This window comes from Micromesistius poutassou, assembly GCF_964030765.1.
Source record: "Micromesistius poutassou genome assembly, chromosome: 20".
In the NCBI taxonomy this organism is placed as follows: domain Eukaryota; kingdom Metazoa; phylum Chordata; class Actinopteri; order Gadiformes; family Gadidae; genus Micromesistius; species Micromesistius poutassou.
Window position 1 is genome coordinate 9,537,688 of NC_140290.1, and position 67,500 is coordinate 9,605,187.

Genomic DNA, 67,500 nt, shown 5'->3' on the forward strand with positions numbered 1-67,500 from the left:
CCCTCTCCTCTCCCCCTCTCCTCTCCTCTCCTCCCCTCTCCTTTCCTCTCCTCTCCTCTCCTCTCCTCTCTCTCTCCCCTCTCTGCTCCTCCCACACAAAGCCCAACTCCTCGTCCAAACCCCGGTGATTTACCGGTGACGCCGCGGCTCAGAAACCACCCTGGAGAACAGACCCTGTCCGCCGCACATTGTCACCCTGACAGGACCACCTCATTACTTTGGGTTTTTTCTGAAGAGGATGAATGTTAAGAGAAGGGTTCGCTGTTACAACAACATCACCTCCCCCCCGCCCCCCGCCGCCCCCATGACCCCCGTGGTGTGTTCCAACCCATAACTCCTGCCTGCACTGGCCTTTCTCCAGGGGCGCAACGCACATTCCAGCACTCGCTGCCAAGCCACTGGGGCACTGGGGTGTGAGGGGTGGGGGAGGGTCAAAGGTCACGACGAGAGCGGGAGTCAGAGCACGGCGAAAGGGGGAGGGTAATCTCTGTAGAGGAGAGAGATGGATGGATAGCTGTATGGCTAGATAGATGTATAGATAACTGCTGTTTGGTGGACGCTTTTAATCTGACGAGACCTTGAGTCAGCGCCTGATGTCTTGCTAAGGGGTTGGCTACTCTGGTGGGAATCGAACCCTGTAACCGCGGCGGAGTTAATGCCACGGTCCTACCTAGTCCAGCTACACAGGACCAAGGGGGGGGGGGTGAAGGGGAGCCCATAAATCTGACATGGTTTCGTTGGCGAGAGTGTGAGAGACACTCATTCACTCACACAGGGGTCTGGTGTGGGTGGAGAGAGGCGGTCGGAGAGACGGAGGGAGGGGGGGGGGGGGCCCGGTCCGCTCAGCCCCACACAGAGGAGCTGTTGTTGGGGGCAGTTTCTACCGCCGCCGGACCCTCCTGGCTCTGGAGGTCCACCCAGGGGGTGGGGGGGGGAGAGTGAGCCGTCCAGTGGGCAGAAGCCAAGCTTTGGGGCTTGAGCCCTGCATGTCATGGCTCTGTGATCTCTACTTATAGGAGACATATGCTCTAGCCCCGTCAATACTGAGGGGTCGAAGGTCACGGTCGCACGGGTCACCGCTAAGGGGAGGTTCACGCAACCCAAACCGTCCCATCGACGTGGTGGAGGTGGAGGAATCGCCGCTCGGCTTTCACTGGAACCATTACTGTCAGGAGGGGGAACGGATTGTGTCCTGGTTACAGTGTCAAGACCCCCAAGTCGAGAGGTTCTGGGTTCAAGCCCCCATGTCCTCAGTCTACCTGGAGGCAACTTAGAGCAAGACGATCTGACCCCTACCTGCTCCTTAATGACATGTAAGTAACAAATATGTACATGATTGTAAGCTCTTTGCTTTGGTGGAAAGAGCCCTAAAAAATAAAAGCGCATCAATAAATAATTAAACCACGTTGTTTTTCCGTGCTGAAATGCGGCATCGACGGTGAACTCCGACCCCTGTAATACAGTAAGTGTGGGTGTGGGTGACTGACCAAGTGCACACCATGGCTGCCACGGTGTCCGTGGTCATGGCGACCAGAGGTACGGAAGCCTGAATGGACCAAAATAACGTCACCGTGAACATTGTTTTAACTTTTGACGATTGTATAATGGATTCAAAAATAGATATCTCTATTCAGGCTAACCAACAAACAGCTTTGAAAACGCACAACACTGGAGCTAACCACAGCAATGCTACAGCAACGACACACACAGACTGATTAACTCAAGAGTCAAGAATCCTTAAAAGAATGCCCCAAAACATTTCCTTAACTATGTTTTTCTGACCTCCTTTCTTCTCAACGGCCGCCACAGAGAAAAGAGAGCAATAACAAAAAACTGCTTTGTGTGTGTGTGTGTCTATGCATGTGTGTGTGCGTGAGAGTGTCAAAGGAAACAGGTGCAGCAGCAGACACAATCAGTCACCTCCTCTGCAGAGCACAACACCACTACAGCTCATGTTGTTGGCAGAGGGGGATTCATACCCGCGCTCTGCCCCTCGCCACAGATGTTCAGCACCCGGTGTGCGGGGAGGGATATGACTGGTCCTCGGCCCTCGGAGGGGGGGGGTCCTCTCTTTATCGTGATAAATAAATAAACAGGGGATGCTAATTAGAGCTCAGATGCACTTCAAAGGCGGGCTAATTAAAGGCACCCCACACACCTCCCTCTCCTTTTTCATTTTACAATGTAAACGACCCCCCCCAGCCCCCCTCCCCCCCTCGTGATCACAAGCTTATTTAAAGGGGTAGGCCCACGAAATTGTCAAGATTTATGTTGTTTGGTTGCTTTCCTTGTTTGGGACAGCTCACCTGCTGATGAGCCGGATTTCATGTATCCCTCCACCACAGGGACGTCCTCAGCGAAAGTAGTCCCAGGATGGAGAGAGAGAATTAGCTTTTGTTGAGATGCTGATGACTGAGGTACACTGTTGATAATGTTGAGGATGGTTGTTCACATCCATCTCAGTCACTGAAAGAGGTTGATAGAAAACAAGTCAGTGTGAAAATTTTCTTTCATTCTAAACGAAAACAAAGACATAAGACATAATCAGTAACTTGTTTTGTTTTATTTAATAACCAACCAACCATGTTTTTTTTAATTTTCTGTTGGTTACAGTTCAGAGCGGCTTGACCTTTATATTCCTCAACATTGCATGCAACACCGACTTGCAAAATGTTTGCACGAATAGCAAAGCGAAATACTTGACGCAACACAACAGCAGAACGAGAGAGCGAGAGAATAAGCGAGAGAGAAGGAAGGCCTTCTTCCGTGTTTCTCGGTACATCGTGACGGTGACGCTTCTCGAGAAAGCTGCATGTTAACCTCGCAGTGGCAGTTCACCTGTGGTCACATTGTGACATTCTCACTACGCTGCACTATAATAAGAGCTCACAACTTCTCCGTTTGTGTTCACCGGTTGGTTCATACAGTATTGTGAGGATGATCTCATCTGGGGCTGCAGACATAGACAGATGCTATGGTTTAGACTTGCAGGCGTTATATACCGCGTTGCGTTGGTAATGGCTATGCTGTGCGTCTCGTTAAGTATTTCCCTGGTTAGACTCGAACAACATTATTGTGTTACTTCAGCACATTCAAAGTGTTTAACTTTTGTCACATTAGCACTTTAATTGCTGTGCTTGCACAGCACTCCCCTCCAATTAACCGTTTAGCTTCTCAAGCACCAGCCATCCTCTCCCTCAGGCTACAGCCTCTGGTGGGTTCACCCACCCTGCGTAAAACACGGCCAGATAACAAAATACGCACGGAGGAAAAAATGCGAGGGGATACGTTTACAATTCACTCTTACCCAGAAAAGCATCTAGTTACCACTCGAAATGAAACAATGCGCTCAATGTGGCGATGACGTCACCATTAAGTAGGAGGCGAGGGAGGAAGGGGGGCTGCGGGGCGACGGGGAGGGACAAGCGATGCCGTTTGGACCAATAGGAAGCGTTACGTGCCTCGGAGCTGCGAGAGCGCACGTAGTAGACGCGAAGAGGTCTCGGAGAGAGTAGAGGACTGGCGCTCAGACCCCGTTAGAGACTCTATTGTGCGGATCACTGTGGTGCCGGAGACTTACTGCGTCGCTGTGAGTCTGCATGGGTCCCCAATAGCGCGGACCCCCATTCTGTATCCCCCCACCCCTGACGCGCGATAAGAGGATATTTCAAACTTTTCCGGAGTCAGAAGAGAGAAAACGACGCAGACGATCGCCATGAAATACAAAGTAAGTGGGGCGATGAAACAGGATCTCTTTAATCAGAGGCTACGATGGACGTATTTCCCTCTCGATGTGTTACTAAATTAGAGATGTTAAATATTAAGAGCGGTCTTGGTATAGGGTTAGACTTGAAACTTTCCTTGTCGCATGATCGCGTAAGGAGCCTTAAAGACTGAACGTGTTTGGTTTTAAACCTAACGGAGCAGATGGGGAAGTATTGCTTTAAAATGTGTGTGTGTGTGTGTGTGTGTGTGTGTGTGTGTGTGTGTGTGTGTGTGTGTGTGTGTGTGTGTGTGTGTGTGTGTGTGTGTGTGTGTGTGTGTGTGTGTGTGTGTGGAAATCCAGACGGACAGGAGAACTGTCCAGTGAATTGTCATTCTCCGTTCAGTGAAGCCTTCAGCTTCTCAGCTTCTCATCCAACAGTGCAACTTTAGAACAGCCGACCAGGAGAAACCTTGTTTTTTTGACTCTGTGCTACTCCGAGCAATACGACAGTGTAATAACAGGTCATCAAAAAAAATTGTACATCTTTTTGACAACACGACGTCAACCTGATGGACTATAATTGCGCATTGTGGGGTAGTAGTGATTTTGCCGTCTATCCGATTACGCGGTAGTAATTGAGATATGGGTAGTTTGGACACATATAATATGAGCTCTGCTTTCATGATACGGTCGCTGTCCTAAATTACGCCTTGCTGCTGACCCACCAGGTCTTTGGTCACTGGTCAGTCTTCTTCACCCGGGTACCGCTGACCCACCAGGTCTTTAGTCACTGGTCAGTCTTTACCCTGGTACCGCTGACGCACCGGGATGACTTGGCACGCAGATATGGACGGTCCCTTATCTGAAGTGGGTCAGGAGATTCGTCCTGATAAATCTGTCTATAATGGGTTTGGGACGTGCTTGTGATAGTGGCACTATCTTGTCCAGGAGTCCCTGTTGAAAATCAGTAGTCCGTCTGCGAATGTCAAAGTACAGATTATGCTGTGATTCTTTGTTGGGTAATGGTTTAGTTTAGTTTCAAAGCGTGATGGATTTCTTTAAAATAAAACTGTCTGTTGTCATGATGTCATAGCTCGTAGCCAATGGGACGATGCGGTTCCAACTACGGTGGTCTGGTCAAGGGGCCGTTGTGTTTACTCGAGGCTCTGGGAGTTGAAAAGGTTGGCTGACTAACTAGGCTGGTGCCACATAAGACCGTGTCTATAAACGCCCATATTTGGAAAGCAAACACAGGCAGCAGCCTTCTCCTGAGAACGTTTTTTTTCTAGGGGTTTTAGGTTCAGGATAATTACACTTTTACTGCTTTGCCTGCTTGCTCTCTGAGGCATTGAGTTAAAAACAGTTGTGCCCGATTGATTCTGTTCTAACCTCATTGTGACTTGATAAAACAGGGTGGTTATGTCCGTTTTGGTTGATGTTGGCAGTGGTGGACTTTGGTTTGAGAACTGTAGATGTCGTTTACTTTGTTATGTACTGACTTTATACACACACACACACACACACACACACACACACACACACACACACACACACACACACACACACACACACACACACACACACACACACACACACACAGTAGTGGTTTGGTCACCGGCCCAGGCAGAGATCAAGGTTTGCGTTTGAGCTATTTAGACAATGTGGATGATTCTAAAACAGAGCCATTAGTCATGCTTTTATTTTGAAAGAGTTACCGAACATCAGGCCCTTCCAAGATTCCGTTGCTTTTATCTGTTTGTCGGGATCAGAGACGTCGGTTTTGCATTCCGTTCAGCCTCGCTTGCTCCCGACAGCTGCGGTAAACAAGCACCTACTGAAGGAGGATGAGTACGACACAATGCCTTCCAACACTTTGTTTAGCTTGACTCCCTCCATGGACAACCTTTGAGCACCTTTTTCCTCTCCGATATGAAATATCGGACTATCGTCACGGTGACCCCCCCCCCCCCCTCCTCAGTCCCCACCCCGTGTGCAGCGAGCATCAAACCACGACCGTCTCTCCAGCGCTGTCCTCAGGCCCTCTCCCTCCACGCTACGATAACCTATCTGCCTGAAGCAATACAGGAAGAAGTGCGACATGGAGTGTGTGTGTAGAAAGAGAGAGAGAGAGGTAGAGAGAGGCAGAGAGAGAGTGAGAGGCAGAGAGAGCGAGAGAGAGAAAGAGAGGCAGAGAGAGAGATAGGCAGAGAGAGGCAAAGAAAGAGAGAGAGAGAGAGACGCCTCAGCATCTCACAGAGCGACACATTATGAGGCGACACACACCGTGTTCTCTGAGTACTGTGTGTCTTGCACAACGCCACAAGTTTAACTGCAGTTCAGCGCCATTAAATATTGACCAACCCCAGCCACATCGCCAAGACTCAGTGTCTGTGTATTCCTCTTAGCGCCGGTCAATTATTAATCACTGTATTAAGGGTTTGTGGTTTGTTGGAGGGGTCAAGTGTTTGCGGTCGGCTCACTGACATCGCTAGGGGGGTTAGAAGGACCTAGGGGAGGACAGGCCAGCAGGACCGCTAGCTCACAGCTGACCACCTGTTAGAGGAGAAAGAGAGAAAGAGAGACACACTCACACCAAGAGAGACAGACAGACAAACATACAAGGAGACAGACAGACAGACCTGTTAGAGGATGCCCAGAGAGAGAGAGAGAGAGAGACACACACCAAGAGAGACAGACAGACAGGGAGCCAGACATGCGATGCCCCTGTGCTAACCAATAGCGTTCCAGCGTTTCGTCCTGAGGGGAACCAGCTCCTCTTTTACACTCATATTTACCCTCCCGGGTCTTCTGTTACGATGCCACAAATAGCTCAAGAGCACTAAGGTAACCCTGAGTCCTGGCCCCTGTGTGTGTGTGTGTGTGTGTGTGTGTGTGTGTGTGTGTGTGTGTGTGTGTGTGTGTGTGTGTGTGTGTGTGTGTGTGTGTGTGTGTGTGTGTGTGTGTGTGTGTGTGTGTGTGTGTGTGTGTGTGTGTGTGTGTGTGTGTGTGTTCTTTCATATCATTTTCCCCTCGTTTTTCAATTTTCAGGCAGTGTTCCAAACATTGACAGAGAGAGAGGGAGAGAGAGAGAGAGAGCAACAAAGACAGAGAGAGGCATAGATAGAGGGATGAAAGAGACAGAGTTGAGATGAGAGAAACAGAGTGAGATGAGAGAGAGAGAGCGTGAGAGATGGAGAAGAGGGAGGAAGCCATTGTCCTCAGAGCCAGTGATTGAAGAGAAAGAGGGAGGGAGGGTGGGAGAGCGATGGAGGGGGAGAGCGAGGGGGGGAGGGCTGTATGATTGTGAAAAGGACTGAAGAGAAAATGAAAAGGATAGGAAGTTGAGAGGGTCGGAGTGAGGGGATGAAGGGAGGGGGAGGGAAAGCAGGGTATTGGGGGAGGGGGGGGGGGGGAGAATTAGGAGTCTGTGGAGCACGTCGTATGGCTGAGAACATTCCAGACTACCGAACTCTCAGGATGCGGAGGAGACGGACGCAAGAGTTTCAAGATGCCACCCGCCAACCCCCCCCCTCGTCAGCTTTCTAATGACTAGGTCTGCTGCAGCACGCAACAGGATGCCTGTGTGTGTGTGTGTGTGTGTAGATGGTATATTTGAGTGCATATGTCTGAGGGCATATGTTCGAGTGCATATATGTGTGTGTGTGTGTACACGCACACTCTTGTGGGGTGCATGTATGAGCACACAAGTGTGTGTGTGTGTGTGTGTATATGTTTTTTAAATGCACCAGCCTGCAGTATCAGCGGGGCGCTGCGTTGTGTAGAAGGAGCATTTCTCCAGAGACATGGGGAGTTTTTCAGACTGAAGAACATGCTTTGTACATGGGCCTCTGCTGACACCACACTAACACCAGGGTAACACCACACTAACACCACACCAACAGCACGCTAACAGGCTAACAGGCCTGTGGTCTGTGGTGTGGGTGCCACCTTGGCTCTCACGAGCTGCAACACCTTCAGTAGCAAGCAACGAGCTAAACCATCACATGGATTTACACAACACCAGCATTTAGCTCCTAGCTAATCAAGCCCGGTCTCTTAACAAGTACTTTAATAATTACACTGTGTTAATTCTACAAAATACTGGCGGTACACAATGAACATGTATTCAATGGCATCTCTTGTCTTTCAATGGCGTCCTTCTCTTCATCTTTACTTCATCACATAGTTCAATGTCACACAGTATGATGTAGTATGTTTACTGTCGTATAATTACAACAATACACTCAACCTTGTTATTATTCGAAAAGCATCCAAACACACATTCAGCACACCAACACTTAAAATGCGCCATTCCAATCCCTTTGCAATACACAATACACACATTCCGGGTTTCCCAGAAAGCAGGAGTTATGTTAGGAGCGTGAAGAGAGAGAGTTCCTCCGGTCTGTGTGAGTGCGGGCCCCTCCGGCCCCTGCTGGTTCCTCTCGACGGGGCCACACAGCATTACCATAAGAAAACAGTTGGAGGGGCCGGCCGTCTAGCAACCGAGTGGAGAGGAGAAAACTAACAGGGGGGGGGGGGGGGGTCGGAGGGGGGAGGAATCCCAGAGAGGAACGACCGGAACGTCTCGCCTGTCAGTTGGCTGGGCTGTGCGGAGGAAACACTTTTGCCACTTTTCTGCTTCGACGTGGAGAATCATAGAGGATGTTCATTTATTGGTCAGACTCAAACTGAACACCCCTGGATAGAATCCCCCTCCAACATATGGATAAACCATTTTCATCGTTATATTCAACTGCTGAATGCTGAGTTTTTGTATGTAAAGTGTCATTGTCAAATGAACTCAAATGAATAAAAACTAAGGCTGCTTCACATTCAATCCTGGCTCCACCACCACTATAGCTCCTCCCAGCGACCACGGTGCCAATAACAGTGCCAACTGGTACCAGTGCTACCTCCACCCGAACCACCACCACATCTCCGCCAGCCCACCGTCTCTCCTCGCATCCACCCAACAATCGCTGTGTTTGGTTGCCTTAGTGACCTGCGAGACACACTATGTACACACACACCGTGTGACGGGGAGTCAAACCTCCGCCGTATGACGGTGTTTGTACTGGCTGCCGGGTCGAGACCCCTTCCTGCTCGCCGGGGGGGGGGGGGTCCAACTCCGACGTATGCAGACCGCTCTGTATTCATGTCTCAGGAAGAGAGAGGCCAAGAGAGGAAAAACACACTATAGCAATGAAAACACAACCTTTAAATCTCATGCATTTAAAGCGCGGTGGTGGTGTCTCTCCTCCTATCGGTGAAGGGCAGCAGCCTGGCCCTGAGCCCGTGATAAGCTCGCCTGTGTTGGATGCCTCTGAGCGGAGCGTGAAATTGCGGCGACAGGGGATGCGCCTGCGTCTCATTGACTATCCCCCCGTATGCAAAACCCTCGGAGGTGGCGAGGCGGTGGATATCCGTACGGCAGTATGGCAAGTCTTGGAGGGGTATGGCGCTTTCAGGGATTAGTCTCCGTCTCTAGGGGGTTAAGACGGGGCTCTGCTGGTGGATCCTCACTTGGCATCTACAAAGTCTCCTCCAAAGCCCTCTCCTACCCCCTCGCCTCCCCCCTGTCACTCCCCGCCTCCCCCTCTCCATTGCTTCCCTGGCACTCTCCCCTTTCTCCCTCCCTATCTGTCTCACTACTCTTCGTCTGTTCCTCTTCTTCCTCCCCCTCTTCACTCAACCCCCCTCCCTCCCTCCCTCCCACACACACACACACACACACACACACTTGCTTACTTCTCTTCTTGTTTGATTACTCCTCCTTCTCTCCTTCCCTTGTTTACTCCCTCACCCCTCTCTTCCTTCCCATCCTCATCCCCTCACCCATTTCCTCCAATCCTTGCATCCTTCCTCCCTTCCCTTGCTCCCTCCTCCTCTTCTCCTACATCTCTTCCCCCCCTCCTTGATCACCCCCCCACCTCCCAATTCCTTCCTCCCTTGATTCATCCCCACTTCGCCCCCCTCCTCTCTCCCTCCTCCTCCCTCCACCTCCTCCTCCTCCACCCAGCCAGACTGATGGATTTGGATGCTGGCCCAGCACTGCCAACGCAGCCTAGATTCGTCGTCAGGCAGACCTGGCATGACTTGCAAATTATCCTTTAAAAAGACAGCAGTCACCTAACATGGCCGCCCACCCGCGTCAGTATATATATTTTTTTGGTGGCTTCTTCTTCTTCACACCATTCGAGACACCCCTTTGAAAGATTACACCCTGCATAGCTCCACTGTCCTGTTTTAGATTTACGTCCCCAGCTCTTCAAAGCAGTGTCCTGACTGGTTACAGATTTGGGACTGAGACGTATTTAGACAAGGTCTTCCGGAGTTGGGGATTGCATAAGAAAAAAGGGGGGAGGGGGGCAGACGTTCTAATCATTTTTGCCTTGAATTGACCTCAAAACCAAGAGAGTTGTGACCCAAGAGAATCTGAAGACGCTATAAACACTTAAGAACTGTTGGCTGCCAGACAGCGTCACATTCTGCAGCCCCTCCGTCTCTCCTAGACAATAGATGTTGATCTTATGGTGGCAATAACCTCAGCACATATTTAGCATAATCTGCATTGCTCTTGTGGATAAGAGTTTAACTCACTTTAGTCGCCGAGGAGGGGAATGTTTTGATGCAGAGTTCCCATGCGACAACTGACCACAAACTGACCGCTGACAAACTAAAGCATTCTGGGGGAGTTCTACGTACGACACAAACATCTCATCGCACAACTAAAGTGCATCAAGCACAGCAGTCAGCAGCGCTATGCGATCTCTGTGTCCCTCAGAGAGAAGCTATCATGTTGATAGCATCATGCTACCACCAGACTATCAAACTCCAGTTGAGATAATCAAGAGAGTGTGGTGGTGTTTCCCAGCATGCGTTGCGTCCTAAGACACAACAAGGCCCAGTGCAGCCTGTCAGAGGAACCGTTGCCATGCTCTGTGTGTGTATATGTTATGGCTGTGGGTGTGTGCCTTATCCCATCCCCTGTGCATCAGATGAGTGACTCACTCACTGCTGATAGAGATGAGGTCACGGAGTAACGGGGAATGACATGCAAACATATCAGTACACTCATTTGCTTGTGGTGATGACCGTGGAACAGAAATACACAATCGTGGTCACGGTCTGATTGTCCTCGATCGACTTAAAAGAGGCTCTTTTTGACGGCCGTCCCAAGTTCAGCGATCTCGATTCGCCCCGACATCTGTCCGACCACGGGGCGAGCTCCGAAGCGGGTCATGTGATCGCCATGGCTGGCGGTTTATGCTAATTAGCGATTGATTCCTGACCGCGTTCTAAGTGCCTGTAGCCGCGTGGTGGAGTATTGATTTACACACACGTACACAAGGCATCCGTCACCGTCACGCCGACGGCCGAGAGAGGCGGAAAGCGGCCTCCGTGGCGGAGGAAGTAATCACACACGCCCAAAGCAGGAGAACGCCAATGTTATGACATGGCACATTAGCGTTCGATTTGCCTTCTTCTTCTTCTTCTTCTTCTTCTTCTTCTTTGTCCTTCTCTTCCTTCTACAGAAATAGCCAGGGTGAAGCTTCACCCCAGCCTGCTGGGCAATTACGTTAATAGAGAGAGAGAGAGAGAGGGAGGACGAGAGAGAGAGAGAGAGTGAGAGCGAGCGTGAGAGAGCGAGAGAGTAGAAGAGAGAGGCTGTAATCAGTGGGTCGGCTCGCTTTGCCTGGAAAACACTCCAAACGAAGAAATTACCATGTAGTGAGCCCTCTGAGCGCTTTCCCACGGGTCAGCCGTACCCCCTCTCCTCCCCCTCCTCCCCCCTCGCCTCCCATCCCCCTCCCCCCTCACGGTCCATTTAGTTGAACTGCCTCTCACCCGGATCAGCCCCCAGCACACTGAGGCTCACCAGCCACCCCGCTCCTCAGCACCATCATTACTATAATTATTTTCTATATTTACCTGATGTGGAAATGAGGCCAAATGAGTGTGCTGGTTCAGCCGTGCTTCCCCACCACCACCACCACCAGCACCCTCCTCCACCCACAACCCCCCCCCCCCCCCCCCCCGAGTTTGTGGAGCAGTGGTACAGTCCTAATTCTCTCCCATCCACTGAGGTGAGGCTCAGGGATGTTCGGTTTATAGCAACAGTGCGGTGGTGATGATGCTCTTACAGTTGGGAACATACCAACGGCTTTGTGGGATACTCGCAGGGCGGAGACTTGTTTATACCAAACACCGGCTGGGATGGGGTTTGTCTAGTTCAGAGGGTGAGCTGTTGCTGTTGCCATGGGGATGTGGAGTTGTCCTGTTGTTGTTGTTTCGTGGGGCGGTGTTGGTGTGGTCGTGAACTGGGCTTCTCAACAGTGCCCCCCCCATCCACCACCCCCGTCCTAAGAGTGAGCTCATTCACCCTAGCCACCATCTCCATCTTGGTCCACACATTCCCCCAGAGAGAGAGCGGGCCAAAGCCACCCGAAGAGAGAGAGAGAGGCAAAGAGGGAGAGACAAAGAGGGAGGGAGAGAGAGGCAGAGAGGGAGAGACCAAAGGGAAAGAGAGAGAGGCAGAGAGGCAGAAAGGGAGAGAGAGGGAGAGAGAGGAAGAGAGGGAGAGACCAGAGGGAGAGAGGCAGAGAGAGAGGGAGAGACCAGAGAAACTAGAGAGACCAGAGAGAGAGATTGACTCGCTGAACGCTAAGGTGGGGCTCCTTTCAGTGGAACCGTTACGCAATGGCCGGTCTTTTTAGTTCTGGCCCGGTCAGCAGCACACCCTCCCCCCCGGCCCCCCCCTCTCAGTACAGCAGTGAGGGCCACTGTTTGTGCGATGAGACACCAGTGGAAAGTGCTCTGTTTGCTGTCTGGGGGCCCCTGCCTCCTTCCCTCTCTCCCCCCCACACTCACACACTCTCTGGAAGGGGGCCAGCTTGGGAGCCCGCCACCCCTGGACCCGGGTCTGGTTCTGGGGGTCTGGGTTCAGAATCCCCCCAGGTGTGTGATGGGGGGGTGCTCGAGCCGTGTACGATTTCCACGCTCGGTAATGAGAAAAACATGGCCGCACGTGCGCCCTCGTCCAAGGGCCAGATGTTTCCAAGGGCCCTTTACGGCAACACCAGACTGTCTGGTCTATTAGTGTGTGTGTGTGTGTGTGTGTGTGTCTGTGTGTGTTTATCTGAACTCTTAACTGCCTTAATATTGTCCTACACTTAAAACATTAGATCACATCCGAAAACTGAATTTTTGATCAACAACAGTGAAAGAAAATTGTCCTTGACTCGCACTAAAAAACATCAAAACAAACAATTCACAAACAACAAAAAACTGCAAAATCACAAAGAGATAAAGTGAGCCGGAGAGACTTATTTCACGGTAAGAATGGCAACAGCGCTGGGAAATATAAGGCGTCAAGTTCAATACCGCGCCACTTAAAATAACGCCCTGATGCTCGCCAAACCGCCACGTTTAATCGCCCAGACACATTCTGGAACTTTCCCCGGGTTCTGTCGGTGGCGGGGCCCGCAGCGGCCCTGCATGTCTGAGAGCTTTAAACAGCCTGTGAACGCGGCGCGCTTCCTGGAACCCGCCGGCGAGGATCCCAGCGTGAGGAATGAGTCGTCGGGGGCCCTCCCTGACAAATGACAAACACATGTGTTTACGGCCCTGGGAGCAGTGGGGGGGGAGAGAGGGCGGAGAGAGGGAGGCAGGACTCTGTGTAGTAGTAGGGGCCCGGGGGCCTGGTGTTTACCCCCGTGTTCTGACGCCCAGCGGTAATACCCGGGTTCACCTGCTCCGATTACATGTGTGAGGCGACCGGCGACAACACAACAACAAACAAACGCACACAAAGAAGAGGAATTGTCCGCCCGCTTTTAAGTGGCGGCTTCTACAGGGGATTTGTTTACCAGGGGCCCGACCTGTGTGGGGGCCGCTCCAGAGCATCTCTTAGAGCCATAGCATCTAGAGCCATAACATCTCCTAAAGCCATAGCATCTCCTTGAGCCATAGCTTCCTCGATTCGTAGCTTCAACTATTTCCAGTGTATAAATAGCTATAAAGACATTCAGATGTTTTGGCTTGTATTTAGTTGAAGCTCAACAAGTTGTAGCAGTGATCGGTTTGATTTAATGAATACCCCATCAAAGGAGGAAGCAGGAAGAGAAAGAGCCGGGAAAGAACTGTTTAGTCTGCCGTTCTCTGTGGCCCTGGAACAAACAACAACAGCACATGAAGAGTGTTTGTCGAAGGACTTTTCCATGAACTGGTTCTCGCTCGGTTGGAAAGTCCAGCAGCTGGACGCAGTTAAATGGATGCCCGTGAGGATGATGATGATTATACTCCTGCTGTTAGCAGTATTTCCCTGACTGAAGTACACTTAAGAGACAAACGCAAGATAAAAGAGTACTGACTCATCCCAATGAGTTTTAATTTCTACAACCTTCACACTTATTTGGATTTGGTCCAATCCATTTTAGAAACAGAAACGTAGAATTTTATGCATGAACTCTTCAAGAGTCAGCATGTTTGAAAAATGATATATACGTTGTTTATACTGAGAGTCGAGGCGACCATTTTCCTTTAGCTCCTACCTCCCCCATGGCTACGTGCCGCCGCGCTGGGCTGAAGCTAACCCAGATCTATCTCTGTGTTCATGTTTCCCTGTCGTCAGAGCACAGGCTCTTGTTGTTCAGGCGGGTGATTAGGCTCCCAGATCACTGTAATTAGGGCAGGCCAGGGAGCCTGTCTGTCCTTGTGTATTCCTGGGAGGACGTGCAGAACCGGGGAGTTCACCCTGGCGGACTCAAACCACAGTGCTAGTCTGCAGCACAGCGATAGTACTTCTGGATTCACAGCCTCACTCAGTCTATTGTCTCCAATCACGCCGGCCTTCGTATCTAGACACGGAAACACCGTCTGCATCTCAACATCTTATCAGGGGAGTGAGAAGTTCCCTCCGCAGAATAAGTAACATAATAACAATAAGTTGTGTTAGTAGCGTCTCAGTGGCACCACCGGTGGCTGTGATTGGATCCTTGCAAACCACCAAGTATCAATATCCCCTCTAATTGGTCAACGATGACGTGTCAGGTCACACTTAAGCCCGGTTGGACCAGTTGGGGGGCAGCATCGCAGAAACGTCACTGCTGGATTCCCTATCAGTTTAATAGCGTCCGTCTCAGTCCTGACAGATCTTTACCATTTCCGGAACTAGCCGTACTCAGCACAACAGGGCTATGAACCAGTTTAGCATACCTTAATAGCAAAGCTTAATAGTGATGAATAGTGCCTTGCTGTAGGAGCCGGTGGGTAGCCATGCAGGACAGGATGGTGGGGGTGGTGGGGTCGGGGCAGGGGGCGGAGGGCCGTGGGAGAGGTTTTGCGTCTGGGTGTTGCCCACTCGAGGCTGTGACATAACTGACGTTGAGAGACAATAGCCAGCTGGACCAGGCCCCGGCTGGGCTGATAACTACATTACCCAGCGGACAACAGGTTCCCATGGGAACAGGGGAACATGCAGCCCCAGGTAGGAAGGATAAAAACACAGCTGGGGGAAGAAGTAATCTTCACAAACACCAGCACACACCCGGTTCCTTCCCAGTTACTTCCTGGTTCCCACGTGACGAAGCAAAGACCACACGGGGAACAAAGAGTTCACCCCGGACCACAAAGGGGAAGAGGTTTAAGAAAGGCTTGTCTTGGATAAACTGACGAAATCCAGTTCATCTTCGTGTGTGTGTGTGTGTGTGTGTGTGTGTGTGTGTGTGTGTGTGTGTGTGTGTGTGTGTGTGTGTGTGTGTGTGTGTGTGTGTGTGTGTGTGTGTGTGTGTGTGTGCGGGTGCATTATTACATTATTGTGCGCGTGTTAAAAGGTCACGCACATTGCACACCCTCCTCCGTCCCTGATTGGCCCAAGCGCTATTGTTTTCCCCCTACGAGTCCGCCACGGTCTTGCCTCAGATCTGGAATCCGGGCCGGTGTCCCAGGATGATCCGATACCCGGGGTGATTCTTCCAGCCACAAGGACTCACCGTGCGGAGAGATGATGACTTTATGAAGACGTACAGAAAGATGATCCAAAATCTGCGGTGTTCCTCTGCACTCTCCGCAGTGCTCGGGGCCTTTGGACTGGGCTCGTGCCATGAGTTCATTTCCTTTTATTTTCTTGGGAAGAAAATCTTAAAAGGCGTTTTCATGAAATTTCTAAAGCAGTGGTAGATAACAGCAAAGCGTGCAATGTTTTGATTTTGAAATGTGCGCGATTCGCTTCTGACGATGTTACAACCTCAATCAGAGTTAATTTTCCTACGGGACGGGAGGAAGAGAGCGTCGAGTTAAATCCGTCTTAAGGAAGTCACGGAGATCATGTGAGAAAATCTCTCCTAATCCTCATCAGGAGCTCGCATTAAAATGGCATTGAGCGATGAGGACGAGGAGGAGGAGGAAGAGGAGTAGGAGGAGGAGGAGGCCTGTTAACGTCGGTCCCTCTCGCGTAGAGCCGAGTGAATATCAAGAGGAAAAAAAAGAGAGAGCAAACGACCGACACCGGCCGCCGCCGTACGAGAGGCCGTAGGGGAATACGAGTGCGATGCATTAGCCCGGCCAATTAGCACTAATCTCCTCCTGCATGGAGAACAGTGTCCTCCCCGATTTTTCATTTTTTAATCTCCAGATCTGTGGTTTTAGGTCTTTATCTCAGAACCATTTGCAAGCCTGTTAGGTAGCCGGTGGCCCGAAGCGTTGCCCTGGCCCGACGCAATCCTATTAGGTTCAAATCACTTTGAAAGACATCTGGCGTGGAACCGCGGGCTAAAGCAATTTGCATTGTAATTACGAGCGAGGCGGGAAGTGCTTTAGCGAGGTATTATTCGCCATGACTAATGTCGCCACGCCGTGGAGTTTGTAACGATATCAACTTTGGGGTTTCCTCTAGGTTTGGGAGTGACACGTGTTAGCTATTTTCCGAAAGCAAATTCACACAGAGCCGTATGAATCATGTGAGCATAGCTTAATAGCTGACAGGATTTCCTCTGGGTTGAATAACAGCTGTCTCCGAAACACACATGTTAGCATTTTCCGCAAACCAGCCGTACTTAACACAATTCTGGCTAATAATAATCCTGATAACCTAGCTTAGAGTAAACACGGCTGCAGATGATTCCAAAAATAACCAGACCTAGCTACAAATAACCAGGGCTAGCTACATCAGCTGACATCCCAGCAGTGCCTAGCACAACAGGGCTGGCTACATCAGCTTACATCACAGTTTCATGGCTCAGTGCTAATGTCGCTAACCGCTATCCCCCTCCCTCCTTGTTAGCTGATGTTAGCTACATCAACTAACCCCACAATAGTTTCAGAGGGTCGCTGCTAATGTCGCTAACCGCTACCTCCCCTCCTTGTTAGCTGATGTTAGCTACATCAATGAACAGAGAGAGAGAGAGCTAACAGGGAGAGAGCTGACGTTAGCTCCATCAGCTAACACCACAACAGTTTCAGAGAAATGGTGCTAATGTCGCTAACCGCTATATCCCCCCCCCCTGTTTCCCCAGAACCTGATGGCGAAGGCGCTCTACGACAACGTGCCCGAGTCCCCTGAGGAGCTGGCCTTCCGGAAGGGCGACATCCTGTCGGTCATCGAGCAGAACACGGGCGGGCTGGAGGGCTGGTGGCTCTGCTCGCTGCACGGCCGCCAGGGCATCGCCCCCGGCAACCGCCTCAAGCTGCTCATCGGGCCCCTGTTCGAGGCCCAGGTCAACCCCACCCCCAATCCGGCCAGGGCCCCGTCCCCCGCCGCCTCCGCCCAGGGGGGCCCTGCGGCGGGCTACCAGCAGCAAGGGGCCGGGGTGTACCAGGTGCCCCCCTCCCCGGCGCAGGCAGACGTGTACCAGGTGCCCCAGCGGAGCGCCGCCCTGCTGGCCACCCCGGACACCACGCCCACCAGGGTGAGAGAGAGAGAGAGAGAGAGAGAGAGAGAGAGAGAGAGAGAGAGAGAGAGAGAGAGAGAGAGAGAGAGAGAGAGAGAGAGAGAGAGAGAGAGAGAGAGAGAGAGAGAGAGAGAGAGAGAGCGCAAATGGGGCATAAAAGTTGTGACAGAGGGTGTGTGTTATATGAGCAGAGATCAATGTAGTGAGTCGGTACAGGGATGGAACACATGGAGATGGAGTTAAACAACACCAAAGTTAAACAATAACACATCACCCAGGGTGTGCTTTGCCCGGCCTGCTGTGTACGGAAACATGTTCAACCCATGGGACAATCATGTCCGCTCACCTTCACTCTGATTGAAGAGGCCAGAGCCCAGAGGCCAGAGGGATTATGGGTAATCACTGTGGACAGAGTGGCAGGGTGTTTGTCTGAGTTCGGTGGCACCCACCACAGAACTCCTCTAGTGTTTTTGTGTTCAATGACACACGAGCCCTGATTGGCTGAGCTTGGACCAGGGCCGCCACAGAGAGCCGCAGGGCAGAGCAGAGTTGTGCGACACATGGGAAAGAGAGCAGCTCCAAACTGGGCCTTGGTTTACGGTCGAGCCCAGCTGCAGGGCCCGGGTCGTCCCCTCGTTCTAAAGAGGTAGAGGGAAGTGGCCGGGTTTGGCTTGGCCGGGGCAGGCAGTAAATGTATTTCTTTCCATTTCGATCGGGCCGGTGGCCGCGTGTATTTCGAGGTCCGAGGGCCGGTCACTATAAAAGAACGACCGAGAGAGATGAGGCTCCATTTTGTTGTTTCGCTCTGGGTTAGAGATGGCAGTATATAATCACACAGTCGTGGGGTTTTCCCCCGGTTCTCAGAATAAATTGCGAGTGTGACAGTGTGAGAGAGTGCGCATGTGTGTGCATGCGTGCGTGCGTGCTCGTGTGTGTGGCTGTGTGTGTGTGATTGACTGTGTGTGTGTGTGTCTGTGTATGTATGTATGTGTGTGTTTGTGGTTCTCCGTGCGTGTGTGTTAACTCTCACACTGCAGTCGTGTGAGCGCTTCTCTTTTCGGTCAGAGGGGCTGAAGGGTGAGGAAATTAAAACGCAGTGGAAGGAGAAGGCCGGGGTGTAATGAGGCGTTCAGAGGCTCCGCTGCGTCAGGGCGTCAGGCCGGGGGAGACGGCCTCTCATTATAGACGAGGAGCGCTCTACGATCTACGATCCAGAGGCGTCTCTCTTACTGCGGGGAGTGGGCCGAAGTGTGTGTGTGTGTGTGTGTGTGTGTGTGTGTGTGTGTGTGTGTGTGTGTGTGTGTGTGTGTGTGTGTGTGTGTGTGTGCGTGTGCGTGTGGAGAGGGGGGAGGGGGGAGGGTGGGAGGAGAAAAGTGGTGAGATAAGCCTCTCTGAAACCCTCAGGCGTGGGGGAGGCAAGGGGAGGGGGATGGGGGAGGTGGACTGGCTCAGAATCACAGACCTGTCAATCACTGAATGTGCATGAGTGCACACACACACACACACACACACACACACAAAATATACACATATCAGCACACATGCCAGGAAGCAGGGGAACCTCAACATATGAAAACACACACACACACACACACACACACACACACACACACACACACACACACACACACACACACACACACACACACACACACACACACACTCTGGTTGTACTTTGTGGAGAAATTGCATTAACATATTCTCAGCCACCTCTTAGACTCCAGTGATAACATGGAAAATATAATGTGCTCCTCATGAAAGAGGCTCTTGTGCTGAAAACTCCAAGGGTGAAATTATAGCGTTTAGCAGGAATTAAATTAGGTCTCGGACATTTAGCTTACCCTCCAATCTGTGGTCGCCGAAGTGGGGACATTTGCAGCCACTTTTCAGTCTATCAAAGCATGAAATCGCCTGTGTGTACGTGCAAGTGTTTCTGTGTGTGTGTGTGTGTGTCTCTCTCTCTAAAGGTTTTTGTATCTTCGTGAGCGTTTGTACGTGGTTTTGTATGTGCATGCCTGTTTTCATAGGCTTTTGTCTGCGTGTGTGTGTGTGTGCGTTTCGTGTGTGTGTGTGTGCATGCGTTTCATGTGTGTATGTGTGTGTATGTGTGTCAATGCATGTTTTTACTGTGTGCATACGAGGATTCACGTCTCATCCCACATCCCATGACCCAGTTCATGTTTCCTTTTAAAAACCTCTCGTTGAAAAGTCCCCAGTCAACTCTGTCCTCCCCGGCATCAGCCCCAACACTCTGGCCGTGTACGCTGTGCTTTAAGAGACACGTCATTTCAAATAATCATCGACTGCCGCGAGGCAGAAACTTACGGCCCGACGAGCTTCGGAAAACCCCCTTCGTGACCGGTTTACTTAGTAAGAGAGCAAGAGTGTTCAAGCAATACAATTGTCGTTCAAAAAAACCCTAAAGACAGTCCTTCCTATGTTGTGGTACCGTGCGCGTTTTGAGTTTTTATGTTGTGTTGTTTCGTGTTGCGTCCTGTTGCATTGTGGCATACCATGTGGGGGGGGGGGGGGGTGTGCGCGCATGGGGGGCCGGGGGGGGGGGGGCGGTGTGTGTGCGCGCATGGGGGGCCGGGGGGGTGGGGGGCGTGCTCCCTGTTTGTGGAGCTCATGAGCCAAAACAGGGTTTTTCCTTTCAGGACTTATCGGGCGAACGCAGGAGGGCAAAAAACGAGCACACGCACGCCGAGGGGAGCGTGGACAAAACACGAGCTCCCGCTGGCTCAACTACGACGAAGCCCTCCTAGTCTGATAATCCCCTCTCATATTACCCTAGTCGCCCCCGCCCCCCCCCCCCCCCCCACCCCACCCCACCCCAGATCCTCCACGTCCGTCAACATGTGTGTGCATCCACATGCACGCACCCACGTGCACGCCCCCCACGTTGCACGCGTATATTTGTTCCCTCGGCCCTGACGGTGAGAACCCAGCTCTGCGGGGCTGGCTGTCATGCCAGTCATGCCCTTCATGTGGTGGGAGGCCTCCACATGTAAGGTCAGACTGAGGTTTGGTGTTTTGCTGCCTTTTTTCCGGGGGCCGCTCCGGCTTTGGTTTGCTCTGTGCCGCCGTGGCCTTGTCCTGGGGTGAACCTCCAGGGCAGGGCGGGGGTGAGAGCATCCGAGGGCCCCCACACAGGGCCCCCCCCACCCTGAGTGGCACCAGCTTGTGGAAGACGTTTGCCTTGGGGGGGGAGGGCCCCTTCTCTCCCCCCCCCCCCCCCCCCCCCACACACACACAAAGAGTCCTCTGAATGGGCGGGGGCTGGGACCAGTGTCGTAGGCCCTCCATCACACGCTGTTGTTAGGAGGCCTCATTAGTCATCCCGCTCCCTCTTTGATTTATCCCCGGCTCTGAAAGGTGGTTGTGTTCCTCCTCCCGCTCTCCAACTCCCTCTGCTCCCCGTCTCCCTCTCTCCTCCTCCTTCTCCTGCTCTGACTCAGACTCTGAGGTCAACGTTCTCAAGGAACCAGGGGGAGGGGTTCAAAGATCACGGGCCTTTCCCCGTCGTCTTATCTTCACCCTCCTCCCAGGCCATTGTGTGTTTGTGTGTGTGTTTGTGTGTGCGTTTGTGTATTCACACACTTCCTGTAGCCCCGTCTATGGGCATTTCCTCCTTGATTGGCTCAGTCCCCCTCCTGTTGTTCCAATAAGTCTCTTCGACCTCGCCATGGCGACACTGGGGGCTAATCAACGTCCCGCTAATCAACTCCCAGGGAGGAAGTCAGCGCAGTCCCCACCGCGTTTATGGACTCCTCGACCCCGGGGCAGCGGGCGTGGCGGCTGGTTCTTGATAAGGCCTTCAGAGGGAGACTCTGGTTATCAGTAACGAATGGGCTGTTATTGGTTCGGCTCAAGGAGCAGGGTACACTGCCACCCCGCCCCGCCCGGCTAATCCCGGTCAGGGAGATGTGAGCGGCAGATAAGGGAACGACCCTTTCCTTCAGCGCTCACCTCCCATTCAGGGGCCTGTCCGCTCCCCCCCCCCCCCTCCTCACCGCTTTGTCACTCCGTGATGAATCGCCGGCCCGGCGAGGTTTGACCGCGAGGGCAGGGCCGTAAATCTGGTCGGGTTAAGAACCTGCAGGAACCCGCTGCCCTCCGGCGGGCTGGGGCCTCGAGGTGAGAGGGAGGGCGTGGGGCGGAGGCAGGAAATGCTTTGCTGAGAGGTAACATTTCTTCCCTGTTGGGGTCGTAACGCTCCTCGTCTTCTCTGGGATTAACCCCCTTCCCCCCTGCTCGCTGCTTTCGTCCCGACATCGGCGGAGCAATTGTCTCCCGATAATCGTCCTTCCTCGAAAGCCGACACGAGAAGCGAATAGTTTTTTTTTAACGTTTTAACTTATCTCCGTTTTGGATAATCGCGTTAAAACTGCGGCTTGCGGTGTTGTGGATTAAAACTCTAGTCGGATCGGGGTGTTCTGATCCTTATTAGTCCTTCCAATCAGGGTATCCTCTTATCACCCCCCCTCTCCGTTCCTCTCTGTTTTGCTCCTGCCTCCCCCTCCCATCTCCCACCCTGAGCTGGCTGACGGTCTTGTGGGATGCCAGACTTAATTACCTGCAGTAATGAGTTTGCCGCCTTAATAGGCCAGCGCGGCTCCGAGCACTGGGCGACGGAAACATTATCTCTCCGTGTACGAAGGGAGGAAGGAAGGGTGGGGGTGGTGTGTTGAGGGAGGGGGGGGGGGGGGGGGAAGATGCTGAGAAATTAGCTGGAAAAACACTGAGCGCTACATGTCCTCAGAGTGGCATCCAGGGGCGTCTCAGCAGAACGAGCGTGTTGTCATGGTGCTGAAACGACTCCCCCGGGGTTAGAGAGCGAGCTTCAAACCTAACGCCGGCGCTGCTTGGGTGGTGCAGAGATACTCCGGGAATACGAGGAGAGGATCGCATTCCCCGTCTCCCCCGTTTTTGGGGGGTGCTGGGGGGGGCTTAACCTTGGCTTGGCGGGTCACCTTTAGTTACCGGTGCTGATGGAAGCAAGAGGTGGTTCGGGGGGGGGAGTGAGGGTGAGGAGGGGGGAGGGAGGTGATGGAGGAGGCGAGGAGAGATAGGGGGGACTCTGACCTTGTACACCGCCATGAAGCATTGGTGTAAAGGGGGAGTGATGAAAGCAGGACAAGAGGGGAGGTGGAGAGAGGCGTGGGTGGGGTTGACAGATGAGTGGGGGGGGTTTGCCGCCGCCGGGGGTCACTGGGAGGGAGGTGGGTCGGATACCTGATATTTAGGGTAAAAAAAAAAAACCCAGACAATGGGATGGGTGGGATTTGTCATCGGGTCTGAACTGGAGACGGGATAGAAAACGTGCGCACACACTCACTCACTCACTCACTCACTCAAACACTCCCTTCTTGGGCTGCTGCAGGGATTTAAGCCCGGGTTTGAAACCAGTCCAAACTGGTTCCAGTGCAGTCCCTCTTCTTCTGCAACCCCTGCAACACACCGACCATGTCTCAAGCCTCGGCTCGACGCGTTACGACCCCTGTGACCTCACCGTTGACGCTCAGACGACGGCGCCTTCGAAATAACACACAGACCGAGAAACCCTGACCTGCCCCCCCTCCCCCCCGGGTAACAGAGCGCGCCCCGCGGATGCTAAGTCAACACCGCCGCGGCCCCCCTAAAGCCTGGGTGAGTCACCACCCACCGCGAGGCTGCACCCCGACAAAACACTCCAATATGGCCGCCGCGAGCCAACCCGTCTCACTCCGTCGCCGTGACGAATCCCTCCCACACCTGAGCTGTTACTCTTTGTGATGTCATCGCCGCCCCCCTCGGCCAATGTGCTGCCGGATCATCGCCAGAGCGCCGGGTAAATATTTACCCAGCGGTGATTATAGGAGCGGCGCCCGGCAGTCACCCCCGCCCGAGCATGCTGGGTAAACACACAGGGCGTGGAGTAAGCACCGCTGTGCGCACTGCTTTGTGTGCACTTGTGTGCGAGTGCATCTGGGCAGGTTTGTGTGTGTGTGTGTGTGTGTACTGGTTTTTTGTGTGAGTATATCTGTGCATGTTTGTGTGTGTGTGTGTGCACTGGTTTGTGTGCACTTGTGTGAGAGTCTATCTTGGCATGTTTGTGTGTGCGCACCTTTTGTGTGTGAATGTGTGTCATAGTTGGGAAAGAGTTCCTTCTATACTAGTGCTGACCACACATGAACCCGGGAGCGAACTGCAGGCCCTGAGAGGGTGGAGGAGGTAGAGTCTCTCTCTCCTGGTGGTGGAGGAGGTAGAGTCTCTCTCCTGGTGGTGGAGGAGGTAGAGTCTCTCTCCTGGTGGTGGAGGAGGTAGAGTCTCTCTCTCCTGGTGGTGGAGGAGGTAGAGTCTCTCTCTCCTGGTGGTGGAGGAGGTAGAGTCTCTTTCCTGGTTCACTCTGTGGAACAAACGCCAATAAATCCAGAGATCCCCTCTCTGCATTACAATATTTTCCGAAGGTCTTTCCCCGAAAAACATGACCTTCTGTGTCGGAAATCACCCCCACACCCCCAGCCCCTCCACCCCCCCCCCAGCCCCTCCACCCATCTGCTGTGTCTGGGCGCCTCGTCTACTTTGGGGGACATGTCAACAATGAGCGTGTGTGCGTGCGAGGAGTAGAAATCGAGAGCGTGGTGATCCGTTATTCCGTTTCCACTGCAGTCTATTTCAGGGACATTGTTGCGCGTGGGGGTGGAGGTGACTCACTAGGAGCATTAAAGGGTATGTCTCAGACCCGCCCCCCCCCCCCCCCCCCGCCCCCATGGGGCTGATGTATGGACACACAGGAATGCCAGCGATGAGACCCTTTAAATCACTAATGGAGGGAGGGGGGCGCTGGACTTATCCTTATGAGAACCATATGGAATTGTGATGCAGTGAGTCCACTGCACTCTGAATGGCATTCCTTTCCTTACTAGGCGGTGTGTACTCACGCTTTCCTTTTCAACCCTCCCCCCCGCCAAGCCCCCCCCCCCCCACCACCACCACCTCCCATCCTCACACCCCCACCTCGTCTTCAATACTCTGTTTCTCTATTCTCTCCCCCCCCCTTTTTCCCCACAAAGCCAAGATCAGACCCTCCGTTGATCCATGACGCAGAAATTTGTCAAATATCAGAAACATTGAGTGGGGGAAAAAGAAATCACTTGATATATTGTGTTGACCCTTTACCCCACCAATGACGTGCGAGGGGTTTGAGCTCGGCGGCTGCCCATTGGCTCTCCTCGGATAAAGAATAGTATATTGTTAGACTATTCTTCCCTCCAAATCCAGAGAACATCTCTTTGTAATCCTGCTGTTTGTTTCCAATACTTTGTGGCTTAAAAGTGTGAGGCTCCTGCATGCTTCTGTCCACTCTGCCTGGAAGCGGGGAACCCATGAGGGATGTTATTATTATGGGATATGTTGAGACCGTAGTAGAGATGATGGGAGTGCAGCCTCTAATTCCATGTGTTGTTGTTTGTGATGAACCCTCCTGTTGGAGAGGGTTTTAGGGTGGAGGGGGTGGTGCATTCCGGACATGCCTATCTCTGTCTGACGCAGCAAGGAATCTCTCAAAGTCTTCCTACTTCCAAAGAAAAGCAGGAGGAGTTATGCCAGGAACAAGAGAGAGGGAAGGAAAATAGAGAAAGAGGGGAAACTAGACTTCAGGCAGCAAACGTTAAGACGTTAAGACTGTTGTTGTTGATTTTAAGTGAAGGAGAAAGAGAGATTTGGAAAAGCCATTTCCTCTCTTGCCCGGGTTTGACCTGTGGGGCACTTATGAGCAGAATGGGTTTAAATGGAAACAAAATAATGACCTCAGCCTCCCAGCTAACATCACACTGCACCGCAACCCTACCTGGGCACTGTTGATTCACAGCTGGTCCAAAGGAGAACTTTCCAGAGTATGAAACGTTTGTTATTAGATTAAGGATGGTAACGTTCAGGTAAAGCGTTAAAAGTGGTCAAGTTTGGGTTAAGTTGAAGTATTTGGATAGAGATGGTTACATTCAGGCGTTCAGTTATGGCGCATTTCCACCGCAGGGTGCGGGTCGGTTCAGTCTGCAAAGGTGTGGCACGGGTCACGTTTCCACCGCCAAAAGTGGGCATGACCCGGACTGAGCCGTATTGAGCCGTTCTCGTCTCGCAGTACTACTCCATTGGGGTACTGAGAGCCTGAAGTTTGAGCTACACACGCCGTCCGTTGATTGGTCAACAGAATTGTCCCTTCCATGCGACAGCAGAATAATAACAAACAAATGCATTACCCGCGAGGTATTTCTGGACAACGGTGAAAGCTTTGTTTATTGAAGAAAATGTTGTGCAAAAGTTTGCCATCCTTCTTGCACGTCCTACATTGTTGCTCTTTGTTCATTGTGTGCGTTCTTCTTTTTCATGGATTTATTATCAGGCTACATTGTGTCGGGCTGCTATGAGGTCCCGATGCTTACGTAGCTGCTGTGGCTATCGCCGTCTGGCTTAAACCCTGCCCTGGTGGCAGTGGAAACGCGACACGTAACCGAGCTGGGCTATACCGCACCCTCACTACTAGGTTGAGGCGTGCTGGGTCCGAAGCATACCCTGAGGTGGAAATGCAGCATTAGAGGTGGTTAAATTGAGGTACGGTTTGGCATTAAGGTATTGGTGAGATATGGTCGAAGCGGTTTGGTTCGAAACCCTGACACAAACAAGCAGCGAATCAAGTACAATATGCACATATCGGAAAAACAAAACCTGGAATGTCGATGTGAGATGGTAGATGTTTATGTGGCAACCTCGACCTGTTCTAGCCAGTATTATTCCTTTAAAAAGGTCAGGGTGAGGTTCTGGGGGGGAATGGAACACATTGTGGGCCCAACCACCAGGGAAAGTCTGTTTAGTGACAAAGATGTCCGTGTGGTTCCTTAATGTGCTGTTAAAGTGTGTTTCGACAGCCTCCTGGAGAGCCTTCAGTAGCTCTGGGCTGCTGAGCTCCAGTTGGGCTTCACCCTGTGGTCTGGAGGAGAAGCTCACACGAAAGGGCCTCAAACACGGAACGGCGGAAGATATTGCATGGATTTTCTTTGCTGTCGCAGTCCATCTGACTCTTGTGTAACAGCACTGGCACTAGCTGACTTGAGGACTTGAGGAAAGAGGGGAGGGAAAGAGGGTATAATGAGAGAATGAGGGAAACATGTGAGGGGTCACAAATAATGCATACAGAGATAGGGGTGAGTTAGGGGTGAATCTGTCACGACTTTCTTTCAAGAAAAACATGGTCCAGTTGTCTTTTTAAACACAGAGGAACTAACAACATCTCTCTCTGTCTCTGTCTCTCTGTCTCTCTCTGACAGGTGGTGACCCCGACCAGGGTGGGACAGTCCTACACCTACAGCCCGGGGCAGCACAATCAGCAGGACCTCTACGACGTGCCCCCCTGCAGAGCAGCTCAAGGGGTATGTAGACGTGGGGGTTCCGGCCGTTCCAACACAAACACACTTAGTGGGCCCCTTCTTGCTCAGCTGGCGCAGGAGGGCAGGTCGTTAGCAAGGCCGGGGTTTGGCTTGGAGTCACCCTGGGTTTACCCATGCTAAGAATACAGCCACAAAGTGGCCTGGAGTCAGGGTTAGTGTTCCCTCGATGGCAGGTACTGCAATACTGCAGTTAGTCGAAATGCAAGGGGTCGTCTTGTTCTTGGTTTTATAAAGTACTAAAAAGTACTGTGTGTACTTTTAGGCAATGTGGTCTTCCTGACGTAATTAGGGAACATCGATGGCAGGTACTGAAATGCTACAGTGAGTCAAAATGTAAGGTGTCGTCTCATCGAGTTTTATAAGTACTATAAAGTACTAAGAACTACTAAGTACTGTGTGTACTTTTAGGCAATGTGGCATTTCCTGTTTGTGTTTTTTCCGACGTAATTACAGACCCCCTGTTCGGAGTAGATTTGACATAAATAAAAAAGGGCTATTTTTACGGTTTTTATTTTTCCATCTGTTTCTCTACTTGTTTATTTTCTGGTCAGGGTCGCGGGGGATGGCTGGCACCCATCCCAGATACAGGCTTGGATTTCAGTCTAGTAAAACTGACTCACTCACTCCGAGTCAGGGTTCAACACTTTTACAACTGCCCGCAATTTGCTGTACGAGCAACAAAAACGGTTGGCCAACTGCTCTAAAGTGACACGATTTGTTCCGTTTCTTTTCTTAAAGGTCTACGATATTCCGCCGGCCAAAACGTCAGGATCGTCGCTGTACAGCGGGCAGCACGCCGGTGCTCGCCCCGAAGGAGTTTACGACGTTCCACCGTCTCAACCCGATCTTCGGAACCAGGGAATCTACGACATACCCCCCTCTTCACAAGCGGTAAGCAACAAAACCATCAATATCCGTCCAAAAATATATCCGACCTCCACCACATGAAAGACGTGCAAGCCAAGCAACCGGTGGTTTGGTTCAGTCCCGTTGAATTTAGGAAGTGGCCTCCGTCCACGTCCAGAGAAATGTCACGTCCGTGGACCGCCCTTCACTGTGTTCGCCTCTTAATTGGCCTTCGCAAATAAATATATAACAAATATATTTCTTGACGTTCTTGCGGTGGCCTCCAAATGAAAGCCTTCTCTTCCAGTTGTGTTCAACCAAAACTCCCTTGCTTCATGGTTTCTCTGCCTGAGAACTTTCCAACGGGGTAAAAAAGAAAGCCATAAATGGTGGCTTTTTCGAGAGCTTCTAAGGTTTCCCCCGGTCTCCAGATCCCGCCAGGCTTAAGGCCCCGTCGGTTTGTTTGTAATAACCTGAAATATGCTGGAACCTGTTATTTGCGTCGCTCCTAATTACAGTGATGGCATGGTCGTCTTGCAATAATGGGTGGATTTCTGGGGCCCGGTGGAAATCGCTTTAGGAGACTGTCGTCTCATGCCTCCTCCTCCCCTCTCTGGTGGTGGCGTGGGCCCGTGTGCGTCACAACAGACCCACCGTGAGCTGTGGAGCGGGTGGCATTAGCCCCGGAGGCCTCGGGCCCTGTGCTCTACATCCTGACTACTGCTGTCAGTTTCTCAAAAAACGGTAGTGCCGTGCGGTCCAGAGAGCCTTTCACTTCCTCAATTTAACACAGGGCTGGCCAACAGCATCCGGTATGAGACACTGCTCTGCCCGAGTGAGTGTGGCTCAGAAGGTAGAGCGGGTTGGGTGGTAACCGGAAGGTTGCTAGTTTGATCCCGGTACCTCCTAGGCGAGTATCCCTGAGCAAGGCACCTTCCACTGACTGCTCCCGACCAGCTGGCTGTCACCTTGCATGGTTGACTCCACTATTGGTGTGTGAATGTGTGTGCAATATTGTACAGCGCTTTGAGTGGCCACGGGTTAGAAAAGAGCTGTGTTAAGGCAGTGTAAAAGCTGTGTATAATTTACCATTTTGGGTGGGCGCATCTGGTTTCTAATGCGAGTTCTCCTCCTGTGCCCCACACAGGTGTACTCTGTACCTCCGTGCCGGGCCAACCCCGCGCTGCAGGAGGGTACCTACGACTTCCCCCAGCCGCTAAAACAACCCCAGGAGGGCATCTACGACGTGCCCCCGCCGGCCCTCAACAAGCCCCCCGTCAGCCCTGAGTCCCCCTACGACTTCCCCCCGAACTCTGAGCTGCCCGGGGCCCGCCTCCGCTACCCGGCGGCCAACGACAACGAAGGGATCTACGACGTCCCGCCTCCGACGCATCACTCCGACGCCGCTCGTTGCCACGGCGACCTCTACGACATCCCCCGGGGCATGCAGACACTCCCCCAGCAACGGACGCCCCCCACCGCCGCCCCCGTCGCCCCCTCCTTCCCCCCCGCCGGCGAGCGCGCCGCAGACAGAGGCAGGGGCGTGTACGACATGCTGCCGGCGCAGGACTCGCCCCGGGGCGTGGCCGACGTGACGGACGGCGTCAACCGCCTGTCCTTCTCCAGCACGGGGAGCACGCGCAGCAGCATGAGCACCTCCTCGTCCTCCACGGGCTCCGCCGCCGAGGGCCGCCTGGCCCTGGACCTGGACGCCGCCGTCCAGAGGCTGTTCCGGCTGCAGCAGGCGGTGGAGGCCTCGGTGGGGGCGGTGCAGACGCTGGCCGCCTCCCCCCACTGGAGGACCTTCCCCTTCATGGAGCGCCACGCCAACGACGTGCGCGCCGTGCTGGACCGCGTGCGGGCCGCACTCGGCGACTTCCTGGTGTTCGGGCGCGGCGCGGCCGCCAACGCCACCGCCCTGTCGGACCCCAGCCTCCACAGCAAGCTGAGGAGGCAGCTGGGCCGTCTGGAGGACTCCCAGCAGATCCTGCTGCAGACCTACCAGGCCCTGGAGGCCTGCGGCTGGGCCGTCGGCACGCTGGCCTCGCCGCCCTCCTCCAGGCAGCACCACCACCACCACCACCACTCCAAGAGCGACGAGCTGGACCGCTTCGTGATGGTGTCGCGCACCGTGCCGGACGACGTCAAGCAGCTGGCCTCCAGTGTCAACGGCAGCGCCGAGCTGCTCTTCAGACGCAGCATGGGGGACGGCTCCTTCTCCCGGGGGGGCACGCCGGAGGAGAGCCTCAGCCACCCGCTGCCCTACCCCTCCCCGGACAACGACAACTACGGCTGCCAGGTGAAGGCCTTCCCCGTGCCCTCGGGCCAGGAGAAGGACAACATGAACAATAGTGAGAAGTGTGTCAAGAGCTGGATGGAGGACTACGACTACGTGCATCTGCAGGTAAGAGAGTAGAAGTGTGACCAATCGTTTGTGTTATTGTCTGTATCCAGTATTCTTTCTTCTGTGGTTTATATTGTATGTTTATGATGGGTCCGTTGAGTAGGACTATTAGTAACGAGTGTTGACATTGCTTTAGTCCGTTTGATTAGTTCCAATACTTTCAACTTGTATAGCAACCTACATAGATTTGTCAACTTTTAGCATCCTTTTTCTATCCATCCACTTGACAAGTGACAATGAAAATGAAGGCCAAGTTCATGCCGATTCTTACCGAGAGCACTTCTCTGTTCCCAGGGCAAAGAAGACTTTGAACGGCAACAGAAGGAGCTTCTGGACAAGGAGAACATCATCAAGCAGAGCAAAGTGCAGCTGGGTCAGGAACAGGTGAGTCTTCTCCCTCACTCTCCCCGGATCCCACATGAAAGACCAGGAAGGAAGTTAGTTCATAAACAACTTCCTGTCCTTCAGCAACCCTCATGACACAGATGGCATTTATTTAGGATTCCTATCTTTGATCAGACAAACACAGCTGTTGACATTTGCAGTGGTGGATGGAGGGAGCAACACTGAGAGAGTATAACCAATCAGGAAGATCTGAGACGTTGGGCCGTGTGGGGTGGTCTGCTCGATCAGCATAATGTACAGATGGTTCTCTCCTTACCCAGCAGCCCGGCAACATGAGATTAACCTTCAATTCAGACGGGCGCATCCAACACAATAACCTCCCTATCCACACTAGTTGCTAGTCCTCTAGCAAAGGTCAGAATTCAAATGCCGTATTCATTCATAGCGAACGCTCCAGAGCAGTTGAAACGTGCCAGTGGAAAATTCTGATTCATTCATTAAACAATTGTACTTTTGGGTTCTCCCTCCTCCCAGATCAACCAGTTCAAGAAGCTTGAACAGGAAGTGGCCAAGCCGGTGGAGAACGACATCACCCAGTGGGTGTCCCACCAACGCTCCTCCCCCCTCTCGGACTCCTCCCCCTCCCCGTCGCTCCCGGTGACGACGGCGGCGGGCGGCGGGGCTCGCATCTGCCCCCACGACCGCCAGCTGCTGGTGTTCTACGCCCAGCAGTGCGAGCAGCACTTCGTCACGCTCCTCAACGCCGTCGACGCCTTCTTCGCCTGCGTGGGCGCCGGCCAGCCGCCGCGCATCTTTGTGGCGCACGGAAAGTTCGTCATCCTCAGTGCACACAAGCTGGTGTTCATCGGCGACACGTTGTCGCGGCAGGCCAGCTCGCCGGACGTGGCCAACCGCGTGATGAACGCCAGCAACGTGCTGTGCGACCTGCTCAAGACGGTGGTGGGCTCCACCAAGACGGCCGCGCTCAACTACCCGAGCACGGGCGCCGTGCAGGAGATGGTGGACCGCGTGACAGAGCTCTCGCACCACGCGCAGCAGTTTAAGGAACAGTTGCTGCAAATGGCCGCTTTGTGATCGGCGGACGTTTAGTTTTTTTTCGCCCCGAGTCGAGTCAGTTTTTTTCCGCCAAAGACGATATCGCACCGAGTGTACATTTATCTATAATGAAATATATATATATATTGCTTTTCATTAATCTTAAAAAAGGATGTTTTTGGATGTTGTAAATAGCCACCCTATTTTAAGTTCTGTATATATATGTGCTCTATTTTTGTGTAGATTGTTTTCTATGAGTATGGTATGAATATATATATATATATATATATATATATATACAGAAACAGTATTGGTTTCTCCGTAGGATAACTTAGACATATTTTCGTAACATTCCTGTTGTATATTATGAAGCACCTTATCAACTTGTCCTGTTTGACTTCACATGGAGGAATGTTGTCTGTCCACCCTACTGCTGGAGGCCACCATAGATCTCCATGGAAACGGTTTGATGGGGGCCTCAAATGTTCTTGTTCAGGGCTGGGGGGGGGGGGGGCTCTACACAGACCAAGTAAAGGATTGTTCTAAGTCTACGACTGTGTCGCCTGATTCCTTTCAGTTTACGTTTTGATTTGATGACGTGATTCTTATTAGATCATAAAAGTGTTAAGCGGAAAATGTGAATGAAAAAAAAGGTGTTTTTTTACTCATAGGAACATTTTGAAGACAAGCAACTTCATGTTAGGTCAACGTTTTTTAAGACCATGTAGGCGGGGGGGACATCTTGTGAAGTCAAAGGGACGCTGAGATAACTTATAACAATAATGTGTTGTAATAAAATAGTTTGTCGAATAAAAATGCATTGGCTACTAATTGACAAAATCAGAAATAGCTCTATATGTTGTGAACAAACAACAAGGCAATAGGGTTACGTTTAATTTAGAAACCAGATGTATATCACAATTTAAATTATAGTTGTAACTTACCTCTTTTCCACAATGGTAATGTTAGTTATTTGAAACACTAAATCTGATGGAACTATTCCTGGTCCAAACCAGATGAGCGAAAAGGCCTACTTGGCCTGTTTGAAAGTAGATAAATTAGGAATATTCATCCGAGATGTCTTTTTCAAGAAAATACCGGTTTTCATCTAGTTTGGTGAGAAATAGTTTGGAGTTATTTCAGCGCTTGTGGGATGATCGACTCTTTGGATGAGAGATAATTGGTTTTGTGGTATCGGTTGAAAAAGTTTATGATTACCTGAAAGTGAAAGCCACCATTTTAACCTTTGTGGGACCTTTGATTGTTCTCAGACTCACTTGTAAGCCCCTAAAGTCATCTAATTTATTTATGGAAATGTAATGAGTCAAGTAATGACATGCAACAATGAAAGGGGAATTGAGGTTAGGGCGTACTACTTTTACCATCTGACTCACACAAAAACATCCATTGTGTTTCCCCTCTGTGTTTCTGCTCTTCTCTGCCATCTTCCCACTCATTCATTATAATGCCACTGAAATATAGTCTCTCCCAATCCCTGTGGACCGACTATAGATAGACAGCACGTGGTGTTCACAACGAAGACATACCCTTCATCACCCCTCAATGAAACCCACTCTCCCCTCCTCCTCCTCCACCAATAGGAAAAATGTTCCAAGTGAAACTCCTCTCAGCACACGGAGAGTCTGGCACTTACAAGCGACCTCGCGGTTTTTATTGCCCTCTGCATTCCACCACTGCGCCTTCTCCCGGGAGATGACAGAGAAGACAATCCGCCGCGGAGTGACGTCGGACGGTTTGGCTCCTCTAGGTTAGACCCCGGCGTGGGCCTCCCGACACGACGAAGGAGAAGGAGATGAAGACGAAGGTAAATCATGTCTTCTTGGACCAAACCGCGGGGCCCCAAACCGACGACAGGGAGCGGTGGCCAACGAAACGCAGATATATTTCCGAAGGTCGATAATGAAATGTAAGAACCCCGGTGGTCACAAGCAAAAAAAAAATCAAGTTGACGTTTATATTCCTTGGCTTCCGTGATTCAACTCCACACTCCTGGGGGGGAAATATTAGCACACGTATGATGGAGTCGTCTGCTATTCTGGGCCTGGTGGTCGCCATGGTGAAGTAACCCAGATTAGAATAGCATATAACTCTCAATTAAACAGACAAAACACAGTCTGTGCCTGTGGCGAACATCTTGTAAATCATTTTTCTCCCTATCACCACCCTCTCCACCAACCCCACCCAGGGCCCGGGCCCTGGCTCCTTGCTCTGTTGCTGTAGCTACAGAGAGCCAATGCTAACCTTTCTGCTACGCTCCAGGGAGCGGTTGTCCCCAGGCCGTACAATGGCCCAGTGTCCTCCCAGCCTGTGTGGCGGTGCTGGGGAGGAACACAAGCAGCAGTGGCAGCAGGTGAGAATCTGCCCACACAGGGGATCCACCTCAGCTGCTCACCTTTCTGCCGAGACGGGTAAAAACAACACACCCAAGGGGTCATGGATGGAGCCCTGGATGGGGGGGTGCTTGTCAGGGGCCCCAATGACTTAGGGGCCCCTGACGTCAGAGAGAAGGGGGCCCACTGAGGGAGAAAATAAGCCAAACCCTAGTTGAATAAAACCCTACAAAATTACGTTGTTTGGTGTGCACTGGACATGTTGTCTATACTGAGCTTGTGTATTTAAATAATGATTATAAGTGTATGTTTCACGTCCTATAAATGCAATGTGACTTGGGTCGTCGGTTAGCTTACATGAAGTGATGGCAGGTTTAATTTAGTGCGTGTGTGTCACTGCCCCCACCCACCTCCCCCCTACAGCATCTGTTCTGAGAAAGGCTTCCTTTTTTATTTTTAATAGGGCCTTGTGTTTCAAGACGGTAGCGGTTGGTATAAAAAAATATCTGTCAAGACGCGACTATTGAGCAACCACTAGCATATCTACCAACTGAGTCCTCATGTAGAGACCTTAAACACAGCGGCTCGTTTTTGTATTTCACCGTCTGCTTAACCTGGATAAACGTTAATCTGGAATAGGCATGAGCATGGAAAAAGAGGCGACAATAGTGTGCATATTTTGTCGTCACTAGTTTTGTGCAGTTTGGCCTACAGGTGATATCATGATTCTTTATTGAGAGTGGGGGCTGAAAATAGTTATTTAAATATAACAAAGTATATTAAGTACACAAATCGTGCGAAGTTCACCTTTCACCAAAAACAATGTTTTTGTTTCTTGATCAACATTTTTACATTGACAAGGAAAACGGCTACGCAAGTACAGGACTTATTTATAATGGTGCAATACTGCCCCCTTCTGTTAAAACACTAGAAGTAGGCCAATGATACATAAACACACAAGTGATGCGCGGATGGCGGTAGCAGCCGCGGAATCCGCGGCTAAACCGTGGATCTGGCGGATGACGTGACAAAAAATAATGTTTTAATTAAATTCGGGCGGGTGGCGGTTAAACCAATCAAATTAAAAATATATATACATTGTTAAATATTGTTACCTACATCTGAAAAAAAGGGCAAAACAAAAAGTTGAAATAAGGTGACATCCATCCCATGTCGCGTCTCGTTGCAGTTGCTTGCTTATAGGCCACTAAGCAAACGCAATTATTGCTCCGTCTCAACAGTAGGGCTAAAACCGAGTGAAAAGAACCAAAGGTAAACAGTCTCCCTTTCCGTGTCCGGTCCAGTTTCCAAAATGCCAAATAAAATACGACAGAAACTGTATTTCGCTATGATACATACGAACACCACTTACAGGGCTGCCAACTTTTGGGTTTTCGCTGGTGTGAGATTCTGTAGAATCTTGTAATGCATACCTTATAGCAGGGTCCGCGGGTGTTTGCCGTGAGAAAGTGTGCGCGTGTGTAAGCAGGCAAAAACGTGTGTCACACGGTTTCAAACCGTGAGAGTTGGCAGCTCTGCACTTACCACTCGGTGAGTGGTGTTGGAGTTGCCCATTTCTGAAAACGAACGTTTAGGGTTGTTTTAAAGACAGGTTTGTGAACGCCCATAGCCAGCAAGAAGCAGGCAGGGGCGATTCGAAATTAGCCAAATACCCAAGACAGGACCAATAGTCAAAATTTCGGTGTCAACCACTCTATTTCATCCTAGACGTCCCAGAAAGGGGGTTCAATGTGCTAAATACCGGCGTTGTCCTTTAACGACTCGCAGACGAGACTGCCTGGGTTATTTTGTTTAGATTGTTTTATATTTAAAAACAGCCAGTCATTGCAGCCTACAGATTATGGAGTAATCTGACTAAGAGGTTCATTGGGCAATGGGAGCGTGCGTGAGATGTTCAGAACAAGTTAAACTTCTAGCTCTATAACATCCACAGCTAAGAAAGAAGGTAAGAAAAATAGTTGTATTTTTCACACACACACACACACACACACACACACACACACACACACACACACACACACACACACACACACACACACACACACACACACACACACACACACACACACACACACACACACACACACACACGCGCTTCACAGCCCAAAATGCTAAGCTATTACATTTCAGAATATTGCTCAGTATGGGGGGGGGGGGGGGGGTCTGCGTGTGAGAAACAGGAAGCACATGAAAGCCACAGGATGTATATCATCCTCAAAGATCACGTCAATTTTGGGCGTGCAAACTGTTGCTGACTATATAAAAAGACACAGCCAGCAGCAGTCGAGTTTGCTTTGGGTTTTGCAATGTTACGGTTGTTACAAATAAACACGGCAGATCTTCATCAAGTGGAATGAAAACTTTATTTTGTTCTTCCCCACCCCTCCACTCCTGGCACTCTGGACATCATCCACCATTCTGTCCGAACAGACTAACACATAAAAACATTCGTAAAAACACTCCCTTCCACCACAGCCATTTTCACAAAGTGTCCTGGTTCATATAAAAACTAAGAAACAAACATGGGTTAGATCAGACGTCAGTGACAGAGTCCAGGGCTTTCCGTCTATCGAGTTGTCCCTTTAGTGAAGCAGCCACAACAGAGTTACAGTTAAACAGTCAACCGTTATCAGGGCCCAGGGCCTCAGTTGCAAGCAGGCGTTGCAACTGAAAAACGTACTACATGTTAAAGAGAGTTAACTAATTAATTAAGTACACGTACACAAAGTGTCATGATCAGAAGAGCTAAAGGTCAGTTATGTCTTGTGCAGTACTAACACGTTGCTCTGTGCTGACGGCCAGCAGCACTCTCGGCCATGACAGACGGTTTACTATTGCAACGTTAGGTACTAGTAGTGGAGCCCCCTCACTAAGCCCACTTGACTGTGCATGCCTATAACAACACACATACACGCAAAGACAGGTGAAACGGGACGTGAAGCATATCGAATGGCTTATCCTCTCAAACCGAGGAAGCATTTCCTTGGTTCGTGCAAAGTGTCCAGAATGGGCGGGGCTTTGTGCTGACCAATAAGGTAGTGCAGACTATATGTATATCAGAGTATAGAGTGGATGGGCACACCGGCCCCCTGTTTAACACCAGACCTGCAGTGGTCAGCCATGGGGTGGGGTGGGGGGGGAGCTGTCCAATGAGAGGCCGGTGTGGCGGGAAGGCAGGACGACGGTTGGCTGTCCTGGGGTCTAGGAGGCAGGCTCTGGCGGCGTGGTTCTTTGGCGGGCGCTCCTGGGCCGAGAGCGCGTAGCAGCGGCGGCCGATCGCTCGGTGGGGGGTCCCGGCGGCTGGGTCTCGGCCTGGGGGGTGCCGGCTTCACCCAGCAGCTCCCGGAGGAACTTAAACTTGGAGAGGAAGAGCTGCCAAACCACGTACCAGCCTTAGAGGAGCGAGGAGCGAGGTGGAAGGTCAACAACACTGGATGTACATAACTTATATAAACTGATATAACTGGTATACCAAGTTGTTATAATTAAATAAAAGCTTGGCTGTAAATGTCAGATTTTGTTTGAGGAAAGCCAATGGCGTATTGCCTGAGCACTGATTACATGCCTACACTGTACTTGACCTTAGCGATCTTCAGTGAATACTTATTTACAAAGGGTGCAAGGGTCAAATGAGACCTAGCCACATCTGAACGGCCACGTTCAGACTGATTTCTAGGCCCTCCCTCTCCTTTAAACAGGGTAAAAATAGAAGCAGCCAGGCAGAGGCCTTCTAAACTCTGCACAACAGCAATCCAATACATAAAGAATACGAGCACTACGTGATATCGTCGGGTTTAAAAATGTCACAAACATCACAGCATCCCCAGCGGATCGGCCCACCTAAACACTGTAGCAGTCCAGGCCACTTTTAACATCATAACCTCAACTAACTGACTAAATGAGGCGTGTAGATATCATTGTTGTTCTCTTAAAAAACACACTTACCAAACAGCATGAAGAGCAGCACGCAGACCAGTGTGGCCACAATGACCAGCACCGTGAGCCCCACACTCTGCCACATCTCAGCGCCCATATTACATGCGGAGAAGCACAGAACCAAGACGCGTGTTTCCTCTGGATCACAGAGGAGAGGCCAGGCTATGATGTTCACCGAGAGTCGGTCGCTGCGTACAGCATGGTTAAGAATAGGAGCTAGTTCGTTTAGCTTGAGATCTGCTGACGGCGATGGAGGAACAGCGAGCGCATCGCAGGTAGCACACTGTAGCTATCTAGAGGGGACCAACCACAAATACGACCTTAAGTTAAGGGTTTTGTATCGAAACACTATAGACCGACACTAGCTAGATGGTAGAGAACCCAGTCCTACCTATCGTGCGCTACATGTTCGAGGTATGTGAACGTCTGGCCCCGGCTACAGACAACAACAACAAAAGTAGGACAGCGTTTAGGACAACACGCTTACGTCACAGGGTGGCGCCACGACTGCGCCTGCGTGAACTCGCTGATCGGGGCTTCTGGGTAGTGTAGTCAGGGAGAAAGGGGCAGTCTTCTCGATCTGTCCACAAGATGGCGCAAGTCATCCAGCAGGTGTCCGACCCATCGCAGGAGTGTCTATTGAATATGCACAGAATTGTGAAATGTAGAAAACAAATGTTACCCCCTTTATTTTTTGCTCTCTTTTTTTCATACACTACTTTTATTTCACCTGTTCACTTGTTATATTTGTATTATTGTGTATCCTACAACTAGCTGTGCATTCACTACTAGTTGTAGGAATACCTGTATGACTTTGTTTCTGACAAATATAACATATTGAATAAGCTTGTGCGACTGTTTGAAACTTGGAAACCAAACAGTCCATGAGGCTTCTGTTTCTGCACGTCTCTGGACGGAATAACCCCAACATGCAGCTTGCTCGTTAATAAAAGCGAGTTAATTGGTAGGAAACAAACGAGTACGCAATGCACCTCTTACCTTCTAAATGACTCATGCTTTGGTTCTATATTTGTTTGTTTGTCTTTCGGCCATGTGGGATCAAGGAAGCGTTTTGTCGGTGAACTTCCTCCTTGAGACGCGACGAATGACAGCGAGTGTCTGTGGTTGGCTGAATATTTGTGCGACAACACCGCAGGTATAGGATCACTAGTTTGGATTTTTTTGGGGGATACTTGGTAGTTATTTGGTTAATTTGCTTAACTACATCATCCCATTTGCTAACTGTCAAGTAGCCATCAAACAAGTACTAATATCCTACTGAGCAGACCATTTAAATGTCAAGGTGAGGGGATTCAGTTTGAGGCTGGTGCTTCCAGATTGTAGCCTATCTGATCAAAATTCAAAATTAATGTGAACAAAGCAGGTGGTGGAATCTATGATATATGATATATGATATATGTCTATGATATATATGATATATGATTTGTGTGCTTTTATACAAGTGTGTGTGTGTGTGTGTGTCATATTTTAATTGAAGGGAGGAAAGTACATCCCAGGAAACACAAAGCTCATCAAACTAAACGTTCAAACGGTCAGAAGGTTTTTCGTGTCTTCCCCCAGTTTGCTCTGCCTGTGTTCCAGCCTGGTACCACTCAGGTTAAAGCAACTTGAAATGTGTGCTTGTAAACATCTCAACATTCACTCGTTCAAGAACATCTCAGTCACATGAGCCAGCAAAACTCTTCTCTGCATGGTTTGGTACCTCCGTCTGGATCAAGAGGATTCTTGGCAGCTCACTTATCTCGGGGGGAATTATTCCCCATAAATCTTTAAATGGATCTGATGAGCAGAGAGTCATCTGGGCAAGTCCCATCTCTGTCTCACCCACATCTAATTGAATCCTATTCTGTTTGAACAGGATTGTTCCTGCATGAGTCAGACCCATTCCGGGTCATCCCGTCACTACCGCATCGCTTGGCTGAGGAACTTTCTATCTTTTTCTTTCCTTCTTGCTTTTTTCGTGAAAACAGACCAACTAAAATTACATTTAAAAACATTTAATAAAAAATATAATTTAAAAACATTTTATTAACATTTATTTCATATGTTATAAAAAAAAAACGGTATAAGCTTGTAGTAATGAAGGCCCGGTCCTATGCTCACAGGACCAAACCAGAACATAGGATCCCATGAAGACATATTTGTCACAACCCGCAATGCAAGAAGAGGCATAGGTGTAAACAATATTTAAAAGGCGTGGGTGTGGGTGTCTGTGTGTGTGTAGCAAAAAACATACTTGTACAGGCACGCCTCTTGTGGGAACATTGAAGTGTGAGAATGTGCAGGTGTGTGGACACTGTGCCCGGTCTTCCAGGAGTTCACAGAGTTCAGCCAGGATGCGTACAGCAAACAAAAAAAGCTAAAAACATACCAAGTTTAAACTGGAGGCTACCACACTTAATATTAAGTAATCCATCTATCACGTAGCCAATACAATTCTGATGCAGGTCATTTAGGAGCAGGTAGGGTTAGACATCACAACGGTTACTCCGGACATTGGGGGAATCGAACACAGTACCTGTTGACTGGGAGTCAGAGATGTATAGTATATATATAGTACACATATACAAGTGTATATACTCTAGTATTGACTCGCCTGCCCCATCACAGCAATAATAATCAGTCGAACTGCAAAACATTTATATCACTCATATGATTCTCTAAAAACAAGAATACATCCAAAGAAATGGGTAAAAATGACGATCAACCACCTATGCTCGGATGGCAAGCTGAATTTATTTTCTTTGTACGCTTATGAATATATATGAAGCTTCTTGACCTTTCTGCCAATGAGCATGGTTTGCTGGCCAAGATGTTTGGTCAGGGGCGGGGCTAAGTGTTGATCAAAGGACATTTCTCACTGAATTTGGCCTAAGGAACGACAGATCCTCCATGCTGCTATTCCGCCGTCTGTGTATGAATGTGCATACGAATAGGTGAATCTGAAGGAATAATTGTAAAGCGCTTTGAGTGGCCACTGGTCTGACACCGGGCATATTAGATGCAGTCCATTTGACATTTACTATTCCTACTATGACATTTCTATCATGGTAAAAGCTAGACTAAACATAGACATTACAAACATAAATTTTAAATTATGTAATTAATTTAATTGATGAGCAGGTCAGGGTTAGGGATGTAATCCCACTGCCTGTGGACACTGATTATAACAGAACCTTGTGAGTGGGAGTCAACCACCCTGTATGTGAGGGTAAGGGGAAACTCACATGCACAGTGAACACAAACCCAAACAGCTTCAATGTCCCATGGGGCATCGGAGCAAATAAAGAGGAGTCAACTTCACTAGCTAATCCATCAAACGCAAAACATTTCAAATGTGTCAAAGGGAATTCCTTGATGAGGCAACATGCCTACAAAAAGAAGCCTACTTCCTCTTGAACTCCAAGGAGTTCTTAACCCACTTGGCAATTGGCACACAGTTAAAGATACAATTTGCATCAACAGTTGACTGATACAGCCCTCATTCCTCGAGGGCAACTTGTTATCTAATATAGTTAAAAACATCAAATCGTTCCAAGTGGAACCGGTTTATCGTGCTCAGAAAAAAACACATTTCGCCACGATACAGTGACGAAAAACGACCGCTTTGTAACAGAGGCTCGTACGGCCTGTGGATCCGATGAGGACCAGGGTCCCGAGTCCTGAGACCTCTACCTCCTGGCCTGAAGCATGATGATCTCGGCCACCAGGACCTGGGGGTCCAGCACATTGGGGTACATCTCCATGGCCTGGTCCACCAGCCGGCTGTTGAAGATGGCCAGGAGCTTCTTCCTCACCGTCTCTCTCCCGCCTTCAGGAGGGCTGGGCGGCGCCGGGGGCTGGAGGTAACCCCAGGGGGCGGGCCTTTCTCCAGGCCCAGTGTATGGACCTGCCAGGGGGACGGCGGCCGCGTACAGATCCGACCAATAGCGCGCCTCCGCCGGCTGGAAGGCCCTTCTGTTCTGGAGGTCTGTCGGGTGGCTGTGCGCCTGCATGCTCATCGGATACGGGGTCCCGCCGTATCCGAGGTAACGGGGCGGGCCGTAGGCCATCAGGTCTGGGGGGTGGGCACCGGTGGTCGGCCCCATGCTGTGAAGCTGAAAATGGTGGTGGGGGTGAGGGTGGTGGTGGGGAGTGGCGGTGCTGGCGGGGTTCACCAGGGATGGAGGGGCGTGCGAGCAGCAGCTACATGGTCGCGTGTTAGCGGGGTAGTACTGGGGTTCTTGGCTGAGCACCGGGAGGCTGAGCCCGTAGCCTTCCCCGTAGCGGCGACCCCCGTGTTCCCAGGAGACGTCGGCGGACTGGTTCTCTATGGAGCCCAGTCCAGAGTCCAGCTGCACCTGGGATCCAGTGGATCTCAGGGGTTCCCTGTCACTGGGAGACGGCTGGCTGGCCTTCTCCTTCCTGGATGGCTGTCTTCTGCCGGGCTGGGCACCTCCTTTGACCACAATGTGGTCAAACGTCACAGGGCTTTTCCTGGTGTTGGGCTGGTGGTGCAGTGAGAGCTTCTGAGCCATCTCCTCCTCCAGAGAGAGGCACTGGGATGACCCGGAGGTCAGAGACCCTACAGAGGATAGGGAGCCAGGTCTGTGGTGAGACGAAGGGGACTTGACCCTCTCCCGCAGTTCATCGGCCAGGGCCAGGTTGGACTGGGGGCCTCTGTCTGGATGGAGGAACTTACACTTGATCCCATAAGTGCACTTCCTCCCTGGATGAAGACAAACGCACGTGAAGGTTTAGCACACACAACTGCGACCAGCTGACGTTCCACCACCACCATCATCCCTATCCTTCTGTGTCCTCACCTCTCCACTGGGATAGCCAGTGTGGGGTGAGCGTTGTGGTGCAATGCTCACCACTGGCACCCAGGTGTGTACTACACACTGGTAATGGAAGAGGTGTGATAACCCCCACACATTTTGACCAGGTGGGTCCTCACCATAGGTCTTACACAGCATGCTAGTAAACAGAGGACACCCTTGATTCACACTATGACCAGCGCCTCACCATATGGACAGGGGTGTTTCTTGGCCATCTTCGGAACCTTCCGGAGAAAGTTGTCCAGCGTGGGACCGTGGCGACCCAGGGGGTCATCGGGAACGATGAACCTGATGGGAGAAATCCAACCCGCATAAGTCACGTCAGGCTAAATCAAGGCCATTATTATTCGTGTATGATCCGTGAACCGTGTCTTAAAGGGCTGCACACGCCCACATTATACGATACCACCGCAACCCTAAGCCTTCTAAAATAACTCCCCAAAATCCTAGGAACCCAAGAAGGGAACCTTGGGAGAGAACACAGAAGAGACCTCCCTCCATCCACTGATGATTTGAATTGGCAGAAGTTTCCAATGGGCAGACATGTAACAGTAGCAAAAACAAAGCACAGATCTGGGCTATGTAAGAGTATGTTGGTGGAAATTGGCAAATTAGTATAGTTCAGAGGTAGGGTACATTTGTCTCTCTCTCTCTTTCTCTCGTTTTTTTGTGCTTTTGTTCTCCGTACCTCTCCTTCCTCATTTCTGTCTACCTCCTCTCCTCTCTTTCCTCCCCTTTCTCTTGTCTCTCATCTTCTCACTCTTCCATTCGCCCTCGATATCTCTCTCTCTCGTTGTCTCTCTCTCGTTGTCTCTCTCGCCCTTCCCCTATTTTTACTCCTCAGTCATATCCCGTAATGCTTTCATTCGGAGGTCTGAGGAGAGCAGCACTCACTTGTCGTTGACGAAGAAGTACATGAGCAGGCTGTGCTCGATGAAGCGCTTCCACTCTGGGTTCTCTCCCTGGAGGTCGCGGTACGTGTCGTTGGACACGATGACGCCTGTCGACTGGTGTGCCAGCTTCACGATGAAGCGGTCGTCGTAGCACACCACGCGCTTTCCTGCCACGCGTCGGGATGGCGTGAACACCATGATCTTCTTCTTCTCCAGGTCACGCAGGATGTGCTGGTCTTCACAGTCCGAAGGGGGCGGGACAAAGGTGTGTGTGTGGGGGGGGGGGGGGGGGGGGGGTCACATGATTTGTGTTATTATTACTGTTGGGTATTTAGCAGACGTTTTCATCCCAAGTGATTCACAGTGAATTCAATTTCAGGGGGGAATCGAACCCAGTAACTTTGAGTTGGGAGTTGAATACCCTAGCTACATGATCTGTCTCTCAAGTGATTTACAGTAAATTCAGATTCATGTCATTAAGTAGCAGGTTTGAGGTTAGGGCAATGGGCTCAGAGATGCCTACAGGTAGGTGGTCAGGGGATCGAACCCAGTAACTTCGGCAGGGAGTTGAATACCCAAACTACACCATCCTGCCCTCTGAACTAGGGACACACACAACCACGCCAGACACACACAACCACGCGCAGCCTAACTCTAGCCCCGGCAAAGGAGCGACACACATAGCGAAACGCTGATCCGTGTCCCCCTCGGGAGCGGGTCCGTGGACTCCAGCCACGCCGGACACAACTTAACTTCGAGTGATTATTCCCGTTTGCAACCGCTTACAAATCTCAACAGCCACAGAATGGATTTAGTTTTAACAGAATGGTTTAGGAATTATTCAATGGTCTACTTTAACAGATTTCATTAGTTTTAATAATGGAGTTCTGCAAAATATTGGTCAAGTAGTGGACACGTCACAGACAACCCACCTAACATTTCATAATTAGCGCTACATCAGATGTCACCAGAGATGTATAAAGTACTAGAGACCCAGACTTAAGTAAAAGTATAATTACTGTATCAAAAAGGTGACTTGAGAAGTAGAAGTGTTCTTTAAACACCCCACTTAAGTGGAAGTACTAAAGTATTCAAAATGTTTTGTACTTTGAACATTGAGTCTCCTTTCTGGTTTGTCTAGGTTGAAATAGAGTGGTTGACACCGACATTTTGACTATTGGTCCTGTCTCAGTATTTGGCTCATTTAGAATCGCCCCTGCCTGCTTCAGAATGGCTGGCTACGTGTCCTTAAGTCCTTAAGAGTAAAAGTATTAAACTCATCAAAAATATGTAGTGAAGTAAAAGTGGAAGTAGGAGAAAAAAATAATACTCCAGTAAAGTACAGCTACAGCATTTTAGTACTTAAGTACAGTAGTGAAGTAGTTCTACTTCGTTACTATACATCTCTAGATGTCACGCAGCAGAATTGATCATTGCAAACTGTGTTAATGGACATAAACTGTTCTTTTGCCCTAATAATGATACTAATAATATAAAAAAATGCCAGTTTGGGATTTGGGAATGCATATTTGAATGATACATTAGGCCTGCTTGGGCAAAAAAACAACAACAACAACACAGGGTTGTCTTTTCCCGGGAAAAATATTAAACCCTGCTCTGAACCAGTTAAAGTTTATATTTGATAATTTGTTAATTAACTCACATATCGTGAGCGTTGTCACCGCAGAAAAGCAGTTAAAATCTTTCCCAAAGGGCATAACCGTCAAGGGAATTAACGCAAACATTTTTTATTTTACGATTTGGTAGCGAACCAATATATTACACAAGAGGGTGTATTTTACCAGCATAGGCTGTTAAATACACGTTGTACTTTGCAGAAGAACTTCTAGTTAAAAAATACTGGATGTTTTGGATAAAAATAAGATTGATGTATGGGTAATTTCCCTTTTGTGCTCCCCTGACAGACAATTTCCTCAGTGACAACCCAGTTAATTTCCTTGACTTTAGGTGTAGAGATGAGATAATGTTTTATCTGATCACAACGACCAACACGCTAAAATTAATATGTATATATGTGCATGAGTGAGGTCCAATATGACTGAAGGATGTTGGACAACAAAACACTTCAATAATAAAGCATTTAACATTACATTAACAATGAATGTTTGTGAGGTTTTATTTACATTTACTTTGACATTCCTATGATTCCTATTTTTTTCATTTTTTCTCAAATTTATCTCTTTACTTTCTATGAAATGTCCTGTGCTTTTCCTTGCTTTCCTTGCTACACCCATATTTCTCATCTGGGATTAATGAAGTACCATCCAGTATAACCTGGCGGCCATATTGGTTCCACAATAAGGCTGCTTGCTGAAGAAGGCTAATTGGAGTCTGCTGCTGCTCCTTACTGGCTCACCTGAGATAGGGACATCTGGGCGTGATGGCTCCTTCCTCCACGACGGCACGAAGACGATGATGTCAGAGTGGCCTCGTTCCAGGAAGAAGTTGACAGCCAACTGAATCCCCAGACAGGAAAACACTTCCTTGTTCCCGTGGCTGAAAGCGTGACAGGAAAGATTGGAGGAAACAAACTTTAATTTAATTAAGGAGGGAGAATTTTTGGTTCAAATTATTCAAACTCCATTGAGTTTGGAACTTTTGTTTGGAACTGTTCAATATTAGTAGTAGTGGCTGTGTCGGGTTTTCCCAGGCAAAAGGTTCCAGGTTTGATTCCACAAGGTCCATAGACTACCTGTAGGCTTAGAAGCCTAACCCATATGTGAGGTGACATTTATCTTAATCCATTATAAGTCACTTTGCATAAAAGTTTTCTCATAAATGACTCAAGGGTAAAACCTGTTAACTCGCAGATTGGATCAGCCCAGGTTTTTTTTGGTATAATCGTATCATAATATGATCTCATTAAATATAATTAAAATTAAAGCTGCGAGCAGCATTTTACAGTGCCAAGCATAGGCCGACCAATAAACCATCAAACCTAACCCTAACCCTTACCATTAAGACCATAGACTAACCCTAACCCTAACCATAACCTAACCCTAACCTAACCTTAACCCTAACCATAACCATAACCATAACCTAACCCTAACCATTAAGACTGTGACACAGACCATAAACCTAACCCTAACCTAACCCTAACCATTAAGTATATCCTAACCTACCCTATAACCTAACCCAAAATGGCCAACTTTGACGGCATGCCACGGACACGCCCTTCAACGTACAGTCACAAATAGCACGGCGTTCATTCAGCAACATTATTTAAGTGTACTGTTCAGTTTTGAAGCAGATCTGATGAATTCCCTAGGAGTTTGTTTGTTCAAATACAAGACCACGGAATTCAAAATGGTCAAATTTGACGGCACGCCACGGACACGCCCTTCAACGTACAGTCACAAAAAGCACGGCATTCATTCAGCAACATTATTCAAGTGTACTGTCCAGTTTTGAAGCAGATCTAATAAGTTTGTTCGTTCAAATACAAGACCACACAATTCAAAATGGCCAACTTTGATGGCACGCCATGGACACACCCTTCAACGTACAGTCACAAATAGAACAGTGTTGATTTAGCAACATTTTTTGACTGTACTGACCAAATTCGAAGCAGATCCGATAAAATCTGTAGGAGGAGTTAATTAAAATATAACCCAGAAATACCAAAAATGGCATCTCTGTGAAATTCCATTCAAAGTGTCACAAATTGACTTCAGAGTTCATTCAGCACCATTTTTGGACTGTACTGACAAATTTTGAAGCAGATCCGATAAATTCCCTAGGAGGAGTTCATTCAAATACAAGGCGAAAAAGTGAAAATGACCACAAAATGGCCGCCGAGAGTGAAAATGAAAATGAAAATAGTCGACTTCCTGTGGGTTTTGGGGCATGGGTCCAAGAGGCTTTTCTGTAGGTCTTGGCACGTTATACGTGCCTAGGGTTAGGGTTAGGTTTGATGACGATTGGGTTAAGTTAACCCTGCCTTTTGGCGTTAAGTTAAAACTTGACCATTTTTAGCCTATGGCGGCCATGTTGTTTTGCCAATCGACTTCATTTCACTTGAGCAGTTGGAACTTTGGGCCCCAACGGCCACTAAGTCAGTCCCACTTAAATCAAACATTGCGTCTATGAACTGTGGCTATTTTAGTGACAGGCCACACCCATTTCGATGCCACGCTCTATTTGAAAATATGTTGACTTTAACTTGAATTTGATTCTGAACAACTTTTGTATTGGAGTCAACATCATAGGAGTCCCAACTTGATGTTGATATGAGCAATTAACTATTTTCGCCTTTTAAACCACGGCCCTTTTAGAAGTCAATGGCTCATGGGCATCGATTACGGGCGTCGATTATGCTGGGGACGCTGGGGACGAGTACCCACCAGTTTTCGTCAAGATTAATTTTGTACTCACCACTTAAAAAGACCAAAAACTTGAGTTGAATTATTATGGATCACTTGCAGGGGCAGGGGTGGTGAATTATTTTTCGATAATTGACCATTGCTAAGCATATAATGGCCGCTGTCAAGGAAAGTGGCTCTGATGCACGTCTCTCGTATCACTCCGCAAATAGTCTGGTGACTTATCAACCCCAGCGGATTCGGTTGCTAAGCGACGTCAATGTCTTTGGCGGACTATTTCTCTGCTGATCAACACTACGAATGCTGGTAACAAATTAATTGTAAAAAGACACACCGTGTGAAGTTATTTTTTCGTTTTGGCAAGTAGCCGTGTAATAAGCAGGATAATTTATAGAACGTCGCAGGTCGAAAACAAGCCCCTTAAGGGCGAAGCAAGACCCCTCTAATAATTTGTTTGTCTTCCCTGGGATTGGAATGTTACATAGTGCAAGTTGAGTAGAATGACCCCTAGTTATTTACAAAGTAGGCTACACAAAAGGCTCTGAGCAAGTCTAGGAATATATCCCTGTATATATTCCTAGTGTGTTTGACACCATAAAAGGTGTCAGTCTAATTTGTTATATTTTGGGAATTGTGTGTCTTAGTCAAATACGAATTAAATTATTCTGTGAATAATCATTTCTTAACAATTTCTCATAAGTTCTTTAGAGATAATTCATGTTCATAACATGAATTATTAAAGAGAGGATGCAGATTGAGGATGCAGAAGTGTCTGCCATTCAAGTTGTCTCCAAACCTTCCTCCCATTACCTTACAACAGAAAATAAAGACATGACTTTACTGTTCCTAAAGACAAAATAAAGACACGACTCTACTATTGCGGTTCACCCTCCACAGACCAAAGCCTTCCTCCATCTCCTGTCCCGACCGGGACACACAGAGTTCAAAGACGCACGTCGTAAATAGCCTGGGAAGAACACCTCGCCCGATTCTCTCAGGGCTTTGCTGAGGTTCAACGCTTGATCAAACCCTAGTCGACTGTGCCAAAAGGCAGGGCTATTTGCATGGAGTGTGCGGCGTCGACTAGGGGAGAGCTGAGAACATGACACAATGTGGTCAGGCCTGTTCCTGTGCCGCGGTACAGACAGGGCTGCTCCCCACGAGGACACACGGCGCCACACAGAACAGAGAACACGGAGAGAGGAACATGGATTTGCATGCAGAGATTTGCATACCGGAGCACGCTGGGTTGGGCGGGCTAAACGGACGTACCTGTCCATGCGCGCCGAGGCGAAGAGGAGGAGGATGAGGGCCGGTGGCGGGGGGTGAGTGAGTGACAGAGTGATTGAGTGAGTGACACAGAGTGTCTTTAATTAATCCATATTTTGAAGAGACGTACATTGGTTCCCTGTTCGATTAATAAAAAATGTCTATCACTCTTTATCGGAGAGGCTGGTATCCAAAGCCAAACAGTTGCGATATAACTGCAGATCACACTATCAAAAGCAACCTATCGTGCAAGTTAACATTGGCTTGTAGCACCAACTGCTATTTAGATGAATAATCAATACATACAGATAGCAGTAATTAAAGATCTATGAATGTGGTTTATAACTGTGGACGCTGTAAGTGTTGATTCAGTTGGCTATAATCTGTAACTTCACCGCTTGTTTCTACTACATTTTACACACTCAACCTTTAAAAAAAGGCAGGTTAATTTACAAGTGATATTATGATTATTTTTATTGCATGATTATTATGCTAACTATTCCTCCCCTCTACCTCAAGGAATTAGCACGAGGAAAATCAAGTTGAGGCAAAGCACAAAACATAAAAAGGCTAACCTCATGGCCACATTGCTGCCGTCGATTACGATGGGCCTGAGCGCTTCGGCGAGGCTATCTCCCCTCTCCTCCTGGAACTCGGGGCTCTCTTGATCCCTGCTGCTGCCCCTCCGGGACCCCGGCTCAGACGCGCCGCCGCTGCTGCTGGGGCTGGAGGTCCTGGTCAGCGACGACTCTTCTCCGTGCGCCTCGGGGCTCGCCCCCGTCCGCACCAGCTCCCCCAGAACCCGGTCCGTGTCCGCGCCGAACTTGTGCATGACGGCGCGCACCTGGGCCGCGGAGTAGCCCAGCTTTCGAAAGAAGTCGAGCTGGTGTTCGAGAAGGGAGTCGGCCGGGGAGGAGGCGGGCTCCTCCGGCGACCCGGGGGAGCCCTGCTGCTGTGGCGGCGTGGCGCCGCGCTGCATGCGGTCACTGATTGGAGGAGTTCCCGGGGTACGATACCCGGGGTTGTGGAGCGTGACGTCCATTCAGGTGAACCGTGGGGTCGTTCAGCACACGCCTCGCTCCTGTCCTCCGGGAAGTGTGATCCTCCTCACACGGGTGCTGCTATAGCGTGACGCCGATTGATCATGTTGGTTTGTCTGGGACCGTCCCATCAACGTGTCACACCTGCTGTCAGTAAATAGACGACTTCGTCAGACAAAACATTTAACAGGAACTAATATGATGTGTAAGACAGTAGAACATAGTGATGAGTCGGTTGGTTTTGAAAGCATGAAAGCCTATTTGTCTACTTATTCATACGCCGGGTCTTAAACCCTAACCTTCCAGAATTAAGATGTAATGTTAGAAACGTACCGTAATGTTTATAGCCTGCTCACTATTGGCGACGTCTTTATTGCGCGTCCTTTTCGACTCACATACACAAGCGTCTGAAAGTCTCCCAACGCCGACGCGGTTTTGTGATCTGATCGAGAGAGCACCTCGGCGATGATTTCGTGATCTCAGAGGAGTGTGTGAGAGTGACAGGAAAAAGGGAGGGTAGAAACAACACCAGAGCAAAAGAGGTTGGGCCGTTCAGCATCTGCCTTTATGGACCCCTTTAAGAAAACAACGCTGGAAGATATTATTATAGACCTTTTCAGGGGGTATTGACACACACACACACACACACACACACACACACACACATACGATGTCAGACAGACAGACAGACAGACACACACACACACACACACACACACACACCAGGCAAAGGTGACCAGAGTTGTTGACGGGGGGGGGGGGGGAAATATAAAGACTTGGGGGCCCGGGGCTCCAGGCAAGTGCCTGGTTTGCCTAACAGTACGGTCCGCCCCTGGTGTTGGAGGTGGGGTTTGTTCCATTGCGATACAGAGGTATGATTACAATAAGATATGCCTCATGTAAGGTGTTCAGGTTCAGCTGAGGCCACTTCTCACCCGGAGTGGAACATGCTGATCCCTGACAGATCACGGCATAGCAGAAATAATCATATTTTAGGAGATATCATAGTTTTCCGAGAATCCCGAAAAATTAATTTTAAAGTCGTTTTTTTTTATTTGTCAACATAGTTCGCACCATTCCAAACATACACTATATAAACAGGTTTAAAGGTTAGAAAACGTTTCATTCCGCGCATAACAGGACAGGTTAAATACTACGCCTTGAAGATAATCAGTATACACAAGATGCCTCTGATCGCATGTATGTGATAGTAAAGCTAAATATCAAAATCTTCTCATGTTCTGCTGTTGTTTTTTTGATTAAAAAGTAGCAGTGCTTGCTTATCATCACATCTTTATTTTGTCTTTTTGTTATGAGTTTAGCCGGAAGCCCTTTTCTGCCGGCGAAACGTCTTTTTCATCTCATGGCATTTTCTTCTGCGGAGATGCACTTCTTGCACCGATTCGGTGTGCCGGACTGGGATCCGGGGGGGAACTGGGAGCCCAGGTTCTGGTGGGGGATGCTGGGAGGCTGGTGGGTCCGGCTCTGACCCGCCTGGGTCAGGGATAGAGAGCTCCAGGGCAGGGAATGGATGGGCTGCAGGCTGGTCCTGGAGGTCAAGACCTCCTTGGGATGTCGGCTCTGACCCTGGGGGTTCTGGATCGGGATTAAGGGACAGTTCAGGTGTTTCCAAGGACATGGTCTCTTTATCAGCGTCAGAGCCTGGTCTCTCTTCCTTGGAATCGGACCCTGGTTCTATTGTCGTGTGGGTCTCTTCGATCGCATCAGACCCTGATTCTGTTATGGTTTGTATCTCTTCCTCCAAATCGGACCCTGATTCAGTTGCGGTTTGTATCACTTCCTCCGAATCAGACCCTGATTCTGTCGTGGTTTGTATCTCTTCCTCCGAATCGGACCCTGATTCTGTCGTGGTTTGTATCTCTTCCTCCGAATCTGACCCTGATTCTGTTGTGGTTTGTATCACTTCCTCCGAATCAGACCCTGATTCTGTCGCGGTTTGTATCTCTTCCTCCGAATTGGACCCTGATTCTGTCATGGGTTGTATCTCTTCCTCCGAATCGGACCCTGACTCAGTTGTGGTTTGGATCTCTTCCTCCGAATCGGATCCTAATTCTGTCCCAGTTTGTATCTCTTCCTCCGAATCTGTACCTGATTCTGTTATGGTTTGTATCTCTTCCTCCGAATCAGGCCCTGATTCAGTTGTGGTTTGTTCTTCCTCCAAATCGGACACTGATTCAGTTGTGGTTTGTACCTCTTCCTCCAAATCTGTACCTGATTCTGTCGTGGTTTGTATCTCTTCCTCCGAATCTGACCCTGATTCAGTTGCGGTTTGTATCACTTCCTCCGAATCAGACCCTGATTCTGTCGTGGTTTGTATCTCTTCCTCCAAATCAGACCCTGATTCTGTCATGGGTTGTATCTCTTCCTCCGAATCGGACCCTGACTCAGTTGTGGTTTGGATCTCTTCCTCCGAATCGGATCCTGATTCTGTCCCGGTTTGTATCTCTTCCTCCGAATCTGTACCTGATTCTGTTGTGGTTTTCATCTCTTCATCCGAATCGGACCCTGATTCGGTTGTGGTTTGTATCTCTTCCTCCGAATCAGATTTTGATTCTGTCGTGGTTTGTATCTCTTCCTCTAAATCGGACCCTGATTCTGTTGTGGGTTGTATCTCTTCCTCCGAATCGGAACCTGATTCTGTCGCGGTTTGTATCTCTTCCTCCGAATTGGACCCTGATTCTGTAGTGGTTTGTACCTCTTCCTCTGAATCAGACCCTGATTCTGTCATGGTTTGTATCTCTTCCTCTGAATCAGAACCTGATTCTGTCATGGTTTGTATCTCTTCCTCCGAATCAGGCCCTGATTCAGTTGTGGTTTGTATCTCTTCCTCCAAATCAGAACCTAATTCTGTCGCGGTTTGTATCTCTTCCTCTGAATCCAACCCTGATTCTGTTATGGTTTGTATCTCTTCTGAAGAATCTGAACCTGCTTCTGGAGTAGTTTGCATCTCTTCCTCCGAATCAGACCCGGATTCTGTTGTGGGTTGCATCTCTTCATCCGAATCGGACCCTGATTCAGTTGTGGTTTGTATCTCTTCCTCTGAATCAGATTCAGATTCTGTCGTGGTTTGTATCTCTTCCTCCGAATCTGACCCTGATTCTGTCGTGGTTTGTATCTCTTCCTCCGAATCAGATTCAGATTCTGTCGTGGTTTGTATTTCTTCCTCCGAATCGGACCCTGATTCTGTCGTGGTTTGTATCTCTTCCTCTGAATCGGACCCTGATTCAGTTGTGGTTTGTATCTCTTCCTCTGAATCAGATTCAGATTCTGTCGTGGTTTGTATCTCTTCCTCCGAATCGGACCCTGATTCTGTCGTGGTTTGTATCTCTTCCTCCGAATCAGATTCAGATTCTGTCGTGGTTTGTATTTCTTCCTCCGAATCGGACCCTGATTCTGTCGTGGTTTGTATCTCTTCCTCTGAATCAGATTCAGATTCTGTCGTGGTTTGTATCTCTTCCTCCAAACCTGACCCTGATTCTGTTGTGGTTTGTATCTCTTCCTCCGAATCGGACCCTGATTCTGTCATGGTTTGTATCTCTTCCTCCGAATCGGACCCTGATTCAGTCGTGATTTGTATCTCTTCCTCCGAATCGGACCCTGATTCTGTCGCGGTTTGTATCTCTTCCTCTGAATCCGACCCTGATTCTGTTATGGTTTGTATCTCTTCTGCAGAATCTGAACCTGCTTCTGGAGTAGTTTGCATCTCTTCCTCCGAATCAGACCCTGATTCTGTTGTGGGTTGCATCTCTTCATCCGAATCGGACCCTGATTCAGTTGTGGTTTGTATCTCTTCCTCCGAATCAGATTCAGATTCTGTCGTGGTTTGTATCTCTTCCTCAGAATCAGAATCAGATTCTGTCATGGTTTGTATCTCTTCCTCCAAATCGGACCCTGATTCTGTCGTGGTTTGTATCTCTTCCTCCGAATCGGACTCTGATTCTGTCGCGGTTTGTATCTCTTCCTCCGAATCTGACCCTGATTCTGTTATGGTTTGTGTATCTTCCTCTGAATCAGACCCTGATTCAGTTGTGGTTTGTATCTCTTCATCCGAATCGGTCCCTGATTCAGTTGTGGTTTGTATCTCTTCCTCCGAATCTGACCCTGATTCTGTTGGGGTTTGTATCTCTTCCTCCAAATCGGACCCTGATTCTGTCATGGTTTGTATCTCTTCCTCTGAATCCGACCCTGATTCTGTTATGGTTTGTATCTCTTCTGCAGAATCTGAACCTGATTCAGTTGTAGTTTGTATCTCTTCCTCTGAATCTGACCCTGATTCAGTTGTACTGGGAATCTCTTCTGCAGAATCGGACGCTGATTCTTCAGTTGTGGTTAGTGTATTAGCTGCATGTCCAGAACCGCTTGCTGGATCAGTTGTTGAATCTAGATCTTCATCAATCCCTTTAATTGTTATGTCCCAAGTTGGTCCATCATGTGGTCCAGGGGGAGTGAATTCTTCAGGAATTGTTTCCATTTCATGTGTCGGCTGCAATTCATGTCCGGAGAGTATTACTACTGGTTCTGTTGATGTTTGTGTCTCCTCGATCAAATCAGATTCAGATTCAGTTGTAGTAACCATCTCTTCCTCAGAATCAGACCCTGAATCTGTTGAACTCGGCAACTCTTCTAAAGAATCTGACCCTTGATCTGTTGTGGTTTGTATCTCTTCCTCCGAATCGGACCCTGATTCAGTTGTGGTTTGTATCTCTTCCTCTGAATCGGACTCTGATTCTGTCGTGGTTTGTATCTCTTCCTCCGAATCGGAACCTGATTCTGTCGTGGTTTGTATCTCTTCCTCTGAATCAGACCCTGATTCTGTCGTGGTTTGTATCTCTTCCTCGGAATCAGACCCTGATTCTGTTGTGGTTTGTATCTCTTCCTCTGAGTCAGAACCTGATTCTGTCGTGGTTTGTATCTCTTCCTCTGAATCAGGCCCTGATTCAGTTGTGATTTGTATCTCTTCCTCCAAATCAGAACCTGATTCTGTCATGGTTTGTATCTCTTCCTCAGAATCAGAACCTGATTCTGTTGTGGTTTGTATCTCTTCCTCCAAATCGGACCCTGATTCTGTCGTGGTTTGTATCTCTTCCTCCGAATCGGACTCTGATTCTGTCGCGGTTTGTATCTCTTCCTCCGAATCTGACCCTGATTCTGTTATGGTTTGTGTATCTTCCTCTGAATCAGACCCTGATTCAGTTGTGGTTTGTATCTCTTCATCCGAATCGGTCCCTGATTCAGTTGTGGTTTGTATCTCTTCCTCCGAATCTGACCCTGATTCTGTTGGGGTTTGTATCTCTTCCTCCAAATCGGACCCTGATTCTGTCATGGTTTGTATCTCTTCCTCTGAATCCGACCCTGATTCTGTTATGGTTTGTATCTCTTCTGCAGAATCTGAACCTGCTTCTGGAGTAGTTTGCATCTCTTCCTCCGAATCAGACCCTGATTCTGTTGTGGGTTGCATCTCTTCATCCGAATCGGACCCTGATTCAGTTGTGGTTTGTATCTCTTCCTCCGAATCTGATTCAGATTCTGTCGTGGTTTGTATCTCTTCCTCAGAATCAGAATCTGATTCTGTCATGGTTTGTATCTCTTCCTCCAAATCGGACCCTGATTCTGTCGTGGGTTGTATCTCTTCCTCCGAATCGGACTCTGATTCTGTCGCGGTTTGTATCTCTTCCTCCGAATCTGACCCTGATTCTGTTATGGTTTGTGTATCTTCCTCTGAATCAGACCCTGATTCAGTTGTGGTTTGTATCTCTTCATCCGAATCGGTCCCTGATTCAGTTGTGGTTTGTATCTCTTCCTCCGAATCTGACCCTGATTCTGTTGGGGTTTGTATCTCTTCCTCTGAATCCGACCCTGATTCTGTTATGGTTTGTATCTCTTCTGCAGAATCTGAACCTGATTCAGTTGTAGTTTGTATCTCTTCCTCTGAATCTGACCCTGATTCAGTTGTACTGGGAATCTCTTCTGCAGAATCGGACGCTGATTCTTCAGTTGTGGTTAGTGTATTAGCTGCATGTCCAGAACCGCTTGCTGGATCAGTTGTCAAATCTAGATCTTCATCAATCCCTTTAATTGTTATGTCCCAAGTTGGTCCATCATGTGGTCCAGGGGGAGTGAATTCTTCAGGAATTGTTTCCATTTCATGTGTCGGCTGCAACTCATGTCCGGAGAGTATTACTACTGGTTCTGTTGATGTTTGTGTCTCCTCGATCAAATCAGATTCAGATTCAGTTGTAGTAACCATCTCTTCCTCAGAATCAGACCCTGAATCTGTTGAACTGGGCAACTCTTCTAAAGAATCTGACCCTTGATCTGTTGTGGTTTGTATCTCTTCCTCCGAATCGGACCCTGATTCAGTTGTGGTTTGTATCTCTTCCTCTGAATCGGACTCTGATTCTGTCGTGGTTTGTATCTCTTCCTCCGAATCGGAACCTGATTCTGTCGTGGTTTGTATCTCTTCCTCGGAATCAGACCCTGATTCTGTCGTGGTTTGTATCTCTTCCTCGGAATCAGACCCTGATTCTGTTGTGGTTTGTATCTCTTCCTCTGAGTCAGAACCTGATTCTGTCGTGGTTTGTATCTCTTCCTCTGAATCAGGCCCTGATTCAGTTGTGATTTGTATCTCTTCCTCCAAATCAGAACCTGATTCTGTCATGGTTTGTATCTCTTCCTCAGAATCAGAACCTGATTCTGTTGTGGTTTGTATCTCTTCCTCCAAATCGGACCCTGATTCTGTCGTGGTTTGTATCTCTTCCTCCGAATCGGACTCTGATTCTGTCGCGGTTTGTATCTCTTCCTCCGAATCTGACCCTGATTCTGTTATGGTTTGTATATCTTCCTCCGAATCAGACCCTGATTCTGTTGTGGTTTGTATCTCTTCATCCGAATCGGACCCTGATTCAGTTGTGGTTTGTATCTCTTCCTCTGAATCTGACCCTGATTCTGTTGGGGTTTGTATCTCTTCCTCCAAATCGGACCCTGATTCTGTCATGGTTTGTATCTCTTCCTCTGAATCCGACCCTGATTCTGTTATGGTTTGTGTCTCTTCTGCAGAATCTGAATCTGCTTCTGGAGTAGTTTGCATCTCTTCCTCTGAATCAGACCCTGATTCTGTTGTGGTCTGTATCTCTTTCTCCGAATCAGACCCTGATTCAGTTGTAGTTTGTATCTCTTCCTCTGAATCTGACCCTGATTCAGTTGTACTGGGAATCTCTTCTGCAGAATCGGACACTGAATCTGTTGAACTGGGTAACTCTTCTAAAGAATCTGACCCTTGTTCTGTTGTTATCTCTTCTGTGGAATCAGACCCTTGTTCAGTTGTGGTTTGTATCTCTTCCTCAGAATCAGACCCTGAATCTGTTGTGGTCTGTATCTCTTCCTCCGAATCAGACCCTGATTCAGTTGCGGTTTGTACCTCTTCCTCCGAATCGGACCCTGATTCTGTTGCGGTTTGTATCTCTTCCTCCGAATCCGACCATGATTCTGTTTTGGTTTGTATCTCTTCTATGGAATCAGACCCTTGTTCGGTCAGGATTCGAGACCCTGCCATTGAGTCATCATGGTCAGGCCCTCCTACATCTCCAGTCTCTCCACAAACACAGGGATTGATTTCTATAATGTTCTTGATGAGCTCAGTGCTGGGGAAGTTCATGGTAATCACTCCAAGGCAGCTCATGCGGGAGCTACTCCTCTTGTATCCCAGAACCATGTCATTAAGGTAACTGTTGAAGCCTCTGGCCACCATTTTGGGGCTGGTTAAGATAGACGACGCTGTTGTGTCTGTCAGAACAACATTGCTGTCGCACACATTTTTGGCGATCCATAGATATTCCTTTACTTTAGTCACCTGGTCCTCAAAGCTCTTGAACTTGTGGTCATTTGGGAAGCCGGGTTTGTGATAAACGACACCCGTGCTGAAACTGTCACTTTGAACCAACACAATCTTACCCCGGGCTTGTTCGAGGCTGGGAACAGAGAGTTCGGTCCACATTTGTGCGTTGTGCTGTCTGACCAGGTGGAGGATCAGCCCTTCGACTATCTTACGATACGCTCCATGCAGTGTTAGTCTTAGCAGCACTGTCTCGCTGGCATGCATCTCTAAGAAGTCCAGGGCTGTCGTCACTACTTCGTCCAGTTCAGTTTTTTGCCACAACATCCAGAACCCGTCTCGGACGTCAACACTCTGGTGTGCGAGGAACCAATTCCCGACGTGGATGTCGAAGTATCGCAGCCCGGCTTTGAGTTGCGTGCCGAAGGGCCAGACTTGACATATCATGTGGGGGCCTCCGTGGAGAGTGAGACTTTCGTACGTTCCCGGGATGGAGAGAGTGGAAAGGGGTGTGTCGTCAGGGATGGATTCCATCCAGTTCAGGTTATAGGAACCCTCGTTTAGATAATCGTCATCGTTGAAGCCCGTCTCTGAACATGAAGTGAAGGCTGCAACGATTCTGGGCAGAGGGACACAGATAGAGAGAGGAAGAGAGACAGAGACAGAGAGAGAGAGTGAGAGAGAGAGAGAGAGATTATGCACACTTTCCTTAAAAAAAAAAAAAAGTGGAGCCTATATTTGAGATTATGCACACAAAAGATTTTTACAAAATCTATGATGTTATATGCAAGAACCACGATCAAATATTGCAACACATTCTGATGAACTACATTTGCTTCAGATATACGAATCATTGAGATACTTACAAAAGCAGAACCCAGGGGTACCGATAAATACCCATTTTAAGTCTTCCGTCTTCCGGTAACAAGAATAAAACGTCTTCCTCCCACTTTCTATCTGTGTGACATCAGTTTTTCTTCAGTCATTTCATCATTCACTGATGTCCTACAGTCAAGCCCCGAGACACCTCAATCGTGAAGCCGGCAGTGTGGTCACCCAGCGTTGGAGGAGACTGACCCGTCCCCGGAGATAGAGAACGCCATTTGCATCTTTGGACCTCGTCATCTTTCACTACGAGAGCGGGACGGCATGGAGAGAGAGAGATAGGGCAGCGTGGACATAGTAAAACCCTCTCTGGATCTCACAGTATAAGAGGAGATAGTGAGTTAAATTAAGGTTTATGGAAATAACACAGGCCTGTTCCCCAGCTCTAACATAGTGTAACATCGGAACAGGCAACACAGTTTTGAGTCTTTTGAAGCTTCACGACGACTTAGCAGACGCTTTTATCCAGAGCGCCTTACAATGAATTCAGATTCATGCCATTCAGGAGGTTAGGTACAGGGGCCTCTCACTCTAGGATAGTGAACACTAGGTAGCACGCTAAGCATAATTTGTCACATGTCATCATAGAGTATCAAAATAACAGCCTCAAACTGCAGCATCATCAGTAACATATCATATAAAGTAATATATAAATAATATATAAGTAATATATAAAACTTTTTTAACAGCAGCATAACAAAATAATAACCACTGCAGGCTCCAAAGATTAACGAAAATAATTATGCACATGAATAAGGTATAAAAGGAAGTCATCAAAACAAATAAACACACACACACACATTATTCACTGTTTTTCACACACCCAAAAACGACCTCAAAGTGCAGTATTGTCCTAATCAAGTATTTTCCCTACACTATACAGGACTCCTGTTGGAGTGCCACTATGTGCCACTTCAGCGTTTAATGAGTTTCAGTTTAGAAAAACTGCACTGAGAAAGGATGCTGGGGGGGGGGGGGGGGGGGGAGAGAGACTCTTTTTGTATATTATGTAAAAACATGTAATTTGCCCGAATTGAGGGATAGGGTACACAATTAAGAAATAACAACGGTGGGCCTGTTCATAACTAATTTATATATTTTGTAATGTAATAATGACATTTTTTTTAGCATCCTTAATTTTGGCCCCCCCCCTGCCGGGCCCCTGCCCTGCGTACTCTGCGTATGGGGAGCGGCGGCGGGGAGCGGCGGCCCTGCTAGGTAGGCTGTGCACATTTGGGATCCAACCCACGGCCTTTCAGCTGGGAGTATACCCCAAACCCTGACTACAAGTAAACCATCTTATCCTGTTTAATACAGTGCTATGAAGTGTCCGACGAGGACATGTATGTCTTATCAATCTCAAAGAGACACAACCCCTTCAAGTGTCTTGTGTCCGTCTCCCTCTCTGATTGGGCGTGCCCTGCTTCAGATGTCATACTTAGGTGAACCAATCAGCTTATGACTGGCTGTTGCTAATCCTTTGGCCACCTGGTCCTTCTTAACAAGGCTAGCCGGCGGTGTGTGTGTGTGTGTGTGTGTGTGTGTGTGTGTGTGTGTGTGTGTTTTGTGTGTGTGGGTTGGTTGGTTGTGTAAAGACATGCGTTGTCCCTTTGGTATTTAGTCCAACACTTGCAGCGATGGCATCTGCTCTCTGCTGAAGCTGCCGTGGAATGACACAGAATTTATGAGATTCAACTGCAGCTGATTTGCCTACGACAACCAAACCATCCGTACAAGACTTGAGTCCGGGCTGTGGATCCTACACACACACGCCACAGCCATGTCTATGAGGACTCTGCCGCTGGTTTTTATCAACATGGGAGGAGAAATGCTTTACATACTGGACCAACGGCTTCAGGGTCCCAACACTGCTGGGGACTGCCCAGAGAAAGGTACAGAGAGAGAGAAAGGTAGAGAGAGAGAGAGTGAGAGAAAGGTAGAGAGGTAGAGAGAGAAAGGGAGAGAGAGAGAGTGAGAGAAAGGTGGAGGGTAGAGAGAGAGAGTGAGAGAAAGGTAAAGAGAGAGAGAAAGGTTGAGAGAAAAAGGTTGAGAGATGTAGAGAGAGTGAGAGAGAGAGAGAAAGAGAGAGATCCTGGCTAGTACTTGGTAGTTCCTTACTTAGTTATTTCAGAATAATAACTTAATATGTTGTTTGTTAGTTCAGTTAAATCAATGTCTAAATCTAGGATAACTATTAAGTAAAAAATAAATAATAATAATAATAATAATAATAATAATAATAATAATAATAATAATAAATAAACTCCCTGAGGATTTAAGACTTGCCCCAATGGCTTTTAAAACAATACTGGAGACTTTTATGTTTGCTTTAGCTTTCTGCTAAATCTTAAATCTACAATGCTTTTTTAACTTGCTATCTATTTTTATTTTATTACTTAAATGTCTTTATATGTTTCTATCTATTTTACTCTCTTTTTTTCTTTTACTTATCTATTATTTTCTTTTTATTGTATGACAATGTTTAATGTGAAGCACTTTGAGTCTGCCTTGTGTATGAAAAGTGCTATAAAAATAAAGTTGCCTTGCCTAAAAAAACACACACACACACACACACCTTTGAATTAGTCAAGGAACATTTGACATGGCACTATATCCTTGCATGACCTTTGTGGTTCATTCGACTGCCAATATTTGTAAAATTTGCATTTTGGATATGGTAGCACACACACACCCTTGAGCACACCTGCACATTTCGACACATTACAACACGTTTCATCCACAAACCTGTCACAAACCTCTGCTTTTGTGCATTATCACACGGTTGCAGGGGTATGGTCGGAGCAGGACAGAAAAAGAGGTATGTCTGTCTCTAGTTAGTAGTTAGAACAAGTTACAACTATCAGTGGTTATAGCTACAATCCATAAACATCTCCACACCAAATACTATGATTGTCCTGTTTAACCCCCCACACACACAGTGATGACCACCATCATCAGGACCATGTTCAGTAAAGACTTCATGGACCAGCTCTTCAAACCGCAGCAGTTGTACTCACACCGGACGCTAAAGACCGTGCTAACGCGGTTAGCTCACACCTCCATCATGAGACTCAGCCCCACTAGCATGGACCGGGTGGGTTCTACACGCCTAACAAGGCCATTTTGTACAAAATCACATACAAAGACACTATCATTATCAACTAATAGTCTCCCAAAACACAGTCATCCCTAGCCTCTTCCTTTACCGTGTGTACCTGTGTTTTTCTGGAACAGGTTGTAGGCTACACTAGCATGGACAGGGTGTGTCCTTCGAGTGAAACGCAGCCATTTTGTTCACGCAAAAAGAAAAGACACAACCATTAGCAACAAGTAATCAAAAACAAAAACAGTCACCCCTCGCCTATTCTTTTACCATGTGTTTTTCTCGAATGGATTATATGCTATATAATATAATAAAATTGTATTTAAATCATAAAAATGTTTCTCGTAGCTTTACGAGCTGATGGCCATGGCGTTCAAACGCCAGCTCATCCTGTGTCCTCGACCCAGAGACCTGCTGCTCATCTCCTACAACCACCTGGACTCCGTCAGGAGGTTCGTGGAAGACACCCCCAACGTCCTGAACCAGGTGGACGAGACGCAGCGCAGGATAATTGAGGTGCGGAGCAACGACGTCATTCGAGACAAATGCATCACATCTGTTGACTACCCGGGTGACTTAAGAGTTGTAAAGAGAGAGAGAGAGAGAACAGAAAAGAGAACAAGAGCGCAGGATTTGGAAAATAGCCCAAAACCTCCCGTGCCTGAGGTGAAGTTATGAGAACGCCCAATGACCAGACAGGGAAGAGATGTCCTGAAGGATGGCAATGGCATTTCTAACCTATTGCACTCATTTTACAACTCTTGAATCTTGCGTCACCTTTAAGATTCCTCTGGATGTTTAGGCCCTGCGGTTTTAAAGGGGCCCACTTTCTCCTGGGGTGAATGCACTCTTACTCTTTTCTTGTGTCGTGTGTCGTGTGTCATGTGTGTCGTGTGTCGTGTGTCTGTGTGTGTGTGTGTGTGTGTGTGTGTGTGTGTGTGTGTGTGTGTGTGTGTGTGTGTGTGTCTAGGAGTACACAACCCTGTCGGACGCTGAACTTCAACTTCTAAGGCATACACTGCTCATTTTCCTCCAGGACATGCACATTCGTGTGAGTCTTCTGCTGAAGTGGTTGAACTTTTTTTTCACGTTTCTGTGAAATCGTTTGTTTCTGTTTCACGGAATCTGTATGTATGTGTGTGTGTGTGTGTGTGTGTGTGTGTGTGTGTGTGTGTGTGTGTGTGTGTGTGTGTGTGTGTGTGTCCAGGTGTCGTTCTTCCTGAGGGATAAGGTGCAGAACCCAAACGGGCGGTTCGTGCTGTCCCGGTCGGGCCCTGTTCCTCACGGGGCCGAGGTTCCCGGGATGATACGGTAATGGAAGGGTCCGCAGGCCCCCCCACAGTGAACTCAACCCTGCAGACTATTGAATAAAAACATAAAACCTCCCTACTCGTACCAATCAAAACTGTTGCCCAGATTGTGTTACAACTTTAAGTTATTTTAAGTTTAAAAGATGTGGAAAAATGTGGACTCTTGAATAATTGTACTCGCTTGGTAAGGGTAATACTGTATATTCATATTTCACGGTAATTTATTTATTTTGTACATAGACATATTGCTTATCCCTCTTACTTGAATCATATTCTACCTTGTTTGATTTGCTGTTCTTTGCGGCTGTAAAACCTGAACTTCAAAACTTTTTAAAATGAAAATCTGTTCCATGTCATTAGCTAATGCCATCACCACAGTATTTTTATATTATTTTGAATCTTATTTTTGTATTTCCCTCCCACTTCTCTGTAAACTCTGTCTCGGGACGTTTGGACGTGTGTTTCCTGTTGTGACAGGATGTTGGACAGCAGGGGGCGGGAGGTGAAGAGGGCCTACTTCCCCTCGGGAGGAAGTTACTCCAGCCCGGAGAGGGAGGGGTCCTTCTCCCTGCATGGAGACAGAGTCACCAGACTGGGCACCAACATGTATGTGTACCTCATACCCCACACTGGAGAACAGTTCACTACCCAGCTCTTATCCATCGGCTCCTGGTCTAGGCTAGAGGCCTCACAGGCCCAAAGTGCAGACTGAGCACATTCAATTGCTGTTTTGTCCACAAAGCGAGTCTTAAATAAAAACACAATATAGACATCCTGAATGAGATAATGAGCTTGCTCAAGACTCACTTGTTCAGAGTTCACCTAGACTCTGCATAGCCTCCCCCCTTACCTCCTCAGCCCTCCTACGCACTAACTGTATGTTGGCCTTTAATGTACGCACTTATTGTATGTTGTACGTCCTTGCACTTAAAAATAGTACTTTGTATAGCATTGTGTAGCGTCTTATCCTAGCTATTTTTGTTGTCTGCTGGGAATGGGTTAACCTAGCAATTGTTAGTGCCTGCACTTGGTTCTATGAACATCCTTACTGTACCGACAGAGATGTTTTTTTTCTCTTTCTTCTGACAAAGTTGCTTTGGATACAAGCGTCTTCTAAATGCCCTATATGTAAATGTAAATTAATAAAAACAATATAAACATCAAACAAAATATCAATATAAACATCCAGAACAAGATAACAAACTCGCATATTTAAAAAAGTTCAGCTTCAATAACCGGTTTGTCTTCATGTTGTTGCTGTTTTTTGTGTGTCTACTTTGACAGAGCAGGCAGCGTCGGAAGCGATTTCCCCACAGATCTAATCTAACAGCAGCCTTCTGACCTCGGTTGTGAAAGGGGTTCCTTGTTCTCAATGCACACGTCACCTGAGATAAATACCTCTGCCAAGAGACTACATGCAAATGTCTCGACACGCCATGATGGCAGCAGACGGATGACATGTCATTTTTGGCATTCTCTTCATGACCCTGTGCTTCTGTGGTTTCATAGATACGGTGTGAGCCAAGCAGGGGAGACCCACAACAACAGGAGTACTGCCAAGGTGCCACGCACACACACTAGAGTGCTGTCTACCTGCAGTGACACAGGACTCTGATTACATACATTATTTATTCAGATCATATAGTTCATCAACAGTTTTTTGAACAGTTTTTTCTATTGTTTGTTAATTCCACCTAAAAATGTATACATTTGTATATTGGTCACATTTTCTTTTGTATTACCTTGGACCAACCTTGGTTTAAATTGTGCTTTATAAATATAAATATATCATATACACATAATATACAATTATGGTATAGCACCATTGTAAACCGATTTTATAAAGTGCTTTAATTTGCACAATTAAAAACAAGTTAAGTTAAAACACTGAATCAATAGAGAGAAAACTTAACAAGGGTCGGTCTACAGAGGCGGAGGGTGGTTAACTGCAACTCGTTGTACCTGGAGGTGGAAGTAGACGGGGGTTTACTGTAACTCACTCTGCCAGGGCCATCCTACAGGGCAGCACCAGCCCTAGCCTCCTGGCCTCGGAGGAGCTCAACCTGCTGGCCCATCTGATGGGGGGGCTGGAGGTCCTGCAGCGGCCCGGGTCTGACCCCACGTACCGGGTGAACCTCTTCACCATGGACCCAGGGGAGGAGGAGGAGACGTGAGTGGAGCTATTAACACGTTCTGGCTCAGGTTATGGATGCCATCATCTATTTTTGCTCAACCTACTTTCATTTAATTAAAATATTTCTGATGGAGTCTCATCCAATGAACCATACTCATGGTTCATTAATTAATCATTCATTGTTTGACTATTAGCCATTGCTGTAGATTTGCATGCATGAGAACCATGAGACTCAATCAAAAGTGGAGTGAGAAATGTTTTTACTGGTAGCAGCTTTAGTTTTTCAGTTATGAAGTCAAGTTACGATCATAACCCGTCATCCTTATAATGTTGAAGGTTAACATCTCTTCCTCTTGGTTTCCCCAGTGAGTCTGGGGACTCGCTCAGGGACGTGGTCACCATCCAGGCCATGCCGGTAAAGCACCTCACCTTAAATAAAACCCTGCTATGGTCCGCTGTTTACGGTGCAAATTCCTCTCATACCAAAGTCTGTCTGCACACCTTGTTCACCTGGCGGCCACATTGGTTAGTGAGCTTGCGAAACCTTCTAGAATATTTGGAAACCATGACAACTCCATGCATTGTTTTTAGTTCCACATTCCATGTCGCATTTAGAATGCAATTCCATCGAATTGTCATGGTTTCCCCCAAAATACTAGAATGTTCCCCCACCCACTCAACTCGCCAATATGGCCGCCGTTGTGAACGAGGTCTATTAAGCCACCGAAGCAGACGCTGTCATAGGAGCGTCTCATTGGTTGTTTGTGTGATGTCAGGACGCCCAGGCTACCGGTGAGCTGGCCCGGATAGCGGAGGAGTTCACAGACCGGGACCCAGCGACAGAGGAACCCTGCGGCTCCAGCAGCAGCAGCAAGGGAGCGGACCTGCTAGCCCTCATGGACACATGCTAGCGCTCATGGACACATGCTAACCAGTGCTAGCTGTCGGTTAGCCACAGAGCTAATTCAGTTAGCAGCCTGAATGCGCCATTCGGTTCCCCAGTATCCAGCCAGTGTTTAGAACAGAGATGGCTGCTAGGGGGAATGAAGTCCATTAAAAGCTGTTTTGATAGCTATCCATTAGTGACATCACACACGGGAGTGATGTCACACAGATATATGCTGGATTTTTCTATCTATCCGTACATTTTTAAAACCCATGTTGGTCATATAGAATATTGTATACGTTTTTGTTCATGCTGTTGTAAATGTGTTCTCTCAGTCTCATATTCTGTAATTTATGGAGCCAGGTGCAAATATATGTGCAAGTGTGAATATCCAAAGGTATTTTATTAATAAATATATAATTGAACCTGTGTGACTTATGTTTGCCTTTTTTTATCATTTGTCTGGATTTCCTCTGAAAGACTATTTATACATGTATTATATATTTTTTATTTTTCAAGTAGGTTGAAGAAAAACGAACATTATAATAAGGCCTTAATACATAGACACACATTTTGTATATCTGTATTTATAATTGCACACGCCATAGAAACGCAGATGACAGCTATACATGTCGGCACACTGAGACGGACACTAGAGGGCGCTGTAGGACATTTACTACAGGAACATGTGACGTCAGAACAGTCTCTTCCTCGGTGGTCAGCTGTTTTGGTTTTGAGCGGCGCTTTCTCCTCGGTCATCACAACAGCACCAGAAGTGTTGATGCTCTAACGAATACAGGTAACTTATGGTTCGTTTCTGATGTGTGTTTAAGACCATCCTGCGGGACCGAGGGGTGAAGAGTTTCTGGCTGTGCAGTGAACCTTGAGCAAGTATATTAGCCACATTCAGGAAAGACGTCACACTGAAAAACATGCAAAAATTAAGTGAAACCAGGCAAATA

General features: G+C 48.6%; 5 protein-coding genes across 5 annotated transcripts in view; 3 read left to right on the top strand and 2 right to left on the bottom strand.

Annotated features, from left to right (window-relative positions):
• Positions 1-3,589: 3,589 nt before the first annotated feature.
• Positions 3,590-32,344, top strand: nedd9 (neural precursor cell expressed, developmentally down-regulated 9). The gene is made up of 7 exons (XM_084484724.1): positions 3,590-3,727; positions 17,224-17,616; positions 26,904-27,005; positions 27,762-27,914; positions 29,017-30,273; positions 30,568-30,657; positions 31,153-32,344. Exons 1-7 carry the CDS (start codon positions 3,716-3,718, stop codon positions 31,711-31,713), a joined length of 2,568 nt encoding a protein of 855 aa, XP_084340850.1. The 5' UTR covers positions 3,590-3,715; the 3' UTR covers positions 31,714-32,344.
• Positions 32,345-36,390: 4,046 nt separating this feature from the next.
• Positions 36,391-38,463, bottom strand: smim13 (small integral membrane protein 13). The gene is made up of 2 exons (XM_084485164.1): positions 37,992-38,463; positions 36,391-37,438 (listed from the first exon to the last, which is right to left on the bottom strand). Exons 1-2 carry the CDS (start codon positions 38,077-38,079, stop codon positions 37,248-37,250), a joined length of 279 nt encoding a protein of 92 aa, XP_084341290.1. The 5' UTR covers positions 38,080-38,463; the 3' UTR covers positions 36,391-37,247.
• A 3,211-nt stretch (positions 38,464-41,674) lies between these two features.
• Positions 41,675-50,370, bottom strand: zc3h12ab (zinc finger CCCH-type containing 12Ab; the record flags this gene model as incomplete). Its single annotated transcript, XM_084484849.1, has 5 exons — positions 41,675-42,711; positions 43,011-43,111; positions 43,718-43,952; positions 46,094-46,233; positions 49,904-50,370. 5 exons carry the CDS (start codon positions 50,368-50,370, stop codon positions 41,675-41,677), a joined length of 1,980 nt encoding a protein of 659 aa, XP_084340975.1.
• Positions 50,371-60,885: 10,515 nt separating this feature from the next.
• Positions 60,886-66,563, top strand: oscp1a (organic solute carrier partner 1a; the record flags this gene model as incomplete). Its single annotated transcript, XM_084484850.1, has 11 exons — positions 60,886-60,997; positions 61,894-61,923; positions 62,045-62,199; positions 62,557-62,724; positions 63,179-63,259; positions 63,416-63,519; positions 63,996-64,124; positions 65,028-65,079; positions 65,540-65,688; positions 66,019-66,067; positions 66,429-66,563. 11 exons carry the CDS (start codon positions 60,886-60,888, stop codon positions 66,561-66,563), a joined length of 1,164 nt encoding a protein of 387 aa, XP_084340976.1.
• Positions 66,564-67,273: 710 nt separating this feature from the next.
• The window catches only part of lsm10 (LSM10, U7 small nuclear RNA associated), a 1,081-nt gene continuing 854 nt past the window's right edge, over positions 67,274-67,500 (top strand). The window contains exon 1 of the mRNA XM_084484600.1: positions 67,274-67,337. The gene's annotated coding sequence lies outside the window, so the exon portion shown is untranslated. The remainder of the gene's footprint in view (positions 67,338-67,500) is intronic.

Bases quoted from the DNA above. Each gene is read 5' to 3' on its own strand.
- nedd9 (XM_084484724.1), top strand. The intron at 17,617-26,903 runs GTGAGAGAGAGA...TCTCTCTGACAG, and splicing joins CGGACACCACGCCCACCAGG to GTGGTGACCCCGACCAGGGT. The intron at 27,006-27,761 runs GTATGTAGACGT...CTTTTCTTAAAG, and splicing joins CCTGCAGAGCAGCTCAAGGG to GTCTACGATATTCCGCCGGC.
- smim13 (XM_084485164.1), bottom strand. From the start codon at position 38,079: ATGGGCGCTGAGATGTGGCAGAGTGTGGGGCTCACGGTGCTGGTCATT. The intron at 37,439-37,991 runs GTAAGTGTGTTT...CGCTCCTCTAAG, and splicing joins GCTGCTCTTCATGCTGTTTG to GCTGGTACGTGGTTTGGCAG.